The sequence below is a fragment of the Mytilus edulis genome, chromosome 12, assembly GCF_963676685.1.
Source record: "Mytilus edulis chromosome 12, xbMytEdul2.2, whole genome shotgun sequence".
Classification (NCBI taxonomy): domain Eukaryota; kingdom Metazoa; phylum Mollusca; class Bivalvia; order Mytilida; family Mytilidae; genus Mytilus; species Mytilus edulis.
In genome coordinates, this window is record NC_092355.1 from 32,217,878 (window position 1) to 32,289,966 (window position 72,089).

Here is a 72,089-nt window from a genome sequence, read left to right on the forward strand (position 1 = left end):
AAAGAAGGTAATGTAAAATTTACCTGGCTTGTATATCCTCCATTTTAAATCTGATATGAGGGTTGTTTCCCCTTCAAGATTTGAATGAATCACGCAGAGTTTATTATCATCATTGTAACTGTAATAAGAACACATCTTGTGCTTATTGCAAATCGCAGCACAAGACACACCCGAAGGTGATTTAATTTTCATGTCCCACAAAGGAAAAGTGTTCTGGTCATATTTCAGCACATACTTCTTTTCCGTTACTCTTGACCAGACCAAAACAAAGAAAGCTATTACACAAGGAAAATTCTTTGCTAGTTTCATTGTATATACATACATACAATGACCTAGATGTTACTTTATCAATTTAGGAAAAAAACAGCTAAGTGCTGTCAGGCTAATAGACTCAGTTCAATATAATATTAATATGATATTACTTGAAACACTTCAATTTTGATGAAATTAAAAACATATACGTAACATTAAAATATCTAGTTAGAAAAAGAAATGAAATCAATAAATTCATAAATATTTCCTTTTCAACTATTTCAAATTTAAAAAAGAAACATATCTATGATCAAGTTGGACAAAACGTGTCAATTTTTTAAATGGTTTTGTTTTTAGAAAATCTAATAATGCTAAAATTTATCAAATAAAGTATTGAAAAAAATTATAGACCTTTATATTTTTATGTTCTCTTAAACGGATGTATAAAATGCATCAATTACGAAGTTTTGCAACGAGACCAGTAAGTGCAGCTTACGTAACAGGAAAAGAGGATGTTTTGTACCATATTTTATCATTAATCCTCCTGATATTTTTTCACTGTAATGTTTAACAATAGTTAACATCCACAGAAGTCATTTAAGATATGTCAATCTTACTAAAACAAATTAAAAATTGTTGAAAGTTAATTTTTCAAATTGAATTTTTAACACCCATCAAATCCCCGTCCGAAAAGAAAACAACAACAAAAAAAAAAACAATTGAAACAAACGAAAACAAAGTTTAAAAACATTCAAATATAATGTATTGCTTTTTGTATAAAAACAAACATCAACCCCTTAAAGAAAAGTTGATATTATGTTCATTGATGATAAATGGCATCAAACAGTTTGCTTTTCAAGCTGCATTTAATTATTTCATTTAATTCAGACTGTCTTACAAGTGATAGCTTTAGGTAGCTATAAAACAAGGTTAAACTAACCATGTTCTGCATAAAAAATTGCTTGTACCAAGTCAATTAAATCCATTCGTTTGATGTGTTTTAGATTTTGAATTGGCCATTTGATTACGGACTTCCATTTTTAATTTTCCTCTGACTTCAATATTTTGTTATTTTAATTTTTATAAAGTTACCTGCAGCACGGCTTTTTTTATCTACATTATGGGACATATGCTATACATCTTTTACTTTTGTTTTCACTGCAAGGAAAGTATTAAACCAGGACCGTGTTTAACCACTGATATATAGGACTATTGATTATGTGCTGATGAACCTTTCATTTTGTTTTTGTGATACATTTACAAAAAAAAGGAAGTCATACAACACAGTATATTAACATGTAAGACTATTGTTTAGACACTTGAAAGACCTGCTGTCCTACAACACAGTTTTTTTGACACGTGAGACTATTGTTTATTGGTTTGTGGGACTTGTGTCTTGTTCTTGGGAGACCTTCCGTCATACAACACAGTATATTGACACACGAGACTGGGTGTGTTTTTCATACAATGATAATGGGTGGCTAAATTTCCTTGGGATTGAAAAATTATGCTTATGGGTAAAAGATGGACTGTTTTTTTAGAATGCCATCACTTTTGAAGTGTCCATACAATTTTAAAAAAGTAGACAAACTAAAGCATCCTCACAGTATTATAGTTTTTCTTCAGCTTTAAAAAGATATTAGGAAAACAAGGGCCAATGACCATTTGATCAATTATACCAAAATGACAATCTCTTTTCTTAAAATATGAACTTACATAGAATATTAAGGAATGGTCCCGCAACCATTTGAATTTCGATAAACAAAAGATCGGTATTTGTTAAGCATGCAATGGTAACTCAGATGCAAGTTTAGGACAAAACATGACAAAGCAATTTGGTATTTTACGTAAAAATCACAAAAAAAACTTACTCCGAAATCAAAACAGAAAGTCCATAGTCAAATGACTTAATAAACAAAACACATCAAACAAATGGATTACAACTGTCTTATTCCTGACTTGGTGCCCTGTCTTTTACTCGATATTTTTTTTTTTGTTTGCTATTCTTTTGTTATATTTTCATAAAAAAAGGGACTGTTGTCATAAAAAATATTATATACATGATAAATATATATATATATTTGAATTGTCATATATTTAAGATGTATCACCGTAAACCATGCGTAGAACATATCTGTTCATTGTCGGAAGGCCTAAAGAAGGAGATATTATTCCATAAATAAAATGAATGGATGTTATTTTATAATTAATTGTATATACGACAAAAAAAAATCAAATGCATTTGTTTAGTAGTTTTAGTTTGAGGTCTGCATACTGTGCTTGTCCTTCTTTGATCTCTTTGATTTTTGTGTATATAAACAACGATACAAGACGTCATAATTAACGAATGAATGATCGCGACGAAAAAGATGTCGTCTTTTTTTCAACGTTATAAAATGTATTCCGCGTATGACGTTAGATGTGTGCAATTAAGTTTGCGACCAAAGGGTTAAAACGACGTTTTGTAGGGACAATGTTGTTCATTTTATTTTTGTGAAAAGCATAATACATTGTAGTATACAACAATAATACATATTTACCAAATTGTGGGACTAAATCTGAAATTTGATTTTACATTTCATAGTGTGACTTTATTTAAATTATTTTTACACGTGAAGAATATATACATTTAGTTAATTACAATGAAGAATATTTGTTAATAATTGAAAAAAATGCATATTATCAACTTTTAGAATCATGAGCCTTCTATCGTCAAATTGTGTGGTGATTTTCTGATTTTTAATCAAACGAATGGGATAAACATGATAAATATTAAACTTTATGCTCATATCTTACGTTGATACTCAACACATTGACTTATATCAATTTGGCTCAATTAATTTTAATAAAAATTTTACAAAATGTTTACTTTGACCCTTTGACAAAAATGTAAAAATTTCAAAAAATTGGAACCGTCGAATTTATTAGAAAAATTTCATTGGTTATATAGAAGTTTGACAAAGATTTATTTTGATCATCGAAAAGCTAAACCTTTCCAAAACGATACAACGCGATTAAAACTTTTAGATGATTTTTACAGAGTTATCTACATGTAGTGTTATGCACCACGTTAAAATGTGTCAAATATCTTTTATTTAAGATAGTACTTGTCATTTGTAAAATTTATCTGATATGTTTTCCTGTTTGATGTGTCTATCCCTTGCCATATCTGAAACAGTCACTGAGAATACATACTGTTGGATCCTATATACATGATTTATACCCGGCAAACGAAAGCGTTATTGTTGTAGAGCCTAGGTGTTCAAGTGGTCTAGTGCGTCGGACAAAAAGCCAGGCAACATAGTGTCACGATATCTATGTAGCATAAGATCTAATCCCGGCGAGGGAAAACATAGTATTTGCAAAAGCAAACGTACAGTTCGAACATTGCTGGGCTGATGTATAGATTAATTATATATACAGAATGTATTGTCAGCCTTGTATCATTAGAACTGCTAGTGATTCGATGGATAACATCTGTTGAAGAGTCGACACTGGTTTAGATGTACTTATTTAGAATTTTTGAAATACTAAGGCTTTTCTACCTCAGGCATAGATTACCTTAGCTGGATTTGGCAAAACTTCGTACTTTATTTGGCCTTTTTAACTTTTTTGGATTCGAGCGTCACTGGTGAGTCTTTTGTAGACGAAACGCGCGTCTGGCGTATATATTGAACTTAGTCCTGGTATCTATGATGAGTTTATTTATAATATGATTATATCTGTGACTGCATCTTATATTAATTTGTAGGATCCTTTACAATACATATTTTTGCTTATCTGTAACAATTCCATTACTTCAGTGTTTCTGTTGTTTCGTTGTTTTCCTATTATAGTTGATGTGTTCCGCACGATTTTAGTTTGTAAACAAGACTTCTTTTCTCTGAATCGATTTATTAAATTTATACAGCGGTATACTACTGTTACCTTTACTTAATTGTCGAAGTGACCTATACTGAAATTTTTACCTATTTTAGTTTGAAAAAAATGTTTATGTCTAATGTGACCAGTGTTATAAATGTATATCAAAACTGAGAATACCAAATATAGACAGCCACTTATATCAGGACACACCTTGCTCGGTTTTTTGGAGGCAATAGTAACAAGGAAAAAGATTCCAATCAAAATGTCATTTATTAAAAACGACGATCAAAATTATTTACAACAACAGGGGAGTTAATCTTACAAATGGTAACATTTAAATGCCCCTGATTTAACTCCCCTGATAAAAAGCCAGCCTACAAAAAAGGTGGCGTACAAAAAAGGCAAGGCCGTGTACAAATAAAAAGCCAGCCTACAAAAAAGGTGGCGTACAAAAAAGGCCATACAAAAAAGACAAATAAATTAAAATAGGCCACTAACAAAAGGTGGCGTATAAAAAAAACCCAACATAACCACGATCAACAAAGTGGTAAAATATCATATTAATAAAGAAAATAAATTTAAAAACAAATTATGAAACCAACCTCGTTTATACAAGGTGGTAAGTTATCGGGGTAGGTGGTGGGATCAAAAATTGTCCAGAGAAATTTTTGCGAACTTTCTTGTCGCAGATAAATTTTTACGTCATAACATATCTGTTATTTGATTGGTTGGCTAAATATAAAAATTAGATAATTCTATAATATACATTTAGTTCAAATTGACTGTTTAATTCAAATAGAAATTGTCCACATAGACATAAATGAATTTATAAAATAAATTAGATTTTATGTCTAATGTGACCAGTGTTATAAATGTATATCAAAACTGAGAATACCAAATATAGACAGCCACTTATATCAGGACACACCTTGCTCGGTTTTTTGGAGGCAATAGTAACAAGGAAAAAGATTCCAATCAAAATGTCAATTATTAAAAACGACGATCAAAATTATTTACAACAACAGGGGAGTTAATCTTACAAATGGTAACATTTAAATGCCCCTGATTTAACTCCCCTGATAAAAATCCAGCCTACAAAAAAGGTGGCGTACAAAAAAGGCCAAAGCGAATTCAGCTTTACCTTAAAGATGAATGAGCCCACGCCATCCAAGGTGTGTCTTGAGTTCTAAAATATTATTTTAACTTTTGAAATCAGACCACAACCAATTGACACATATAATCACATATAACTTTAACAATATTCTTCACAAATAACTATAAAAAATACTACACATATATGTTTTTGTAACTATAAAATAACAATAAAGGAAATGTTACATCAAACTAACATGACTTTGACCATTGTTAGTCTTTATGAGCAGGCAAATCCTGGCCTCAACAGTCTGTATGACATATATCTTATTCTGTATATATAATACTATATTGCACGTTAGGCTTAATAAACCTTGAATGTACATGATGTATGTTCACATGAGGAATTGAACATTAATAGTATCACTTTCGAGCCGCCAGCACACACTCAATGAGTTTGATTCGAAATACATACATGTATGAATGAAATAAAATATAACAATACATGAACATGATTAAAATATTGATAACTCACAGGTCTATTAATACATTAAAATGTATACACATACTTGTAGAATTTCGAGCAGGCAAATCCTGACCTCAAAGTCAATACCATTTCTTAACAATATACTACCTTTAATGGTTTTTTTAGACAATAACTGATCATGAAAAATAATCAAAACGGCGACTAGGCATATCCTAACATCACCTTCTGACTTAATATTTGACTAGTGAACATCAGCACATTACATGCGAATAGATTCAATTCTAATATATCTTTGCAAAGCATTTGAATTCCAGCGACCCAACTTTTGAATTAATTGCTCAGAATAGCCTAGGCTGGCAGCATTAGTTGTTGCACCTATACGAAAGCTATTTTTTATTTTTTCCCTTGTATTGAGTAGGATTTAAACCTATAAAAGTGATTAACTTTTTCATCTGTTCTGCCACAAAGTGTGCAGATACATATTGCCCATTGGTATGTTGAAATAATGGGCCCGTATTATGCTTGAAAGTGTTCACAAAAGCATATAATGTATTAACAGGACAAATTCTAGGGGAGCTTGGCATGCTGACAAGAAAATTGTTACTGGTTTGTTAGTTTTGTTATTTTTAAAAACCTTAGTGTTAATTCAACACCCTTTAATATGCCCTTTTCCCAAGTAAACAAAATATCTTGACGCTGAAGTACTCTCCCTATAGATTGTTTTGATCTTACAACAAGCTCTTCGAGCCTAAAAAAGCCATTAAATGCTACCAAAAATATAGTTTTTAGTAAAAGTTGATGAACATGGAGTCTGACTACTGATGGTAAGTTTATGATCATCTTGTCAAGGATTGCTTTTGTAATTGGTAGTCTTGCATCTGCAGATGGGGTTAGATTTTCACAACCTTTCAAAGCTTTGCGAATAATGAATAAAGCTGTAGGGTCCTGAATGTTTAACATTTTATGTACATAACTTAAAGCAGAAATATGTGATGCTATTGTAGCAGGTTTTAAACCTTTAGTGAACAAATTGCCTATAAAGTTAGCAACTTGAGCTATCTGAAGCGGCAGAGAGATCTGTTGGTGACCCAGGAATTCAATTAACTTTTGCCATGTTTTTTGGTATGAAGCTTTGGTAGAAGGTGTCAAGGCTGAATTTATTAAATGTTTGACTTCATCAGTCAAATCTCCAACAAATGTTGAGGAACAAGTATTTGACTTTGTTCCAACCATGGTGCTGCCTTCAGTGCTTTCTGAAATTGTAAACGTGAAAGGCTATCAGCTATAATATTTGTTTTACCCGGAATGTGTTTAGCTTTGAATAGAATGTTGTATTTTAAGGCAACAGCAACCAGACGCCGAACTAGTTTCATTAAGATTATGTCTTTACATGTTTGTTTGTTGATGATTTGAACAACTGCCATGTTGTCAGACAAAAACAATACTTTGGTGTTTTGAATGTGTTCGCCCCATAATTCAAGTGCAAGCACAATAGGAAACATTTCCTTTGTTGCTATTTGATGGTGTTCCAGATGTTTTGGCCAAGCCATTGCAAACCATTTTATAGGTGGTTTAAATAAATTTATATTTATTTAAACCACCTGCAAAACCTAGAGAACCAGCTGCATCAGTATACAATGATAAACTGTCAGAAGAAAGCCATTTATCAGCATAAAAAACTGATTTTCCATTAAAATGATCAATAAAGGATTTCCAAATACCAATATCTGCTTTAGACTCTCTAGTTAGTCTAATATAATGACACGGATGAGAGACTCCTATTGTGAGGTCAATAAGTCTTCTCAGGAATGCACGGCCTGGACAAACCACGGTACAGGCAAAATTGAGGAGACCAATTAAGTATTGTAACTGCCTTAGATGTAACTTTCTTCCTCCTAGAAAATTCATGCAATTTTGCTTGATTTTTTTCAATTTTCTCTTGTGGTAGCCTACATTCCAATCTATTAGAATCTACCTCTATACCGTAAATGGTTATGACAGTTGTAGGTAAGACTGTTTTTTTCCTTTTTTATGGGAATACCTATTCGATTACATAACTGAATAAAAGTTTGCAAATCTTGGTTGCATTTTTGTGATTGAGGGGGACCAACAAATAAAAAATCATCTAAAATATGTGACATGCCACCTGACCGATATTTTGACTGCATTATCCACTGTAATGCTACACTTAAAGTCTCAAAAGTTTTTGGGGCACTACTTGCACCCATTGGAAGACATTTATCATAGTAGAAAAACCCATTCCAGTTAAAACCTAAAAGATTGTAGTCAGATTTCTGTATCGGGATAATGCGAAATGCATTTTCAACATCGGTTTTAGCCATTTGACAGGATTGACCATATGATTTGACCAATTGAACCACATTATCAATAGAATCATATGAAACAGCAGAATATTCCATAGGAATACCTAAAGAATCATCTTTTGGAAATGACAAATCATGAATTAAACGAAATTTCCCATCTGACTTCGGAACCAACCCTAGAGGTGAACAAACAAACAATGAAAATGGAGGTTCTTTAAAAGGCCCAGCAATGCGACCACTTAGACTTTCTTTTGCCAATTTAAGGTACACAGCATCTGGATTTTCTGTAGCTGATTTATGGTTTTTACATGTTTTGTTACTTGGTGTACCTTTAAAATTAAGTGAAAAACCAAAAGTGAAACCATGTATTAACATGTTACGTAAATCCATATCATAACCCTGCAATTCCTGTCCCAGTAACTCAGCGTTTACCGGCGTTGGTATTTTGTTTCTGATTTGGCACCTGTTTGTTCTGTTGTGCATTTTGCTGTGGTTTATTTTCAGAGCATTGAAGTCTTGCGTGTGCGCCTTTACAGAAGTGGCAGACATGCTTGTATGAGCAAGGTTTGTTGCAAGTTTGTCCTCTGTTAAACAAGATGCATGTTTTGATATTGTTTGAATGCATGTTTTTATTGTAGTATTGTGTATTGCCTTGGTTTTGAAAACTTTATTTTGTCTTGCTGATTGGGCACGAAAATTCTTGTTTTGGGTATTACTTGAATTTGCTGATTTGGTGTATAATTCATCAATCAGTTTCCCCCAAGGGGGCTTAATAGTTTCTCTTAACCTTCTAAATTTTTCATCATAAATTCTCCAAGGTTCATCTCCATATAAATCATACATCTCCCTAATATTATGACCATACTTAAGTAAATGCCTTGCTTCCTCAGGCCATTTCTCAATGTAAATATGATATCTGAAAAAACTAAATATGCAGATGTCCACTGTTCAATGGAAAGTGGAGGTTTGTTTGACCTTGAGTTATTGTACAAAGAAAATTTCCTATTACTTACAAATAAACTGAATGGGTCCTCTACATAAGAAGACGTTAAACTACTCATATCAATGAATTCATCTGACCATATTTTCTCTTTATTTTTTTGTGAAACAGTGGCCCCCAATGGGATGCCATCTGATACTTGAATTTTAAGTGAATTTTTACTTGAATTATGTGTGTTGACTGGCGGCTCACCTGAAAAAAGTGTTTCAACCACAGTTTGAATATCAAATTCTTTAGAAGTGCTGCATGACGGTTCAAGACTGATGTAGTTGTATCATCAGGTGCCACTGTGCATGTAGGATTTACATGTATTTGTGTTGTGCTCTCCTCAGATGCTGCTGATGTAGGATTAGGAGCTGATACTGTGCATGAAACTGGATCGATGTTAACGTTCTGTGTAGATGTTGGTATCTGAAGCGTTCCATGTAGCTGATTTTGTGAAACATCTGTATCTACATGTATATCAGCCTCAATATTTACACCGCTAGATGTAGTTGGCTGATTGCTTGCATTTGTTTTGTCTGACTGTAAACGCAGGATCTCAGCTGCCAGTTTTGTGTAATCAATATTTGTTTTTTTGTTTTTTGTGAGTTGGTTGATCACTTTGAAGGGATTTTCCTCTTTTGAGAGGCATCTCCTGGCAGTTGTTGAGCTGATTGCAATTTTATGACTTCAACTGATGATACTGAAACAGAATCAGATTGTTAATATATTGGTTTGTGTATAATATACACAACACAAAATTGTAATGCCAATGGCTTAAATACTAAATGTAGTTTATTGTACACAGTGTGTATATGTATGTATTTATAGGTACAATGTACCAAATGTGGCTCACTTTGTAAGCTGAATAAATGTAACCGTCTGTGCAGTTTTGCTTAACCTACAATGTGGTAGAATATAAGATAGTACACAATGTGCAAATATAAGGTACAATGTACCAGTACTATAAGCCCACAACTGTGTAAGCTCCTAGATACAAATTACAATGTACTTACAATGTAAGTAAAGCAGCTTATATATATAAATATGAACAATGTTCATAAAACATTAGAAATTGATAAAAGTACAATGTACTTTTAACTCCAAATTAAGTATTATAACAGATTAATTTACCTACATAAACAATATAATACAGTATCACTGGTTGGATGCATGAAGTACAGCAGAACGAATACTTTTAAAGTATTAATTTTGCGCATTCCAAAATGGTTTAGGTGCACTCCGTCAAAACACAAATAATTTAAATTATCGCAAAAACCACGGTGGTGCCAAAAAGAAATAGCCTTTTCATTGTGCTCTTTGATTTTCTCTTGTAAAAGTGTGTTTACTTGTACAACTTTATCATTGTATCCTGCGTATGTTACCAATTCACTCCTACATAACAAGTGTCCAATTATGACATGATTTACATTCAAACCATAGTGTAAATACATCGCAAACGCAAAAATGTCTTGAGCAACTTGGGATGCATTAGTTCTCCTATTAGAAGCATCATTTCCCCCTATCTGTATAAAAATTATGTGAGGGAGACAACTAAAAGTACATAATTGTTTTTGCTGAGCTAGTCTTGCTACTGTAAGTCCACCCTGTGCACGACAATTAATTAAAAAGTTAAACTTCAACAAACGCAGATTTTCAAATCTGTCACAACTATTCATAAAGCGATTTAACCTCCTTATAAAACTGTGACCCAATAAAGTCACGTGTAAAATATTCCCAGACGAGGACTTCTCCATAATGAATACACTAGCTGTTTATTACCGAAGTTGTTTACGTTTGAAAGTCGGTCAAACTGTCACATGATTCTTCCACAACATAATGTCACGTGGTTCTTTCATAACAGAATGTCACGTGGTTCTTTCATAACAGAATGTCACGTGGTTCTTTCATAACAGAATGACTATTACATAATATGAACATGAATTGCTTTCTAATACTATGCTAACGGTATTGTAGTACGTAACGAATATAATAAATCCTCATCTCAAGTTAATTACTATAGTTATCTTCTTATATACAGGCAGATCGTTAATGAATATTGTCAGCATCAAATGTATAGTTCATCGATCACGGAGTATTTGCGTGGGCAAATGTAGGTCAACAGTTTTGATGACTTTAAATGTATATATAAACTACTAACTATTGTACTGACCTCTCGCTGAATAAATATTAATCCATAAACAAATGATATAGAATGTTGTTATGTGAATGAAGTGTCACCAGAGTGTATATAAACAAACTAATAAATCAAAAATTGTCCAGAGAAATTTTTGCGAACTTTCTTGTCGCAGATAAATTTTTACGTCATAACATATCTGTTATTTGATTGGTTGGCTAAATATAAAAATTAGATAATTCTATAATATACACTTAGTTCAAATTGACTGTTTAATTCAAATAGAAATTGTCCACATAGACATAAATGAATTTATAAAATAAATTAGATTTTAAAGTAATTCTGCAGATGAACGAAATGTCATTACTGAGTAAAAATGGGATTGTAGTCCATCAACAAAGTACTTTTTTTTTTACACATATCGAGATATTCGCATATTTGATACAATTCATAGTGTAATGTGTGAGCATATATGATATTTCAATTAAAGGAGATGTGCTGACCTACAGCAACGGAATGAAATTCACTACTGTTGTCAGGGATAATGATTTACACAGTATCAACTGTGCCACAGAAGACGGACCATAGTGGTTAAAGAGCTTATCTTATGCTCTAAACAGGCCATCGAGGGATACATGGTACTGGCATTATGTTAGTAGTCATTACGTGAAGACATCGGTGATAATGATACGAAAACTCTAGTTGCAATATAAAATATTTACATTTACATTGTTTTGGTTTTGATGCGCCTCATTGTATGTTTATTTATTTAACAAAGGAAAGGATTTTGAAAGAAACTTATTGAAATATTCTGTACTTTAATACTAACAATAAAGCAATAGTTTTCCATTCGTTTAATGCGGATGAGCTTCTGATTTTTCCATTTGATCAAGAATTTTCAGATTTGAATGTTACTTGAAATCTTTATTGTTATTTAACTGTGTACTGCGCATGTCACCAACAAATGAACCTGTCTGTACCACAACTGTGAGAGTCTAGCCAGGATCCCTTTGAAAAAGGTAAACTTTGAAATTGGTGAAAATTACAATGCAACATAATGTGACTATAAACATGAAATTGTATCTGATTTATTGGCGAATTATAAGAATGTGACATTGTGCATCTTATTTCAATTAATGTTGTCAATTATAAAGTATAAATAGTTTTATCATTCGTTGCTTGGACGTGAATAAGTCAAGATTCTTGTAATGTTCGTCTTATTCTTAAAACATTATGATATGTTTGTATGATGGTTTTTATTAATGTTTTTACTGATTTATCCCATTTTTCTACGTATCACATGTAAATATAGAATAAATTAATAAAAGACGGGAAAACATTTTTTGATAGTGTATAGAATAAATTACATATTAAACCTATTTCGAATAAAACATGATAATGCTTTTTCGTTTATTTTCAGAAATAAACAAATACATATGATTATAATAAAAAAAAAACTACAGTTAACATTAATATTAAATTAATGTGTCAAAGACATAAACAAGTGGATTTATATGGTATTTCTGAATCATTTAAACAAAGGAAAATATTATGAATTTAATTAAGTACATATACTGATTGACTCTTTTTTAGTCTTCGTTATTTGATATATTTGTCAGTTCTGATTGTCTTTCATTCGTTTTCAGTAACAGATTGACTCGAAGATAAGAACTGTGTTCCTTTTTTCGTTAGTGTATTTGTGTTGTCTGTTTCGATGTTGCCAATTAAACGGTATGTTAGCTTTTTTTTGGTCTGTCAAATTGGTATATAAATCAGGTCATTAATTTTCTGACTTATATTTGTTTTTATTTATAGCGTACTATGCGGTATGAGTATTGTTCGGTGGTCTCATGGGATCTGGTTTATAGTTGTCTCATAACACACCTCCTTAAATTTAGATTAAAACATGTTGTGATAACGAATTAGAAGAGAATGAGTTAAAGAAATTTTCAAATAACAAAAACTGCTCAACTTTGATTTTTGGAAAATTTCCTAAAAGAACATGTTTAACATGCTCGACTTCTCGACATCACCCTACTACAGCCCGTTTAGAACTTCACTACACTGATTGTTGAATATTTTCATAGATAAAGATGAAACAGGTAAAAAAAATTGGGCTAAAAATACCTAATTGTATTTTCTGAAAGTAAAGTTTTTATTCTTATCTGTTGTTCGATCTTTTAAAATACTGTTCGAAACTAGTTTTGTATAACGACCCTATATGATGCATAAGTGTTATTGTAGGTTGCCATAACCAATTTATTCTAATTATGATTATAAGAAGAAAGCAATTGCAAAAGTCGATCTAATTTTAAAAACTTTACATTGTACTATACATGCGTAAATATTTGTTATATTATATATTAAATAACTTTGCTAAATTTAAAACAAAAACAAAAAGAGCCCTTTCCACAAAGTGTACACGCATGTGTAAAAATATTGAATGCACATAAATTGTTACATAGTGAGGATAACACAAAAAAGAAACTAAATTTGCCATACGATGTCATATTGGTATCTCTCCTTATTTCCATTTATAATGAGTTGGTTTTTGTTTGACCCTATTACAACTGAGTATGGACTTTTAAGTCCAGCTGATTTGTCCAGAAGAACTTTCACTCTTTGGCCATCAGGTGAAAATCCAAATAGTAGTTCTGTTTCGACATCGACAACGTAAACAATGCCATTACTATCACAACAAATACCGGTGGGTTTTATAAGAAGGGGGTCCGTATTTTCCCATATGGTATTGCCCTTCATATCACAACAAATAACTTTCCTTCCATGCGAATAATAAATTTGCATGTCATTATATTTTGAAATGTGCGCCGTTTTAAAAACAATTCTGCAATCATGAGATAATATTGATCGGTCTAAAATATTAATAATTTTAATCTCATTTCCCATGTATGCAGAAGCGATATAAAACAAATTGTTATCATTGAAGACTATATTTGATTTAACATCATTTGTAATGCAGTTGATGACAGTTTTCATCACATTGGCCGCCATATTGAAAATGCAAATCTTGTATGCGTTCCCAAATAAGACCACTATATTTTGATCATCAATATGTATTGCATGTTGAGGTTTCCAAAGCATGCCGTATTCATTTAGTAATTTGCCCGATGTTGAAAATTGATAAAGCTGTTTACCATCACGAACAATGTACGTGTCGTTGGGTAAGAAGTCTAGAACTTCAATGCCTTTACCACGGTCTCTTTCCTTAAGGGAGATATTATCAATGTCTACGACGGTTTGTATTTCTGTAGGAATCTGAACCTGGTTAGTTTTATCAAACCTTATATTCAATGGCGTTGACAATGCGTCGATCCTTCCAAAATCAAGGGCGGTGTTCAAGTTATTTGAAGGAACAAACTTCAGCTCAAACTGTGTTGCCTTCAAAGAAGGCAAACTACGAATTTCTGAATTAATATCTTTGTCGATTTTGTAAAGCCATAGAAGTGTTTGATGGTTTGATGCATACCGCTTCATATCTTCATACTGTGTTAGAAAAGTCTGAACACAACGCCCCTTGGTGTTAAGTTCCGTTGTAACTAAAACGATATTTTCTTTTAGTTGTGCCTTCTTTTCCTTAACGTCATCCCTCAACTTTGGCTCAAGGTTATCTAAATGGCGAATAATATCTAACCTTCTGTATTGGATTAGATCAAGTATAGTCGTAGCTTGACTGTCAACTTTTTGTATGTGTTGCATCTTTTCATCTTCCATTTTTTTGTAGACATCTCTAAGGTGAGTACAACGACTTTCGATTTCCGAGAAAGCGGACGATGATTTTATATTTTGATCTATTTCACGGATCGGTTTGATATCGAGACAATTTTCGTGATTTACTTTCAAGCATTTACCACAACAAGGGGCAGCATGTTTTGTACAGTACCAATCAAATTTTTCCTTATGTTCCTCACATGTTATATTAATTGCCCGAACAAAATCCGGAAGTTTCAGGAAATCTTCGATCGGTAATGTGGGATGACCGCTGGTAGCTTTACTAAGACAATGGTGCTCTTGACATTCGGAACAAATTGACTCATTACATTCAGAACACCAAACAGTAGCTAGTTTAAAAATATCACGAAGACTGCAAATGTCACAGTGTGGTAGATTTCCCGCCATTTTTCTGCAATATAAGTTAAATGTAAGTTGCTCCGAGAATTAAATTGCATCATACATTGAAATCTTAAAACAACAAATATAGATTCGTTTTTCGTTGGAATTTGAAATTATGAACCGAATAAATAAATAATACGACAACACCAATTTGAACATTTTAAGTTCACCATTTGGTAAAAATTGTTTTAACAAGTTGAGGTGCTTCAAATAAATATGTTAATGAATCCGCGCTTTTATGAATTGTGATAATATTGTAAGATCGGACTTTGACTTAATTGCAGGTAATTGGATAAGCAACAAAACGTTACAAACTATGAACAACAACAACATATTTTTTTACATAACATGCATATATCTAAAAAATTGTATATTATCCACTGAACTACAAAATGATATCAAGCAAGATTGACAGACTCACCTAGCAATTAGTTTATAATATACCAAATGTAGTAGTCAATACTACATTTGGTATATAAACTAATTACTAGTAGTTGTTTTATTCATTAAAACTCTTTAAAACAAATCATGCAATCATTCCATTGACACTTGGAAAGATTTATTCGACGACAGATCTCAACATTGTTCCAGAATATTACAGCCAGTATCTGATAATCTCACTCTGGCATACCTTATAAATTAAATAGTTAGTTTAATACAATTATATTTGTAAAGAAACAGATAAAAATGTTATTATACGCTTGTATATATATATAAAAAAAGTTCCAATCAAATGATTTATTATACTTAATGCAAATTTATTATATTATCCATTCATTAGATTGGACTTGCATTTATTAATTTTCATTTACCTTTAGTTAGCCTCGGCAACCCATAGCAACATGTGATATTGTCTTAAATTATCACCCAATGAGCCCGAAGTTTGCGGATTCGAAACAGTTAACACCCGCATTAGGTTTACCACTTCTTATTACATTGGTTGCAATGAATTACATTGATTTCTCAGTTAGATAAAAACCGATAATTTCACATGTGAAATAAACGTGGTTATTTCACTCTCTGACGTCATACAACAATAGGCGTTGTCAAGACGTCGATAACGTCGGATCAAAACAAATTGTCAATGCGTAGGAAAAAGATATAGTTCCTTACATTTTCTACATTAATTTTATAAAAAAAGCCAAATTTTGCCAATGTAATAAAAAGAATAACTAATCGCCGTATTTGAATATCAAAAATAAGACAACTTGTGACCGAACGCCGCTATGGATTAAACTCGTGCTGCGCACTCGTTTAATCCATGCGTCGTTCGGTCACGCGTTGTCTTATTTTTGATATTCAAATACGGCGATTAGTTATACTATAATTATTGTTATATCATAACTGTCGTTTTGTTGTTGTTATAAGTAAACTATCTAATGCGTGACAATTGTCCTTCTGATAAAATAGTGCACACTTGATTCATAAGGCATTCAGTATAAAAAAAAATACATGCTGCCATTGACCTCGTCTTGACAGATTTGTTTCCCCTGTATATTAATCTACCCTAATACATTTTGTGTACCTTCATCCGATGGTTGTATCTTATAATATACGTTATCTCGTAATATGATCTCACTGTCAAAAAACTGACTGCGCTTATTTGCTATTTAGATTTTTAAAATGGGTAAATATGCAAAAAAACAGTTTAATACACTTACTGAAAGTTCTACACTGTTCAAACCATTTTTTCTTTCTCCATTTTACATACACGTACAAATCGCCCAATTCGGGACTATCAATAATTACATGTACAAAGCTCACATGATTTGATAGATATATTTATACATGTATCTACAAATACGTTATGTACGCAAGTGGATAGCGGTTATTGTACTGTTGATAAGATATATATAATTGATAAATCAGACGATATGATGAAAATATACTATTTTACGGGAGACTACCGGGTTATTTTCGCGGGGTGAAAATTTTCGCTTAAATAATGATAAAATCGAATAAATTCCGCCAATTTAAAAGGTATTGATAAAAGTTTTGAATCCGCCAAAAGAATAACCGCCAAAATATGTTGCATGCATGTACCTTATTTAATGAAAATCGCGAAATTGTATACCCGCGAAAATAACCCGCTATTACGGTAACATAGTAATTTTCTTACAATTATGAGTGAAGTAACTTTTCAACTTGCCTGGCTTTTTTTTGGTTTTGGAAATGTATTATCATTCAAGTTGAAGTCGTGTAGACTTGCTATTTGAAATAAATATATATATATATACTTTTATACTCTTTTATGTTTTGTTTTTTTAGAGAATCTATATTTGATGATTTATTGAGCCGCTCTTGAAACTATAGATTTTTATTTACTTTTCACAAAAGTCAAAGGAATTACCACCTGACAGACATTTTTTTTTTCAATTTATACTGGCAGAGATTAACAAATCAATAGTCTCTTTTTTTTTGAATAATTCTGAATTTATTTCTAAATACTACATGTAAGATGAAATATTCCCTGTTGTACTTTCTTTAACTACTAATGAAATAGTCCATTTGCCAATTACCGATTTGATTCTGTTATTACACACTTTTTAAGCAAATTACTTCCCTTTGTCAATCGTCGACTGGTTCCATACTGGACAAAATTGGCATTTTCTAATGCAAAGCATGATGAATTGAAAGTGAAGTATCGTCGGTCTAACTAATTTTTCATTAAAACTAATTGCTGATGACAAAAGTATTTAGCTGAACAAAATTAATGTTATTATAAGATTTAAAATTAATGTCCCACATAAGGGAGACAACTAAAAAAGGGATAAAATGTTTAGGGCACAAAAATATCTATATTGTTGTTTTGTTGATTTTAGAAAAGCCTTTGATCCAGTCCGGAGGAATTTTCCCTTTTTTAAACTTTTTGAGCAAGGCATTAGTGGCAATATTTTCCATTTGATTAAAGATATGTACACATGTGTTAACTATTCATTTAAACTAGATTCCGGATTGACTGATTTCATTCGCTCAAATGTTGGTGTAAAACAACGGTGTATACTGAGTCCCCTTCTTTTCAATTAATTTATGAATGACTTTCCAGCATATCTTGATAAGAAGACTTAGTGTGATCCAGTAGATATAGAGAATACAAGCTTAAATTGTTTAATGTATTCAGATGACCTAATGCTAATGTCTCAAACCAAAGAAAGGCTACAAAACTGTTTATCCTCATTGGAACTTTATTGTCAAAAATGGCAATTTTCATTAAATATAGAAAAAACTCAAATAATAGTATTTAACAAATCAGGTAAATTATTGAGAGACTGTAATATTATTTTGAGCAAAATCTTATCAAAAGTGTTCAAGAGTATAAATACCTAGGTATTGTAATGAGAGCATCTGGTTCTTTCAGTACTGCAGTTGAAGATCTTAGTAAGAAAGCACTTACAGTCATTTTCATGATTAAACGTAAATTTCATTGAACATAATAATACACCTTTGCTCTTAAAATTTTTTGACTCCTGTGTTTAACCAGTCATTCTCTATTGAAGTGAATTGTGGGGTCCGTACATTCTTAACCTGGACAAAAGACAAACAAGGGATCCTATAGAATGTTCTATAGTAGATATATTATGTTTAGACAACAAGGGATCATATAGACCGACAAGGGGATCCTATTGAACGCCCTAATAGTAGCTTCATTATAAACAATTAACAAGGGTTCCTATAGAACGCCTTATAGTAGAATGTTCAGACAACTGAGGGTCCTGAAGACAGCCCAGGATCCTTTGAACGTCATTTAGAAGATGTTTAATATCGAGACAGATTTATTTTCTATTCAAATGCAAACCTTGTTTTTCAATCAATTCAAAGCCAGAAGTTATTATTCAACATCATAATGCTTATTGAAGATGAATTCAGAATTGTTTTTGAGCAACTGTATACTAGGCCCTATTTTTTAAATTAACAAAATGAAGGCCAGATTAATTTGTTTTCTTTAAATATGTTGAACGCAGACCAGCAGCCTCCCTCCCCCCTTTTCACACTCCCGTAAAGGAAATTGCTCGTGCCTTAGGCCTTAGTACGTGTAAGCCACATTTTTTTTTAATTTGCCTACTGTCAAAGAATTCTTAGTGTTGTTTATTCTTTAGTTTTCTATGTTGTGTCATGTGTACTATTGTTTGTCTGTTTGTCTTTTTCATTTTTAGCCATGGCGTTGTCAGTTTATTTTCGATTTATGAGTTTGACTGTCCCTTTGGTATCTTTCGTCCCTCTTTTTTAAGCGGATAATACAAATATTATTAACTCCAAAGCCATGGGACCACGTGCATGGGACATTTGCAGGTCTTTACAGCATAATTAAGGCACCTCTACTGTTTGTCATATATATATATATATATATGTAGGACTCTAAAGTGCGATGGTACTCTAAAGTGCGATGGTCACGCTAAAGTACGATGGTCTACGCTAAAGTGCGATGGTGTCAGACGCTAAAGTGCGATGGTTGTTTTGTTTTTTTAAGTGCGATCAGAAATCACGCTAAAGTGCGATGGTATGACACGCTAAAGTCCGATGGTGTAACGGGAATGTGGTTCATGCAATGGTTTTCGTATCACATTTCGGTTTATTGTTTTAATTATGTGTCATGTCGTAGTCTTTCTGTTTTGAATTGTTTTACACTGGTCATTCTATACATTGTTACCCTATATATCTAGTTGCGGCATGGACCAAAGCTTTACGTTGACGGCCGAATGATTATTAGCTGCATACATGAACGGCATTTGGGATTGGATGGATAGTTTATTCTACATCTTCTTATGTTTATTTAAAGTATGATAGTTGTTCAAAAAGTTTAATGGTTACACTGCAATATAGTTAGTACATCCGGACTTTAGTGGAAGTCGTTTTTTAATAAGATAATATGTTATAAGACAATGCCCGTGTTAAAGGTCATACTTAAAGTTGCATATTGTAAAGACAAAAGGTGGAAGATAGATAGTTGTCGTATTGGCAATCATATACACATCTGTTTGTTAGGTTGCTGTCTAATTGACGTATATTCATTATTTAACAGAAATAACAAACCATATAGTATTTTTTTTGTATAGAATAATTCAATTTGAAAGTGACTGTTTTGATTAAAGTTATTTCTACAATTTCACAAATTAAGTTAACCTCTTTCAGCAACGACCAAAAATTCCAGATTGTGCATGATCATTTGTTTTTCTCTTCATTTCTTTCTTTTCTCGTTTAATAAAAATCCTTAATCTGGACAAACATTCTCGTCATAATGCTGTCAAACGTTGCTACCGTCGATGTATTTGCGTAAAAACGCACTTTAGCGTATCAAACCATCGTACTTTAGCGTAGGCCATCGCACTTTAGCGTGACCATCGCATTTTAGCGTCCCCATCGCACTTTATAGTCCTACATATATATAAGCAATAATATCTTCATGCCTTATATATCATGTACTGCAGTACGCCGCTAGATTAAAACTGACGTGGAAAGGTAACACACGGCCAGCGAAAGCTCTATCTTTAAGAGCCCAGGTGGTCGTGTGGTCTAGCGGGACGGCTTCAGTGCAGGCGATTTGGTGTCACGATATCACAGTAGCATGGGTTCGGATCCCGGCGAGGGAAGAACCAAAAATTTGCGAAAGCAAATTTACAGATCTAACATTGTTGGGTTGATGTTTAGACGATTTGTATATATCTGTGTGTGTGTATGTGTGACCTTTAAGTAGTTTTATCTTTTGTCAATATATTATCATGGTTTTTTGGCAAGATGACGAAATATAAATGCAAATTTTACAAGAAAGTATACGTAGAAGGCAAAAATCATAATTATAATTCACAAATATTTGATTAATTTATTGATATTTTCTTTCTGATACAGAAATCGTTTGAAATAACAACATGAACAAAAATATCAACGACATATGCTCTCTTCTGTGGTGTGAATACAACATTTAAGTTTATTACAGTAGCAACTTACGTTTAACTCATTGACAAAATCATATGCATTTTTTTAAAATATCAAATAGGTTTTCACGTGACGTAACGTCACACGGATTAGTTTGATAAAGTCTTTGAAACTGTGACTGATTTGATTTCATCATTGATAGATGATAAAGCATACATATCATTAATACTAATTACAAATACAGTACAATTTACTTGTTATTACTTTTACCTTATTTAATAAAACAGAATGAACAGATCACATATCTACAGGAACAATAAGATCTACTGTTAAAACTAAGGTGTTAAGACGAAAAAATAATATCAACTATTGATTTCTGCTAGTTCTTAAAAACGAAAGAATACAATTTGTTAAGAACGGTCTCGTTGACGAACGTTTAATTACATTAAGGAAGAACTTATGTGAGGTTTAGGAATGTCTGTCAGATGTTCGAGCTCCTTTGGGTTTTCCTTTGATACATGGTAAAATATTTTGCCCCATAACACACATTTTTCATATAAGACAGCAATAGCTCCTAAAAGTTCATTTACCAAAATTTAAGCAGATTCTAGATTTCTTTTCTTTCGATTTGAAACCCAAATAGTACCAATGCAAATATAAGGTAAAAGTCCGAGTCAGCCTTTTCCCGCCATTTAAAAAACATATATCGATAAGGTGTTTTACAACTATTAATATTTTTAGCTTATTTTGTTCCTTAATTAATGCTCTTCCAACTTATAGTATCAATTTTAGATTCTAGATGTTCTTAATTTCACCTAAGTACATCCTTAAGTCACACTTTTCTAAATTAGAATTTGAAAACTTTTGCTCTATGTCTTATAAATATCCGAAGATACTTTTGTTTTAAAATATTTTTCATTTAACTCTTCACGTATTCAAGCGCTTGTAAATCATTGGTTTTCAAATTGTTGGATTCAAGTGATCCTCGTGAATAGTAATCTAGAAAAACGTTTTGGACTCACCAAATACATTTAGTGCTATATCATTTAATTGAAAACTTCTTTAAAATACACACAAAATGTGTTATCAAATGAACGTCATTTGCGTTAGCGAGCAATGTTTTGTAATAATATATTTAATGTTTTCGAAAGTATCCATTTTTTAGACATTAAAAATTGTATTATATCTTCTTGTAAAACAAAATAGAAGTTATGCATATCGTATCATTAAATTATGTTCGTATTTCGTGTGTATCACGTACAAGAGGTTATAAAAGGCGTGCAGTAAATGATTTTTTAAGCATGGTTGTCACAATATTAAGTTAATTTCTTGTTTAGTAGATACGAAAAGAGACATTTGATTCAGATTGTATTACCATTCTAGTGAACAGAGCTTCTGTGGTGACATGAGATAGCCAAGATACAGTAATTTTCTGAAAACCAACTGTCCCTTAAACTTTTTCGAAAGAACGAAGTTTTTACTAACAATAGGCATAACTTTTCAAAGATAAATCTGTGCATCATATTATCGAATTTGTTTCATCTATCATCTTTTTGGTTCTTGGTACACATAGAAAAAAATTCTATTGTAAAGAAAATCAATAATTAGTCTCGAACACCAAGATCATAATATTGTATGTCACATTGGACTAAATTGTGGCGATTGTTAAACGACCATATTCTAAAAAGACAAACACATCAACAACTAACGTAACCAAACATATAGGCTGTAAACACCATTGAACATAAGATTATCCTGTAATTATTAGAAAAGAACAAAATCTGATTCTGCAATCAACAAAAAAGGTAAACTTCAATCTTTTGTAAAATGGAAAAATTAGAAGCCATATAGTTATACTTAGAGATGGATTCAAATCATCAAAGATGAAAGTGACAATTAAAGTCATTAGCTTTTTATTTATCAATCATCAAAGAAAACCTAGTGTTTTAATAAATTTTGCGCATCAAAGGTATTTACGATTTTGAAAAACGTATTTGGCAATACATAATGGTCATTATAACTATAAGAAGATGAGGTATGATTGCCATGAGTCGACTCTCGACCAGAGACCAAATGATATAAAAGCTACAATGTATCAACTACGGTTCGCTCTACGACCTACGACAATAAGTAAATCCCATACAGCATAGTTAGATAAGAAAAAAAAAGCCCCGAACTGACAAATGTAACACAATGAAACTAGAAAAATCAGCATAGTTAGATAAAAAAAAAGCCCCGAACTGACAAATGTAACAAAATGCAACTAGAAAAATCAGCATAGTTAGATAAAAAAGCCCCGAACTGACAAATGTAACACAATGAAACGAGAAAAATAACGGCCTGATTTATGTACAAACCAATAATAGAAAAACAAATATGACATACAGCAGCAAACGACAACCACTTAATTACAGGCCCCTGAGTTGGGACAGGCAAATACAGAATGTGGTGGGTTTAAACAAGTTTTCTGGCGCCAAACTCTCCCACTAGCCTTGGACAGTGGTGTAACAGTATCACAGCAAACTATAAAATCAATTGAAAAGGTTTGAACTCATCAAATCGATAAAAACACACACAAAACCCTAACAAAAACAAAAAAGACACAACGTAAAGATCTGAGAATACTTGATGTTACTTAAAGCTAGTTAAAAGCCAAAAACCATTATTAAAAAAATATGTATCAATCAATACACATCCAACATCCAATGGGTTTAGTGTATAGTTGTCACTTACAGTCAGAGAGAAAAAGCTATTTTCGAAAATCTAATAAAATCAGTGTTATTCATACTTTTTGAACGATACAAATGGTAAGTTTATGAAAAACCTAGAGATAATTATTTCCCGCCAAATTTCCAATGGCTTATATCTCAAAATAATAGACAAAGAACCTTAATTTTTCTGGTTTTTTTTAGGTTCGTTATTTATATGCTATCGTTTTATAACAATCTTTTAAAAAGCTTGTTATTTTCAAAAAGAGCAGCAGCAAACATCCTTAACTGAAAATCAGCACAATATCCACCGTCGTAACGAAAAAAATCAGGTTATGTGTGAGATTCCTGATAAACGCTTGTTACATATAACTAAATTTTGGTAAAACGGATGCATGCATTAAAAAGGAAAAATATAATACCAATAACACAAACACATACATGTTTGCTTTGTTCTCATTATTCAATTTTCTCCATGGTTATTGTTTATTTAGTTTTGCTTTTAAAGAAATCATCAAGAAACTGATGTTCCAACTACATCAATAAATTTTGACTTAAGATGATTTGGCTATTCTGTTTAAGTCCTTGTTTTGGTCAAGTAGCTTCTAACGTTTCTGTGAAATTTCCTCGGAATTCGGTATTGTTGTAATATTACTTTTACTCATCCCTGGCTTTCAAACGTTTAGATTTGACCGTTATTGATGAATGTTAATTAGCAAAGTGCTTTAGGCACACACAATTGTTAAGCTGTGCTATAATGTTCTGCTTGATATGACATGTTGTTAATTAAGCCCATACAAGTATAATGGTGAACTGGACGACGTTTGAAAATTGGAAAGCTTAAAAAGACGACGTATTTATCTTAGCCGTTTAACGCCTGACTTATATCGGCAACAAATTTCTCATTAAATACTGTTACCAGGTATCATATATATAGTTACGTATGTATATACATTTAGTAGTATCATTTAAAGTAAACTTTTTTTTAAATTGTAAAAGAAATGTGATGAAACTGTGTGTGTTTAACGACATTGACTGGTTATAAAGCTCTCGCACGGTCGAAAAAAATATGAAAAGGACAGTGAAGTTCTTTATAAATAATCTGACCTGCACATCCAATAGCAACTTTACCTGACCATATAGGAAAATAGGTATTTAGTCGGATCTTAACACGTACTTGTGATTTGGTTAAAACCGGTTTTGTTCAAAATATACGAAGAAATGTCGAAATGTTCAGGACTTAATTAAATCCGTATTTCGGTAGGATGGTGCAAGCATACGATTTTTATTGCGTCTTACACTTTGAGAAGCGAATAATCTTCAACTACTTTATTCAAATATTGTGTAAAAACGTTAATTTTGAGCTATGAAAGTCAAGTGGCTCGAGTATTTTTCTGAGGAAGTTTTAAAAAATTGCAAAGAAATATGTTTACATTGGGTTAGCTTTCATTAGTCTTAACTATCTATAGATTAACAACTTTTGGTTATATTTATAATTTAGAATCATCATTGAAGGTGGGGGACGATTTCGCAGATAATTAATTATATTGATGTGCCATTTGTATGCAAGAGTGACATTTCGTTGTATTATGTGCCAATTCGAAAAAGTTATGCGAGTATTCTCTCCCCTTAACAGGTTCATTATTTTATAATTAAGTTTAGGTTTCTGATATAACTTTGAATAATTACAAAATGTATCAATTCAATATATTTCAGTTTTTGTTATTGGTGTATCAAAAACATTGATGTACAAATATAATTTCATAAATTTGAAACGTTTAAAATGATTACATACCAATATAAAGAACCGTTCATCATTTTTGAAAAAGACTATGAACGAAAATCGATTAATTTATCTTCCCTTGGTGACAGATTGATTGGGAAATGAACCAGCGTAATATAATGGTAATCACAGAGAGTGACCAGCAAGCAATTTTTAATTGTAGCTTATTCAACGTTAAAACAATGTTCCACTATAAACGAATGTCACTTTATACAAATATAAGGACTTTGTTAGCTAAATCTACAAATTTTATTAGATATTATGATTTTTTATTGCAATAGATTAATATGCTAATCATCCAATGTTTTTATTTTTTTTTGTAATTTCTATGTCGAAAATATTTTCAAAATAGGTTACAGCTAATGACATTATAAAACATCTTATAGACGAAAACTGTTACATGAATTAAAAATGTTACCAGGTATCATATATTTAGTTACGTACAAAAATGTATGTATATACATTTAGTTGTATCATTTAAAGTAAACTTTTTTTAAATTGTAACAGACATGTGATGAAACTGTGTGTGTTTAACGACATTGACTGGTTATGAAGTTCTCGCACGGTCGAAAAAAAAATGTGAAAAGGACAGTGAAGTTCTTTATAAATAATCTGACCTGCACATCCAATGTTTTTATTTTTTTAAATTTTTATGTCGAAAATATTTTTGAAAATAGGTTACAGCTAATGACATTATAACACATCTTATAGACGAAAACTGTTACATGAATTAAAAAATTTTATGACATTTTCAAAGATGGAAACCCCTTTTTGCAAAATGTTTGCTTTTAAATTTAAGTTTAACTTGAATAAACCAGATATGATTCTGTGAAAAAGCTGATGCTTTATTTGTAATGCTATATACTGAGTAGATGTAAACCCATTTAAAATTTGGAGCTGATACATATTACAGAAAATTTAGGCTCTAGGTAACAAGTCTAAAATCACAATGAAAGCAACAGACAGGACAAGAACCATAATACCAACACATCCGATGTAAAACGACGATTTTCGAGGATGGAACCCCCATTTCGCAAAATATTTGCTTTAAAATTTAAGTTTAACTTGAATAAAGCAGATATGATTCTGTGAAAAACCTGATGCTTTATTTGTAATGCTATATACTGAGTAGATGTAAACCCATTTAAAATTTGGAGCTGATACATATTACAGAAAATTTAGGCTCTAGGTAACAAGTCTAAAATCACAATGAAAGCAACAGACAGGACAAGAACCATAATACCAACACATCCGATGTAAATCGACGTTTTTCGAGGATCCGATGCGCTCTGATGTCTTCGTTTAAATGATGACAGCGTCTTCCTCTCTATTTTCAACTGTGCTAATGTGTTACTACTGGTTGTAGTGCCTGATGTTGTTTGACAATGACATGTGTATGTTTTGGTGCAAGAAGCTGCACATGGTGTAAGCTCGGAAGTCGTTGGAAAGTCTGAAAAGGAAATCAAGGTAGACTATGAGAAGAAATATCTCCTGTATAATTCGGCACTAAAAACAAAATACATTCTTATACAAGTTATTAAAACGATGATTAAAATATTGTTTTAATTTATGGCATGAGATAACGCAGATCTACATATATACGTTTAAAAATAATTATATTTTCATTATATCAGGTCATTTGACCATTGGCTAGTTTAATATTAACACGAAATATTAATACATTGTAATGAGTTCCTGTTTTGTGTATTTTGTTTATTTTTTGACTTTTTGTTAATTAAATAAACGTTTTAGTTTGTAATGGATTAAATATATGAATTTTAAATCGGTGAAAATGGACTTGACAGCTAATGCCCATCGAGTGTCAGCTACTTTAAAAACATATACCGCCTCCCTATTATTAACATATGTTTTATTTATTGATTGTGTTTTGCTGTATCGTTAACTGTTAAACTGTTTATATCTAAAGATTTCTGTTATGTAATTTTTAAGATCTAACTGAATGAACAACTGATTTTCGTTACTCAAAAATATAGAGAATCCCGAAAAACAAACACGAGCTCTGCAAAAATGAGATAATTTCTATATTTAAATATTTTCAAGTTTGATAACATCAATGTCAATTAAACAATATCCGGTACCAAAATACTGCATTAAAACGCCTACAAGACACATTTCATTTAGTATTATATAATATGGCTTGTTGCAAATTCATTCAATTTGTTGCCTGAAGTAACCAGGGGTAGACAACTAAAACTGTTAAAAGAAACTTGAACATAACCTTTTAGAGAGGCAGAAAATACCAAAGGGATAGTCTAATTTGTTGCACAAACCAAACAGAATTCCTATACTTTGTATTGCCCATAGGGATAACATACTTTTGCCATTTAAATAACAAGGCCAATACCTTCGATCAAAAGACCAACATTGATAGTATCAGCATACCAAGTGATTCTGATTTATATATATATCTAAAGCAGTCTACTATTGGATTAAATTCTTCAACGAGAAGTGATAGTATATTTGAATTTACGGTCGGCTTTATGTACTACTATGACCTACAAAATCAATGTCATGTAATGGTTCTTCGTTCGTTTTTCATGAATTCAACTTTAAATTCCCAATTAAAGTCTCGATCCGTAGAATAACAAAAAATAAATGAACTATCAAAATTAGAAAAATTTCACCAATATAAAAAGCAGTGATAAAGGTACATTATAAGCACATATCTGTTACTTTGTCACTCGTTTGTAAAAATTTAAGTAATGACTTTAACTAACACAAAACCAATTTTTGTGTTACTATGAGGATCAATCAACCATTCACTTTTTCTTGTATTTTATTATATTTATTTATTAACCAACTAAGTACATTATTGTCAGAAATGACTGTTTATTAAAAATTACATATTTTCTGTAATGGCCCTGTTTTTTCTGTAATAGCCCTGTTTTTCTGTAATGACCCTGTTTTTCTGTAAGGGAGCTACCATTTGATTTTTATGGGGAGGCTAGGATGAAATTTGAAAAAAATAGGCAGGACAGGAGTTTTGAGTAAAAAAAAAAAGGCAGGATGAGACACTTGCAAAAAAAAAAAGTCAGGACGACAATTTAGGTAATAAAAAGTCAGGATAAACTAAAAAAAAAAAGGAGAACCGAATTGAGTGAAAAATAAAAAGGCATGACAGAGATTACAGCTAAAAAAAATACAGGACAAAATTTTTCATCCTAGCCCCCCCCCCCCATAAAAATCAAATGGTAGCTCCCTAATGGCCCTGTTTTTTCTGTAATGGCCCTGTTTTTCTGTAATGGCCTTGTTTTTCAGTAATGGCCCTGTATTATGCCCAGTTTGTCTGTATTACGTCCAACTAGGGTTTTTAATAAAGTTCAGTGGTCTCGTTAGCCCAAAATAGAAGGGCGCCGCGCCCTGTGTACCCTCAGCCGCGCCCTTCTGCCCTGATGCCGTTTTCTGAAAAACCCTTGTACCGTTTTGGTAAATTGCCTTTTGTTTCATCGATTTCTTATCAGAAGTTAAAAAACATATATGACACCTGGTGATTGCCCCCAGGTAACGAGGTCAATCATGTCATTACAATCAATTATTGTGGATAAGACTTCAAAGGTGTTAATTACTAGGTAATTTAATTAAGAAATGTACCTTTTTGTCATAAATATGATGAATGTGTCATTTTCTTTTCGATCTCCAAGTCACAATGGAAAAGTGTATGAATGAAGACTTTCATGAATTTAGAATTGAATTGAAGTAATCAACTTTGCCTTCAAAGAAACATCGTCCATCTCAACTTGTGAGCGACAAGCAGACGTAAACATGTTGGAAATTAATTTTGGAGTTACTTACCCTGAAAATGCTTATTACAAAATTGTGCTCCTAAAATATTATCTAGCACTAAAAATAGGGAAAAATAACCAATTGAATACAAAATTATATAAGAATGTTACCTTAAGGATACTAACTGTCTTTGAACATACAAAAAAAAAATATTGCAATTTATTTTTGATAATCATACTTTTGGCAATCCATGTTTTATACATTCTCAATTCAGAAATATGTATAAATTAATTGAGTGAATGGTGTCAAGCTATCAACTTACAAAAAAGGAAGTGTGTAGTTAAACTCTCATCACAAATTAACATGATGAAGCTACACTAAATAATATATTCCTAAACACAAACAATAAAAAAAGTTTTGAGGGCCAAGCTCTACATCAAAATTTTGAAATACAACTACTCGGTCATGTACATGTATGGTAAACTATGAGATGTTTAGTTTATGTTCTTTTTTTTGGAAAGAGAGGGGGTGGGGGAGAATAGTAAGTTTATTTTTCCTCTTTTGGTTAATAGTTTGAATGTGTATTGCCATGTTATATGAACATGTAGTATGAATGACTTTTCTTATGCAAATTTTATAGAATAAATAATCATAACAACAACTTATGCATCTTAATTGACAATATATACAGTAAAAAAATATGTGAACTCGTGATACACGCAGGGACGTAGACAAAAGAAATGAGCAGTGCCTTCTCCTATCATAAAAAAGTGCCCTGCCCTCCACTGGCACCCTGTTCCTTTTGAATTATAGCTGGAGCACTGAAGTTAATAAAATTAAGTTGTAAAGAGTATAATACCTTTTTGTATTTTATTTAATTTAGTAACCAGCAACCAACATTTAAGAACCAAATAAAGGGATCTCTGTTCATCCTGATTTTCAACACATAACTTCTTTCAACTTCATATCTTGGATATTTGGTATATTTAAAGCTTCATCATGGTGAAGCACAAATTATTTTTTTGTTTTTCAAACTAAACTTTCATTTAAAGAGTACATCAAGTTGGCAGCAGTGTTTTTATAATGGCCCTCTTATATGTCCAAGGTCTGTAATAATGGTTGAGGAAGTCTGTAATGGCCCGAGGCAACGCCGAGGGCCATTGCAGACATCCGAGGCCATTATTACTGACCGAGGATATATAACAGGGCCATTATAAAAACACCCATTTCTTAATACATTTATTAACCAACTGAACAAAAGTGTATGTGTTGCTGCCAACTTGATATACCCTCTTACTCTTTTAATGACAGTTTAGCTTGAAAAAAAATATTTGTACTTCACCATGATAAAGCTTTTAATATACCAAATATCTAAGATATTAAGTTGAAAGATTGTATGTGTTGAAAAACAGGATGACCAATGATCCCTTTATATGGTTTTTAATGTTGGTTGCTGGTAACTAAATAAAATAAAATACAAAAAGGTGTTATACTCTTTACAACTTAATTTTATTAACTTTATTAAAAACCCTAACTGAGCTTAATACAGACAAACTGGCCATTAATACAGGGCCATTACAGAAAAAAACAGAGCCATTACAGAAAAACAGGGCCATTACAGAAAAACAGGGCCATTACAGAAAGAAACAGGGCCATTACAGAAAATATGGAATTTTTAATAAACAGTCATTTTTGGCTATAATGTACTTAGTTGGTTAATAATACTATAATATCATAGTAATTATATTGAAACAAATTAACACAAGAACATTTATTTCTATACATGCTACATGCACCTAGGTGTTGTATTGGAAATTTCATCTGGTGTGAATTGCTTACTTTGTATATGAAATATCCACTTCCCTTTAGCACCGTATGCTGTTGAAATTCCAATATGTTGTATTGGCCACAAGGTTGTAGGACTAGTCCAAGTTAGAAAAGGAGACCAAGAATTCTCCAGTCCGTGACTTACATTAATAGTATTATCATCCCAAGTGATTCTGAACTCTTTATATATATTACAGTCGAGAGCGTTCCCATTAGTTTCATCGAGACGTGGTAGTTTACTTGACTTCCCGGCCCTGATAAATGAAACTGTATTACCATAAGCCCCAAAATCAATCTCGTATAATGGTTGAGCGTCAGAACTTCCAGACATCAATCCAACATATGCATTATTACAAGCTTCCAGTTGAAAAGTTAAGATTCTATCTGTAGCTCTTATACCATGATTAGACAAAAAAGTGTAGTCTCTTGTTTCTGGTGTAGTAATATAAATGTCTGCGCCTACAATGATAGTTAAATGATTATAAATCTAAAACAGAAGCTGGAAATATCGAAGGGATATCGTAGTCAGACTCATACATGTCATAAGTCAAAACAAACTGACAAAGTCATGGCGAAAATGAAAAACTACCAAAAGACAAACAACATTCTACAAAACACAACATAGCAAACTTAAGACTGAGCAACAAGAACCCACCAAAAACTGGGTTTGATCGCATGTGATACAGAAAGGGAGGCAAATCTTGCTCTTAATGTGTCTCCCGTCTAGTTGCTTATGCAAGTACAAAACCACTGATAAGTCGGTAAGAGAGGACGGGATTGTGGTAACAGTCCACTTTTTTACACAAAAAAGAAATGCATGTATCACAGGGGACGCTAACCTGTCGACTCATCTAGTCTCGTTCTTTTCGGAGTTCATACGATCCCGTCATTTTATGTTTGTGGCCTTGAATTGTATCTTTTAATCAAATTACTGAATGTAAATGTCAGTACTGTTACTTTAATTTGATAACCATGAAGATGTGATTTTTTACTTTAGTCTTACATTGATCATTAAGATAAATTGGATATCTATACTATTAAACGAGAAGACCTCATTTTGTGTGTCGCTTCTCTTCTTTCCACAATAAATTAATCAACACGTCTCTGTGTCTTATAGGTACAGTGCATAGTCGCATTTGTCATCCATTCATATGATTATTCAGATTGAGTTATTTTGGGGGAAAAACAAGAAAATAGGCATCCGGATATTGTCCTGTCATTGGACAAAATTTTAAGTCAGATTAGACTTCCGGTTTGCGTTTTAGTGTATACTTTGAACATACATATAGGCTACGAATAAAGTGTTTTTTCAGAATTTTATCTGCTATCATTTTCAAGTTTACTATACACGGCGGTCACAGAGTTTATTAAATAGAGAGGGTCTGTATACTATAGCAATGACCACCATGGATCGATTAGTAAACTCAGAATTGAAAGTAAATACACTTTATTTATATAGTAATGAATATCCATAATATACAGATAAGCGCTAAAATTATTTATGTGAATTTTTGTTACCTTTTCTGAAATTCTCCAGTCATTAAATCTTTTACAAAATTCATTGATTACAAAAAAAAAGAAGATGTGGTATGATTGCCATGTTGAGACAACTCTCCACACGATACTAAAATGACACAGAGATTAACAACTATAGGTCACCGTACGGCCTTCAAAAACGAGCAAAGCCCATACCGCATACTCAGTTTTAAAACTCCCCGAAATGACAATGTAAAACAATTCAAACGAAAAAGCTAGCGGCCATAATTATGTACAAAAAATAAAAGAAAAACAAAAATAAATATGTAACACATAAACAAACGACAACCACTGAATTACAGGCTCCTTACTTAAATGTTCATAACATACTAAATGTATGTTCATATTGAAATTGATAGAAAACCAAAAATTGGGAATTTTGGAAATAAAGGCAGAGGGATAAGAAAAAAACATTTTCCTGTCCCCAATAACCTATGACTTATGATATTTTTGCTGAAATTCTCCAGTCATTCAGTATTTTACAAAATTCTTCCAACAACACTTTACATACTTTAAACTACGCTCTGAATGCCCTCGATTTCGCGGGTGTGTTCTAGTTACCAATTATATTAAATACAAATCCCCTCCCACCCTACAATCAGGTATTAACCAAAATATGTAACCTTTTGAAATTATGCTTTCATTGAATATTTGTTGTCGTTTGCTTCATTTCTTCTTATTTGTGGCTACAGATAGTAATTTAATTAGTTTGATGACAACTATAAATTAGATTTTATCAAGCACATTTTAATCTTTATTTTATAGTTGTATGCACAACATATATTATTCAAATCTTAATCGGCTCCATTAGTTGAGCATCATCATAAGGTTCATGGATTTTATAAAGACTCTTAAATAAACAAATCCTATTTTATGAAATGTAAAAGTACAATGCCATGCAGTCCTTATCATTGGAAGTCGTCAGCATCCATTTACGATGATTTAGAAGAATTTTTAAATAGTTCGATGTCGAGATCAGTATAGTATGTTAATATGACGATAACTAATCTTAATCTATCCCTCATAAATTCATCCGAATTTAAAACATTTCTTATATATCTACATGGATAAATAAGAGGCAAGTCAAAATTTAGGCTTGGTTTGCTCGCAGTAACTTATCATTTTATGTGCGAAGCAACATTGAATAAAGTTAACAAAAACGTTACAATCATCTCTAAACACACATCTAGCTATTCTACACTGAATCATTATAATATAATGCAAATAATATACTATGCAGAACGTGTCGTACTGTGAGCACCTCGATATATACTATACAAGTATCGGACTTATATATGACTATAGAACACCCACACGTAATACTACCTAAAAAATGCCCGTGCAGTACTAGCCAAAGACTTATAATTAGATAATAATCAAACTAGTTTTACAAACTAGTGTTACAACTAGTTCCACAGTTACTAAAGATAGAAATAGAAAAGGGTAAATCCAAACATAACGGAATAGAAATAAATTTGTTTTTTAAAATTCAGTTATCAAAACATTTTTAATTATACAACGATTGCTTTAAACAGATTTATATAGAGAATAATACATGGCAAAATCCGTGTCATATTTCGTATCATCCCGAGACACCAATATCAGCCCAAGGGCCTTTAGGCCAGAGGGATGATATTGGTCGAGGGTGATACGGCATGTGATACGGATTTAGGGTAGAGGTGTGAAATGTATTAATTCACAAAATACAAAACATTATAAAGTGAATAAATAAATTCACTTCTATTAAATACACAAATACGTCAAATAATAAAATTTACACGGCTTTTTATTTGGAACACAAGACGCGATTTCCATAATTCAGAAACTACGGAGTATTTTATTGTTGCGTTTTTGATAGTCCAGAGGCAAACATGCGAAAAGAACTCATATGATACCATAAAATGCGATCAGAATTGAAATATGATTTCTTGTTAATGCGAAACTTATTTCATTGCTTTTTATGAAAATAGAAATATCTCAAACGTTTTAGTATTTCAATATAAAAAGTTGAGAATTGCATTTTAAAACACAACAATTCAATAAAAATTATTAAAATCTTTGCATTTGATTGTATATGTTTTCAAGAGTACATACAACTCACCATGTATCAAGATCAACCGAACCAAGAAGACCAAAAGTAGAATTACTGTATGTAGAATAAATTCCATCATCTTAAAAGAACAAAATAAATGAAAAATGGTAAAGCAATTTGCTTTTAAATATGATCAGATCGAGAAAAAAAAGTGCCAGTTTAAAAACCGTTGTAGGTTTTCATTGGTAAATCAGCCTTTAAAAAATCAATATATATAAACTGCATACTCTGAGTAGGTATAAACAATTTTCCTTTGCTTTTGTTTCTTTATACTATCACCTGAACATGATTACTTATACTTGGGCGAAAGGAGATATTATTTCAATCCTTTTCAGTATTCATGAGGAATTGATTGTTTTTTGCTTAATGACCTGTGGCATATTTCTATGAATATCTAAGACGAAACTAAATTAAATATTAATGTAATATGTAGGTTCTGCAAAATAGGTGAACCGTGATGATGGATTGAAAGTTTGACTATGAGCTAAAAAAAGATGACATGTAGGACTTATCAACTTGATGAATATAAGACCTGACATGTTTTGTTTATGTCAATCATATTCAATTTGATGAAATAAGTAAAAAAAAATATTATAGGGTAGAAAATATATAAAGTCTCTATGTATTTACGTGCCGTTTATTTTAGTTTGTTTGTTTGTTGTTTTTTTTTTTTGTTGTTTTTTTTTTTGGGGGGGGGGGATTAAAGGGTATTAAACTTCCTATTTGTTACATTTAAAAACTTAAAAGGGTCGCATAGAAAAACACTTGATGGCCGTGTAAACAATTTAAAATTTAAGGACTTGTCAAAACTGCAAACTTAGTTAAATGTCCATAAAGATTTGTCTGATAGAATGTTAACAAGGAGATCTAAACAGTTATACACTATAGGGACAACAAGTATCTTTTAAGGTAGCACAATACAAAGATTTTATAACTCCAACTCCCAAGTTTTAAAATGCTGTAACTTTCTTATTAATGCTTGAAAATTTATAAAAGATGTAGTTTTGGATAGCTAACAGATTACTCTTTCAAATTAATGCAATGTTAGTATAATGCAACAATTATGTAACCAATTATAATGTTAACTGTGTCTAAAATATTTTTCTCCAAATTACCACTTTCAAATTAAATTAGCTTCTGCATAGGTATCACTAGAGGGTTGATTTTATTATATGTTGTTCCTATGGCCATTATCTACAAAAGGGTGTCTCAGATTTCAGATAGAATGTATAGAACAAATTTTACACCTAATTAAACATTATCTTCTTTTATGTGGTTAGGATGTTTACACTAATTAGAGATTTTTGATAGAATGGAATACCATAGAGACAATCTGAGACACCCTTTTGAAGCCCATGATGTGTTGATTAAGATTTCGTTAAAATTTTCTGTATAGTTAAAGAGATGATAGAGCTAAATTCATTCAAGTGAACTTACCCAAATTTTGCCACTAATTACATAATAATTGATTACATAATTATTGCAAAATAAAAATACTGCATTCATTTAAAAGATTAATCTTTTATCTATCTATATATACCTCTTTTATTATTTTCTATGCATTAATAAGAAAGTTACAGTATTTCAAAGGTTAGTGATTGGAAGTAAAAAAATCTTTGTATTGTGCTACCTTAATATACACTAACGCAGGATTAAATTTATTGGTGTCAGATCAACATATAGCTTATGATCTACTGCAGTCCAAATAACAGATCTTGTAAAATTAAAGTAGTTCGATATAAATTAAAGACCAGTCCAACGCAATTGTCTCCCACGTACAATGACGTACGGCATGTTGCAGACCTTAAATTTTTTCAACTGTGTACTTCATTTGGCTTTCCAATTATTATGCTTCGTGTGTCACTGATGTGTCTTACGTAGACGACACGCTATGCTGCCGTTTATAATCATAACTTAGGTATCTTTGATGATTTTTTTTAAATGAAAAACATCGTTTCTTTTGTTTTGAAGTTTTATGTATGTACTAAATTATGATTTAAAAACTACAATAGAAATATGAAATTGTCAACGTGGTCGTTTTCCAACCGACAGTAAAACCCTTCCCGAAATGAGACATCTATTTACAAGGCAATATTTGTCTTCTTATTCAACATATCACAAACAAATTTGTTGACCGATACGATGTGCCGGAGTCTCAACGCACTCCACATTTGTTTGCAATCTTAAATCTTGATATACCTGTATAATCGTCTGATTAACCTCTCACGTGTTTGACAGTCGCATAGAATTCCATTATATTGGCATAAATGCTTGAGCAAAACAAACAGACATAATATGTAAAAATGTACAAAAATGGGGTACAGCGGTCACCATTGTGTTAAGATCTTAATCACTATAACACAACTATTTCAACATAGATAAATTTTCATTTCTGTACTCGTACTGTGAACAACAACTTTATTAATTTTGTATTACATGTTTACTTCCGTACTCTTAACAACAAAATTATTATATTTAAATTTACCTGTGAACGTTGTTTTATTTAACGCCCTTTTTTCCAAGGTTAGAGTTTGACACTGTTCCTCCATCTTTTTTATTAATATAGTATTTATGTTGTGTAATAGATCAAACTTATTCATTCAGTGTATGTTTACTTGATTTTGGTTTTAATATCCTTTTGATCGAGTTAAGCCATTTCAATGGATATTACAATGTAAAAAGACACACAATTACATATCCATTGAAATGGCTTAACTCGATCAAAAGGATATTAAAACCAAAATCAAGTAAACATACACTGAATGAATAAGTTTGATCTATTACACAACACAAATACTATATTAATAATTGTGTGTCTTTTTACATTGTAATGTTACACTACTGTCTTAATCTGACCATTCTATTGTTTAAATGAAAGTTCCGATTATAGAGAAACTATATCATTCAACTTATGACCCCATATTGAGCACACCATATCGTCTACAAAGAGAAAACTTTTGGACAAAAGAGTTGGGAACAGTCATTCCCTATGAATGCAAGGACAAAAGTGATGGTGTAGGTATTTTGTCTAGTCCCAGGTGTAGTACTGTCAATAAATTACAAATATTTAACAATTCTGTTCGACGAAATAGAAGTCATGGTCACAGAAAGTATGCACCACCTGATGTTCACACAATGTCAAAAACCCTTAGGAATTCACCATATCAGAATTATATTCCATTCCATTATTTAAACTTTATGTACTATTTCAGGAGGCCCAAAATACTTTCGTTATTGATTTTAGTTCTATTTTGTATAGATCAGTTGCAATAATCATGGACATTGCTAATCATAGACTATTCAAACCCATATTAACTACTTCCAAAGATGAGGAAAAACGTAATATTTTTAAAGTAGAATTCGCCAATAAAGATTTAGATACTATCAACATTAGCAATATTTTCCACCAGAAATCTGTACAAAAAACTATACCAGCTGATTACTTCAAAAATAAAGCTACACCTGTAATTTCATATACTTACACCAAGTCTATTGCATCCACGATTTTAACCAAAAGAGGGTTTTAGAGGCCTTTAACCTCACAGATGTTAAATTCATTCAAACCTCCGGATTGATAATGTGCATCGTCAAAATCAAATTATAGTCAAGCTGGTCATGTTATTACTGGCGACCTTGGCATCATTACCAATGAACAACTAAGAGAGTTGTTATCCAAGGGACCAAAAAATCGAATTCACCAGGCAATCAACTAGAAAAAATAATTCAGGTTACTGATGGATGCAGTTGAGGACTATGCTAGAAAATGGGTACAGAGCGAAGTTATTCGATCATGCATTTAGAAGCGCATTCAGAAATTACGATTTACTATGAACACAAGGGTTTCTAACCAATTCAAGAACCCGGAGGTTGTAGATGCTTTATCCTCTTTGCATGTCGTTGTTCCAGCAGAAAAAGCCTCCAATAATATTGTCTTCGTATGTAAAAACCATTATATACAATGTCTCACAAAAGAGCTTGCAATAAACAACACAACTGGTAATCTTACATATTCTTTAACATCATTTTCGTAGGATGAAATTTTATAAAAATCTCAAATCTGTCCTTCATTCTGTTGGTATTAACATCAAAGAAAACGACGAAAATCTACCATCATTATACTTAATACCAAAACTTCACAAAACTCAGTATAAAGAAAGATACATAGCTGGATCATCAAGATGTTCGACTAAACATTTTTCTTTAGTGCTGACTACTTTTCTTTCTACAGTAAAAGATGGCCTTCAAAAATATTCAACCAGTGGTGTCAATAAGATGTGGATTCTCAAAAATTCTTAAGATCTACTGCTAAATCTTAGATCACAATCTCTGCAATTTTGCAGCAACATTAAGACCTTTGATTTTTCTACGCTTTACAATACTATTCCCCATGCTCAATTGAAAGATCGACTCTACCATCTCATTAAACAGAGCATTTGCTATAAAAATGAGGAATCGTAGATATACGTAGATATTTCTTGTTTTGTATTATAATAGTTCTGATTTTGTGAAGAACCATGAATAGGTTGATCTATACGATGTGTCTGTGTCTAAACTAACTAACGACATGTTAACCACATCCTAGATTGTTGTTTAACATCTATGTTGTCTGTCTGCTAAGTACCGAATATGACTGTATTCAGTTATGATGCTTCTGTTGTGGGTTCCGTTGGATATAGTGTTATGTCTTATCATTTGTGGTTTGAATTCTGTATTTTCTGTACATTTCATATATATGTCTCATTTGTCAGTATAGTCGAGTTAATTTCCATTTTCCATGGATAAAATATTGTGTTAGTCCAAAAAATTATAACGTCGTCACAGCATTTATTTAAAAATAGCCTTTCAATACGTTCATAATAATGATAATTATTTGGACTTGTATTGTGAGAATAATTTTATGAATTTCAAGATTATACATTCGTCACACACATAGGTCACTGTTTGTTTGTTCTGTGCTGTCGTTAATTAAAGATGTTCGTTGTTATTCTGCGGTTTACATGTTGTAACGACTATAATATTATTTATTTTTGCGTTTCTCTGTGCTGAGTGTTCTTGCGCTTGTGCTGTATTCCTGTCACAAAGTCTTGTCATTTTAGCGATATTTTTTTACCATTGCCATATGAGCGGGAGGTTTTGCTAGCCATAAAACCAGGTTCAACCCACCATTTTTGTCTCAAAATGTCCGGTACCAAGTCAGGAATATGTCAGTTGTTATCAAATAGTTCGTTTCTATGTAACAAACACGTTATACCGCTGTGACGACGTCATAATTTTTTGGACTAACACAATATTTTATCCATGGAAAATGGAAATTAAATCGACTATACTGACAAATGAGTCAACACGTTTGTTTTTGTTGCACTTCTGTGTTTCTGTTGTTCCGTTGTTTTCCTCTTATAGTTGATGTGTTTCCCTCGGTTTTAGTTTGTAACAAGGATTTGTTTCTCTCAATCGATTTATGACTTCTGAACAGCGGTGTACTACTTTTTCCTTCATTTAGGTTAGGATGAAGGTTGGTGCCTGTTAAAACGTTTAAACTCGCTGAATTTTTATGCACCTGTCCTAAGTCAATAGCCTGTTGATCAGTAGTTGTCGTTTGTATGTGTGGTTCATAAAATATTTTCGTTTCTCTTTTTTTTATATAGATTAGACCTTAGGTTTTCTTGTCTGAATTGTTTCAACCTAGTTATTTTGGGGCCATTTATAGCTTGCTGTTCGGTGTGAGCCAATTCTCCGTGTTGAAGGCCATACTTTGACCTATAATTGTTTACTTTTATACATTGTGACTATGGTGGAGAGTTGTATCCTTGGCCCTCATGCCACATCTTCATATATATATTAACGGTATTTGCAATATGTGCCTGGAACTGTGATTTACAAACACTTAACTCAAAGGCCATTCTTATTCAGTTGTCAAAAAGAATTCCGGATAAAACAGCGTGTACAGACAACCCTGGACAGTAAGAAATGTACATTTCCCTTTAGCATTTTATTTTATCACAACAATTAACAATCCATGTAATAGGTGTAGTATTAGGCTGTGGATGACGAGCACAGTAAAAGAAAAGAGCAACATGTATTAGGTCATCAAATGACTGATACAAGTACAGACATTCTTGTCATGCGTTCATAGGAAAAGACCGCCTGTTCATTATATATTAATGATATTGCGAAAATTTCTTGTCCATATTTTTTGGTGCGTTTCATTAAGTAACAGCTTTATTTGTGTTGATCAAATATATCTTGGGCAACTCGTTTGAAATTGTCCTTCTTTAGCAATTGATACTTTCCATTGAATGCTGTTATAATTGTCAAATCTGATTATACCACGCTAACCTACTTTTTACAAAAGAGTCATACTCATTTACGAAATGTTTACCTTGTCAATTCAAATATGTAATGAAAAATATACCTTCATGTGCTACATTTAGAAATGAATTGGGTCAAAACTTCGGTTTTGTCGACATTTGGACTTACAAGCATAACGTGTTTGTTAAAAAAGGCAAACACAAGCAGATTTTTTTAAAACATAAGGAATATCTGCTTGAAATAAGTGGACCCTTATTTTGTGTAATAATTTTTTGCAAATAATTTAGTTTATAAAATTATCATGATTTTAGGAAAAATAGGTATTTTTTGCCATACATTTATCTAGTTTTAAAACAATTCATCGGTGATTTGTTCGTAGAAATTGGTATAAACAATCTTTATACGTAATGTCAATTCTAAAAAGAGGGGTCCATGTATTAGTTTTCAGGCTAATGATTTAAATTTCTTGAAAATGCATCTTTTCCGGCATGTCACAGTTTAACGTCGTAAAAAATAACTCCCCTGTTACTATTTAGTATGCCCTTAAGGTAATCCAGTACAAATCAAACGATAATTATAATGGAAAACAATATTTTAAAGTAATCAATATATTTCTGTGTGAAAATTAAATATTAAAACACTTGTTAAAACAAAATGCAGAGTTGACATTCCCCTTCAAATAATTGATGCTTTTGACATAAAATCGAAAAACAAATGTTTTATTTGTTTATCTTGACAGATCGGGTGTTAAATAACATGCATAATTGTATCTTAAAATAATGCAAAAGGTTTGTTCTTGTAAACATTGATCATTAAAGTAAATGTGTTGAATGAGATCCTAAAATACAAGCCTTTGGTCATTTTAAAAGAATCCAACCTACCGCATTTATAATTTCACTCTACTCTTCAAATGAGTGAAAGATTTCACGTAAACAATTGAAATAGCAGATGAGATAGCGGTATTATTACTAAAACTCCTTTATTAACATTATCACTAATAGACAACAGCAGTTCATTAACGTTTAAAATTTCCACATTCAATAAATACAAGCACGAAAACCCAAAACAAAGCTATATGCATATCTACACCAAGGCAAAATATCACGTATAGCCCAATCGGTTAACTTATAACGTTGCAGCATATTCCGAATTTCTGGCTTTTAAATGTTTAGGTTTATACGTTTCTATTAACGATTAACCCAGAAAAAAAACTCGCGGTAGTGACATCAAATGAGCTGAGACGTTAAATTCAGTCTCTCGTCTCCATAAACACTGGTTGAGCAGTTTTTGTGTCAGAAGCACCTCTGGTGTCCGTACAATTTGCAAATTCACGCTTGAAACGTATGTATTGAAATATGTAAAAGTCATCGGCTTGAGCAAGGGCTATGTGAATACCGAGAAAGTTAGCTACTGAAAAAAAAACTGCAACTGTTAAATTTGTATATGTTCAAGTTTGATTATCTGTAATACTATAGAAGAATCTAGTATTAATAATTGTATGTGTTCGTTGACCTTCCCAGATGTTTTACATAATTATGTATTTTTTTACAATACCAGACAGTTGTATTCACTAATGAATAAGTGGTGCATGATCGACATATATCCCGCAACACGTGATAGGGAATATGTCAAAGAGACAACAACCCGACCAAAGAGCAGAAACAGCCAAAGGCCACCAATGGGTTTTCAACACAGGGAGAAAATCAAACACCCGGAGGTGGGCTTCAGCTGGACCTAAATAAAAATGTGCACTAGTTCAGTGAAAATGGACATCATACTAAACATGCGTAACTCCAAAACATATAAATGAACTGAAATTAAAAAACAAACAAGACTAACAAAGGCCACAGGCTCCTGACTTAGGACAGGCGCAGGAATGAGGCGGGGTTAAACATGTTTTGTGAGATCTCAAACCTCCCCTATACGTCTAGCCAATGTAGAATAAACAAACACACCAGACTTCAATTAAACTGATTGAAAGATTATGTCTTCATCATATAAAAAAAAGCACAATCTCTCCCGTTAGGGGTTTAGTATCATACCATCATAAAATATGTGAGCAGAACATAACCCGAATCATGCCAACAACTCGTTTTAGAACAAATGTGTTAATTTCCGATGCAAAGACCCTATGAGTGAATCAGTATTAATACCAAAATATGCCATTTTCAATTACCTGACAACAGTTTCGTAACTATACTCCTTCTGAATAAGTCTGTTTAAAGGTTTGGTTAGCTTTTGGGGTGAATGCCGACATTATTGTGCTTGGTTAAGAATACTCCCAAAGATTGAATGTGAAATACCTGAACATATAACATGTCTGCATGTTGAATTATATTTACAAATGATGTCCTTGTACCGATGAAAAAAAAATAGTAAATGTTTGGACTAGCTTGTGATATCGAAAACCCTGGTGTAATAATTTTTCAGTAATACAGAGATTTCTTTCGTTAAAATCAAATACGTTGTTACATACAAGAGCGAATCGAACAAATTGAGATATATAAGCACAATAAGATGGTGACAAGGGAACGTCACCATCTGAAAATGGATACTTAACAATAGTAAATAAAACATCTATTTTATCATAAGTTTGGGTCTAAATTAAGCTTCCCGTTAAATATATAGATATCAAGATCCAGGAAAGGACAGTGTTCATTGTTTGTATTATCTTTATATAAAGTTCAGAAGGATAAATTTCTTTAGTATACATACTGAAGTCGTCATTATTGAATGCCAATATATCATCCAACTATCTAAAAGTGTTATAATTTTTTTTTATCAGATGTTGTTTCGATGGGTCTTTGCTAATTTTAGTCATAAATGTTAACTCATAACAATACAATAACAGGTCCACAATAAGTGGTGCACAGTAAGTCCCCATTGGAATTCCGATAACTTTTTTTGACGATATACGGAATTTTCATAGCGAACAAAAATGTTATCTAGTAAAAATTCAAGGGCAGTTATACATGTGATAGTATCAAAGCAGGTCCAATTGAGATAATTCTTTTGTTTGTTGTTACTAAAAAATGACCTAAAAGAGTTTGAACATATATATTCGCATTCTGACTTTTGAAATGCCCATTTAATTAGGTGTGTGAATTTTGTCTTCATAAGATTATGAGACAAAGTGGTATATAGGGTAGAAAAATCAAAACTTTGAACAGATTTGAAATCACCAATATAAGCATGTAATTTATCAAGAACTTACAACGAGTTTTTGATACTACAAAAGTAATTAATTCCTTTAGTAGTGGAACAATGGCTTGAAGACGAAATAAATCTATATTATTAAGGTGTGTTGTGCAGCTTCGAAAGCCTGTACATAGTTATAACTTTCATTGTATTTGGTTCTACTTGTAAAGAGGTAGCTAAAAGTGTATGTTTGTTACAGATATCATTTTCCAAATATAGAGTCAGTTAATGTTGGTGAATTCGTGATTTCCTTTTGCAGAACCTCAATGTAAAATTAACGTCAAACAATAATGATATTTTTAGCAGCCTTATCAGCCGGGACAAAAACAAATTCCTTGGGAAATCGTTTAGCTTATGTTCGAAACGAGAATTGTGGCTATTATGGTTGTTGTTAGGAGGAGTAACATGTTCTTTAGAATGTTGTATACGTATATCAACAATGTTCATTACTGCATTAAAAAAAATGTAAGGATTTCTTGTCGGCTTTTTCACGTGTTATCGATTTCGAGCAGTAAGTACGGAATGAGTCGTGGATGATGTTACGACACTCATTCCAATTATTAATTGAAGAGGGACGATATTTATTTTTTTTTTACTGAGGAATGATTTCAACTCTCGGTCATGAACGATGTTAAGGTCTCCTGTTATAACATGGGAACTGGGGTCATAAATGTAATCGGAATTACTGCAATTTCATGAAGTATTGCCACTGATATTTACATCTTTAATTACTTCGCTATGATTAAACACATATTTCCGGGTCGATTTTTTAGATTTTTTGTAAACATAACAAATACGAGAGAGTTCAAATTTATCAAAATAGACAGGAATTTGTTTTTTAACAGGATGATCATTAAAAATACCGGCAATATTTACAAATCAAATAAAAACCATAATTGACATAATAAATAATTATTTGATTTTAATAAAATGTATTTGTGATCTTCAGGGCGATCAATTTTGGGAAATAGTTTAGAGTAACAATATGCACTTATAATTTGAACGATGTCATACTTAGGACTGCAATATGCAATTGTGTTGCAATCATGTAAAATTTTGATGTAATTTCTTAACAGGTAAAGAACAGAGCTTGGTTAACAAATATTGTCTATCGTTGATTTTTCAAATAGAAATTAGGTCCGAAATATTTGTATTATTGGTACAAAATTTTCCCTGATAGCGATTTATTTTACGCCCATGACAACGATTTTTACGAACTGTTTTAGAAACTAAATTCAAAGTATTAACATAATCTTGATATATTACCAATTCCCATGATATTATCATTTAGACTGAGAGGATAGACTGTCTGTAATTTTTTAATCCAATTTAATATAATTATTTTCCGTGATCGTACAAACTTTGAATGAGATTCCCAAGGCTGCTTATTTACTACTTCTACTAAAGGTTGAACTGTTAAATACTCAATAGGATGTTTGTGCTTCTTAAGATGTTGATAAATGATATTTTTGAATTGATGGTTTTTTTTAAACGATAAAGGTGTTCTTGCGTGCGTTTAAACAAATGGCGTCCAGTTTCACCTACGTACTGAATACCGCATCCCGGTTTGCTTCATGTGAATAAATAGATAATGTTGTTAGTTTTTCAATTGATATCAGTTTCAAAATTTAAGGGTAATGTGCAACGATTAAACTTGGACCTTACCGTATTGTTGGTGGAAAGACGGGGACATGTAAGTCGTTTTTTGGCATGCCACTTATCGATAGAAGGGTTACCACGATTTTTTTTATTAAAAATGTTAGCGATTGTAGTATTTTTAGATAAGCTTTTGAAGATTTAGTCGTGTAGATACCCTTTTAACGAGTTTAATATTAAGTATTTATCCATTTTGCAGTTTCATTATTTGTTTTTTGTTATCCGTATTTCCAATTGAAAGAAGCAAAGACTGACGTCCAGAATATGAATCAGCACACAGAATATAATAAAGGAAAAAAGATAAAACTGTTCGACTAGAGACGTCAAACACTATCCGTTATCAAGTACCTGACAAAATACGGTAACTACAACACCAGAGGACAAAAAAAAAATAGGATATATTAGGGTAGCACCTGTCGTCTGACTAAAAAGTAGAATGAGGCTGAATAGTGAAATATGATTTTAGATAAATATTCCTAAAGTAATGAACATAGAGAAGTTCTCGCTCAACACACACACCATTTTCTTGTATATTATAAGAGCACAAACCTACAGCACGGGGATGCACTAAATCTCAACTCTCCCCTATACCTCTAGCCAATGTAGAATAAACAAACACACAGCAATAAGCAGAGTAAAACTCAGTTCAAAAGAAGTCCCAGTCCGATGTCACAATAGGTAACCAAAAAAAAAACCTAAGAAAAATAACTAGGATACATAATTAATATATATTTACTTAACATTAGTTATTGCCAAGATGCTTTTATAACTGTCTTTGTGAAGATTTTGTTTGAATGTTGCCTAATATATAAAAACGGTCAATTGAACCAGTAATGGTGCATTCTTAGTATTCGTTAGACTTCTGGATAATGGATATAATGTAATAACAACACATTAATCACATAGAAACAAAATAGGATTAATAACGACGAACTGATAGAAAACAAGTCTATGGAACGCCATTGATTAAAACACTACATGTACATACTGAGCAACACTTACCCAACTAACAACAAGGGGTAATAACAGGCGCTATTTCACTATAAGAACGGTTTTGTTGTTCAAAAGTATGATTTTTTTTTATCATTTTTAACGATATAACAAATGTGAGAACAGAAACAAAGTTTTGAATTTCTTAATCTCTTCTTTAGTAAAATGTAAGTGGGATTGCTTGGTTTGCTGTGAATTTTAAGTTCAAATTAGTCAATACTTGTTTGCCTATAAAAAAACAGGTGCTCAAAGTTCTGTCTGCTAAACCAACCAATCAGTGGTCGTGCAGAAAGAATGATGTATCCACAAACGATTACATCTTGAAACAGATGCAAACGTATAGATTCATATCACATCGAAGAATCCGATGAAAAAACCGTACTTCTGAATGTATGAGAGAACATATTTGATCCATTCATATAAATTGTTAAGGTGGCACCCAACACCTTCACTAAAATTAATTTGGCTCGTTTAATTTTCATAAAATTTTGACAAAGTATTTACCATGACCATTTGACAAAAGTATACAAATTTCAAAAAACTTGAACCAACCATTTTATCAGAAAATTTACACTGGTTATATAGCATTTTGACAAATACTAATACTGATACTAATTTGATCATTGAAAAGCTTAATATTCCCTTATTCCCTTAACAACACAACGTATTTAAAACGTTTAGCTGATTTTGAAGAGTTATCTCCCGGTAGTGTTAGGTACCACCTTAAATCTAACCTATTGTTCTTGCTTTCCGAAATTGAGTTATGTTTCCGTTTTGATCATATTAAATTGCCTGTCCGTGGATGATTATCAGCAAGAAGATGGTTTTGAATTAACATATATTCCCAGCTTAGTCACAAAAGAGAATAAAACATAAAATAATTATGTTTAAAATTTTAATGATTTTAAAACATATCCATATTTGATAATGAGAAGCAATCGAATCGACATTGGTTATATTAAAGGTACTACTTCTCGATATGTCTACAAGTGAACGATTAGTCCCCGTAGATTGCACCAGCCCAAAGGTCAGCACGTTTGTATCAACATGCACATACGCATATTTTTTTTTTTTTTAAATCACTACAAATAAACAAAAGGTATCTCTTAGGTAAATACGGACAATGCTTGATTTAAAGAGGAAGTGTAAAAAAAAAAATACTGTGTGTTATTATCTTTGTTAGACAAGAATCTTTTCTTGATATGTATTTGGACCAAAACCCATGAGTGACATGATCATTTAAGTCACCTCTATAAACCAGTTTAAGGGACGTATTATGGTATACCATTGTCATTTGTCAACACTACGGACAATAAATCAAAAACACTTGCACCTATTTTCATGACACTTTGGTGAATTGTTTATATCTATTGATTTTTATAAATGTAAGATTTTACGTTTCCAAGTTTTTATTGGGATTTTATTCATAAAAAAACTAACTCAAGAAATTATCAATTTTCAGGAGAAAAAATATATATATATTAACATATGTTCCATTTTTATATTTTCAAAGTTCTGATTTTATGTTAATTTGTATTATTGGGGCTTAATATTCTTATTATTCACAATAAAGAGGTGATTTTCTACTTTTGGAAAATAAGAGAAAAATACTTTTAGCAGTTTTCATGAAACTTTAGTGACTTGTTTATCTGTGAAAATATGCTTCCTTTTGAATTTTATAAATTTCTGACATTGCCAAGTTATAGAACTTTATTCATTTGAAAATCTTGGTAAACTGTCCATTTTTCACACTTAGGATGATTATTGAATTGTATTTGTTCATAAATGGAATAACAAACTTAGTTAAACTTGTGGTAGCCTTAATTATTAAGTGCCAATGTATCCATGTTTTCTGTCAATGGATACCACTGTGTATACATGTCTTATCTTTCTTTTCTTTTTTGGAGAATAGAATTTGTAATTTTCATATAAATTCATTTAAAGCTTAAGGATTAGCAAAAGGGTCAGGGGTATATCATGTGCTCATGTCTCTGTTCAGCTCACCTGGCCTAATGGGCAAAGTGAGCTTTTTTCCCCACTTGGCATTTGTGAAATAGCGCCTGTTATTATCCCTTGTTGTTAGTTGGGTAAGTGTTGCTCAGTATGTAGTGTTTTAATCAATGGCGTTTCATAGACCTGTTTTCTATCAGTTCGTCGTTATTAATTCTTTTTTGTTTCTATTTGATTTGAGAGTTGTGAATATCTACCGACTCTTTTTTTTATTAAGATACCAAAACTTTTTTATCCAATCCTTGTAAAGAACGATACTTAGCAGAGTTGTATATAATTTTATGTAGACATCGTAGATAATTCTTACATCTTTTTCTTATAAAGTAAGAGATGACTTCTCAAAAATAATTATATATGGCATATGTTTAAAAGCAGTGTCAATCAGATTTTAATTTTGGTGAACATTCAACAAATATACACATGTTACACATTACTTGAAAATAGCAATCATAAGAACTAAATAATTATATGAATCTGGTGATATTTTAACACTGCGTTACTATTTATCATGCTGAAACTATAGACGGTCGTAATATTCTCAATAAAATGTATTTATTGTGGTCGGACAAATTTATAACTGTTTAAAACATACTTTAAATACCCTGAAGACAATAGTATCAATATGTTGGACTGTGATTGACAACACATTTGATCAATCTGTTGTTATTAAATTATATCCATTATACAGAAGTCTAACGAATACTAATTATGAACCATTACTGGTTCACGTTTTTATATATTAGACAATATTCAAACAAAAATGTTAAGTAAATATATATTAATTATGTATCCTTGTCATTTTTCTTAGTATTTTTTGTTTCCTATTCTGACATCGGACTGGGACTTCTTTTGAACTGAGTTTTACTGTGCGTATTGCTGTGTGTTTGTTTATTCTACATTGGCTAGAGGTATAGGGGAGGGTTGGGATCTCACAAAACATGTTTAACCTCGCGGCATTTTTGCGCCTGTTCAAAGTCAGGAGCCTCTGGCCTTTCTTAGTCTTGTATGTTTTTTACTTTTAGTTCATTAATATGTTTTGGAGTCGAGTATGACGTCCATCTAGGTGCCAGCTGCAGCCCGCCTACAGGTGCGCGATTTTCTCGCTATGTTGACTCATTAGTGGCCTTCAGCTATTTTCTGCTCTTTGGAGTGTTATTGTCTCTTTGACATATTCCCAATTTCCATTCTCAATTTTATTTTTTACAGAGTTTGTCTATAGTGCCTCCCCATGCTTCAGGTTAATGCTCTTATAATATACAAGAAAATGGTGTGTGTGCTGAGCGAGAACTTCTCTATGTTCATTACTTTAGGAATATTTATCTAAAATCATATTTCACTATTCAGCCCCATTCTACTACTTAGTCAGACGTCAGGCGCTATCCTGATATACACTGTATTTTGTTTTTGTCCTCTGGTTTTGTAGTTACCGTATTTTGTCAGGTACTTAATGACGGATATCGTTTGACGTCTCTAGTCGAACAGTTTTATCTTTCTTCCTTTATTATATTCCTGTGTGCTGATTCATATTCTGGACGTCAGTCTTTGCTCCTTTCAAATGGAAATACGAATAACTAAAAACAAATAATGAAACTGCGAAATGGAAAAATACTTAATATTAAACTCGTTCAAAGGGTATCTACACGTCTCAATCTTAAAATCGCTTATCTAAAAATACTACAATCGTTAACATTTTTATTGATAAAAATTGTGGTAACCCTTCTATCGATAAGTGTTCTGCCAAAAAACGACTTACATGTCCCCATCTTTCCACCAACAATAGGGTAAGGTCCACGTTTAATCGTCGCACATTTTTCTTAAATTTTGAAACTGATATCAATTGAAAAACTTACAGCATTATCTATTTACTTACATGAAACAAACCGGGATGTGGTATTCATCAAATTATAGATGATTGCAACACAATTGCATATTGCAGTCCTTAGTATGACATCGTTCAAATTATAAGTGCATATTATTATTCTAAACTATTTCCCAAAATTGATCGCTCTGGAGATCAAAAATACATTTTATTAAAATCAAATATGCCAATTAAAGGGTTTTATTTAATTTGTAAATATTGCCGGTATTTTTAATGATCATCCTGTCAAAAAACCAATTCCTGGCTATTTTGATAAAACTGAACTCTCTCTTATTTGTTATGTTTACAAAAAATCTAAAAAATCGACCCGGAAATATGTGCTTAACTATAGCGAAGTAATTAAAGATGTAAATATCAGTGACAATACGTCATGAAATTACAGTAATTCCGATTACGTTTATGACCCTCGTTCCCATGTTATAACAGGAGACCTTAACATCGTTCATGACCGAGAGTTGAAATTATTCCTCAGTAAAAAAAAACAAAATATCGTCCCCCTTCAATTATTAATTGGAATGAGTGTCGTAACATCATCCACGACTCACTCTGTAATTACTGCTCGAAATGGATAGAACGCGAAAAGAAATCCTTACATTAAAGAAAGTTAATGATAATTTCTTTGATAGTTAATGTTTCTCTATTTTTAATACATACCTGCTTTGATAAGTGTTTAGTATGACTATACATTTTCACTTCTGTTTCTCGTTCTAAAAACAACAAAATCATTTATTTTTATAATTTCGTTCTCCATTTATACTGTATACAATAAAATTATTTTCTTTTACCAGTGTACAATATTCTATTTGGCGGCAAGGTTATTTGTTCAAGGTTATGGTTTACTTTCTGTAATTATTTAACATTTTACAGCTTTATACTACTGTTGCCTTTATCTATGTACCCCTTTTGTATTGATTTTGTATTTACATTGTGTCATAGATCAGTGTATGTTCACTTGTGTTTATATGTCTTTCGATTGAGTTCAGCCATTTCAATTGATATTTTAAAGTGTGTCTTTCTATGTTGTGATGTTACACTATTGTTTCTGGTAAGGGTGAAGGTTGGTATCTATTAAAACGTTTAAACCCGCTGCATTTGTTTGCACCTGTCCTAAGTCAGGAACCCGATGTTCAGTAGTTGTTGTTTGTTGATGTGGTTCATAAGTGTTTCTCGTTTCTCGTTTTTTTATATAGATTAGACCGTTGGTTTTTCCGTTTGAATGGTTTTACACTAGTCATTTTGGGGCGCTTTATAGCTTACTGTTCGGTGTGAGCCAAGCTCCGTGTTGAAGACCGTACTTTGACCTATAATGGTTTTTCTTTTACAAATTGTGACTTGGATGGAGAGTTGTCTCATTGGCACTCATACCACATCTTCTGATATATAGATAAAATGCACTGAAAGATTAGTTGTAGAACATTTACTAGAGACCGAGATAAAACGATATTTTACTGTAAATTTGTTTTTTTTGTGTGTGTAGTTTAGGTAACCAATACATAGTAGGGACCTTCAAATGTTCAGAGGAGGCCTTAAGCTGTGATGTGGTTATGCTATGTTTGTTTACTATATGACTCTCTGTGGACCGTACGGACACGAATGTAGATGAATTTAACATTTCATACTTATGAACTTCCGTACAGTATTTACGACATACCACCACCACATTGTTGGGTGCTTTGTCGGCCGGTACAAACACAAACCACTTTGAAAGTTCTTGAATTTTATTTCTTATTCTAGAAATAGGCGTATTATGTACTCTTTTATTTATTTCTGAACTATTTTCAAAATGTGATATATGAATATCCACAACATTCACACATTTATACCACTGGGTCGATGCCACTGCTGGTGGACGTTTCGTCCCCGAGGGTATCACCATCCCAGTAGTCAGCACTTCGGTGTTGACATGAATATAAATTATACGGTCATTTTTATAAATTTTCTGTTTACAAAACTTTGAATTTTTCGAAAAACTAAGGATTTTCTTACGCCAAGAGTAGATTACCTTAGCCGTATTTGCCACAACTTTTTGGAATTTTGGGTCCTAAATGCTCTTCAACTTTGTATTTATTTGGCTTTTTTTTTTAACTATTTTGATCTGAGCGTCACTGATGAGTCTTATGTAGACGAAAAGCGAGTCTGGCGTATAAAATTATAATCCTGGTACTTTTGATAACTATTATTTCAATAAGAATCAAGAGATCTTTTATCAGATTTTTTTCAATACGAGGAAAGAGCGACTTGTGTGACCTGACGAAACTATTTTCAATCTATTTTGGAGGACGATATTTGAGTCCTTTTTTCAAAAAGTTTTTAACCTCTCTGTCTTCAACGATATTGAGGTCTCCCGTAATAACATGATCATAGGGTTCATATCTAAACTTTGACGATTCACAGTTTCTAGGAGTATTATTTTCTACATTGACGTCTGATGTTACTGAAATTAGAAATTAAACTTTTGCTGTTTTTTTTGTATGTGTTCGAAATAATAGGTGGTTCTGTGTTATCAAAATATGGAGGTATAAAGTTTAGAACAGTAGAGTCATTAAATATACTGGATACATTGATAAAATCAATGCCTCTGTTAATATATCTAATTTTAAGAAAGTGTCGTTTATGGTCTTCAGGTTTATCGATACGCGGGAATAGCCTATGGTGGCAGAAAGCTGTAATTATACGCGAATATTCATAGAGTGGGCTTAAGAAAGAGATTGTGTCACACTCCTTGAAAATATCATGTAATTTACTAATTGGTATTTGACCCAGTTTACATAATAGTTGATGCCTACCATTGTTTTTAAATATAAATAGGAGATTATCAAGTGTATAATTTACACAATGTTTGATTCGTTGATTTCGATTGATACGTTTGCCATGAGACCAATTATTACGTTGTATTTTATCAACAATATTCATGATATCAATAGAAGAAGTTGTAGATATGTTCCCTTGTCCAAGTTTATTGTCATTTAGACCCAAGGGATAAGCTATCTGAAGTCGTTTAATCCAAGACAGGTCGATAATTTTACGGGAATCTTCAAATTTGTTATTGGATTGCCCTGGTTGTTTCTGGATCGTTTAATAAATATTTTGATATGAGCGTCACTGATGAGTCTTATGTAGACGAAACGCGCGTCTGGCGTACTAAATTATAATCTTGGTACCTTTGATAACTATTCGAGCGGTTTGAATCTTATGAATTTAGTATTGAGGCTGTGTTTACCTAAATATTGGTAAATTATGTTTTGAATTGCTTAGGTATTCGGAAGCGGTATAGATTTTCCTGTGTTCGTCTAAAGCTATCCCGTCCTGTTTGTCCTACATATTGTATACCACACTTTGGCTCTTTTCAAGTAACCAGATAAATGAGGCTCTGAGTTTTTCATGTCATGTCACAGGAAAGGAAAGCGAAAAAAGATCTCCCGTTCACTGTTGACCTAACAGGTTTATCAGAAGATAATCTAGATCAGGTTAGTCATTTTCTGACATTGCACGGGAATATATGTGGACTGTTCGTTTAAATAAAGACATATAAGTAATTGATTACATTGCTTAGACTGTTTAAAAAAACTACCAACTATTTGTTTTTGTTCGATGTAACTATTTAAGCAAAACAATTATGATGCAATGTTGATGGAATTTTCATGTTTTACTCGTAGCAAGACCACAAATTCGTTGACAACATTATTTTCATTATTTTCTTTAAGCATGTTATATTTTTGAAAAAAGCACGGTAAAATTTACAATTTGGCAAATTATAAGAAAATCCCATCTGAGGAAATATATAGTATTATCCAGCTTAAAACGCCTAAGAAAATATGTCAACTTAAAACGCCTAAGGAAATATGTCAACTTAAAACGCCTAAAGAAATATATACCTAGTGTAGATAACACTCAGTATGTCAAGTCATTTAACATTTTTTGAACAGTAAATTTACAAAAATTCATCATACCAATGATATTTAAGGTCAACACAAAAGTACTGGCTACTGGTATATGACATCAAAACAGAAGATGCAACACCCAATGGTTGTTAAAACTAATGAAAGACACAAGCCTTATAATTTGGAACGCAAGACACGCGTTTCATCTAAATGATACTCATTAGAGTCGCTCGATTATAAAAGCTGTAAGAATTTAGCGGAAAACGAAATCAACATTAATCAAAGATACCAACATGTTTAACCCCGCCACATTATTTATGTATGTGCCTGTCCCAAGTAAGGAGCCTGTATATTCAGTGGTTGTCGTTTGTTTATGTGTTACATATTTGTTTTTCGTTCATTTTTTTACATAAATAAGGCCGTTAGTTTTCTCGTTTGAATTGTTTTACATTGTCTTATCGGGGCCTTTTATAGCTGACTATGAGGTATGGGCTTAGCTCATTGTTGAAGGCCGTACGGTGACCTATAGTTGTTAATGTCTGTGTCATTTTGGTATTTTGTGGATAGTTGTCTCATTGGCAATCATACCACATCTTCTTTTTTATACAGTATTCTGATTTAATTCGCTGACGGGAAGTTCATATCCCAACGACTCAATGAAACTAATTTGGAAGCCATACGATGACTATAGTTGCTAATCTCTATGTTAGTTCGTATCCGATGGAGATGTGTTTCGCTGGCAAACATTTTCTTATATTTATACGAATCGAAAACAAATTTGAAAATTCCTTAAAACCAAAAAATGTCAAAACGCTGTTTCAAATCTATCCCAAATAAGAAAATGTGGTATGATTGTCGATTAGACATGAGACAACTCTCCACCAGAGACCACAATACGTAGAAGGTAACAACTACACAATACGGCCTTCGATCTACCTTTTTTATGCCATTAAGGAGAAAAATGTCAGTGTTTTTAATGATTATCATTGTTTATCAACATTAAAGGTACAGCAGTGAAAGAAACAATGACAATATTTGCTAACATAGTTGACCTGACTTTTTGACTGACGATACTCTTGTAGACGACATGCAAACCGACAATGGAATCTTCCAAGTACTAATTTGTTGTAAGACAAATGTTCATAGTTTGTTATCATGTTGTACTGTTACACCACTTTAGGTTAGGGGGAGGTTTTGGTTGCATCACAAATATTTAAACCAGTCGTAATCTGAACGTGCCTAACCCAAGTCAGGAGTTGTATTTGGCAACACTTTTATCAGTTGTTTCCTGTAATTAGTTAATATTTCAGTTCTATCATGTACAGCTTTTGTTTATTAATTTCATAAATTTACTATTTGCTAAAGTATAAATTATTCTAAATGATAAGGATGTTCTTGTAACTAACAGAAAACCCTAGCCGTTTTTGGCACAACTTTTCTGATCTTCTGGTCCTCGATGCTGTTCGACTTTGTGCTTGTTTCTGCTTTCAAACTTTTGTATCTGGGCATCACTAGTAGATCTTGTTTGGATAAAATGCACTTCTGGCGTATTAAAATGTTCAACGTGTTGCCTTTTGTTGGCTGTTGTTCGTGTGTTAATGTCTGTGTCATTTTGGTCTTTTGTGGATAGTTGTCTCATTGGCAATCATACCACATCTTCTTTTTATACAGTATTCTGATTTAATTCGCTGACGGGAAGTTCATATCCCAACGACTCAATGAAACTAATTTGGAAGCCATACGATGACTATAGTTGCTAATCTCTATGTTAGTTCGTATCCGATGGAGATGTGTTTCGCTGGCAAACATTTTCTTATATTTATACGAATCGAAAACAAATTTGAAAATTCCTTAAAACCAAAAAATGTCAAAACGGTGTGTCAAATATATCCCAAATAAGAAAATGTGGTATGATTGTCGATTAGACATGAGACAACTCTCCACCAGAAAACAATACGTAGAAGGTAACAACTACACAATACGGCCTTCGATCTACCTTTTTTATGCCATTAAGGAGAAAAATGTCAGTGTTTTTAACGATTATCATTGTTTATCAACATTAAAAGTACAGCAGTGAAAGAAACAATGACAATATTTAGCCAGGAGCTCTATTTAGCAACACTGTTATCAGTTGTTTCTTGTAATTAGTTAATATTTCAGTTCTATCATGTACAGCTTTTGTTTATTAATTTTATAAATTTACTGTTTTCTAAAGTATGAATTATTCTAAATGATAAGGATGTTCTGGTAACTAACAGAAAACCCTAGCCGTTTTTGGCACAACTTTTTTGATCTTCTGGTCCTCGATGCTGTTCGACTTTGTGCTTGTTTCGGCTTTCAAACTTTTGTATCTGGACATCACTAGTAGATCTTGTGTGGATAAAATGCACTTCTGGCGTATTAAAATTTTCAACTTGTTGCCTTTTGTTGGCTGTTGTTCGTGTGTTTCTTTGTCAATTGTATTCTTCAATTTATTTATATTGTAGTCCTGTGGTGTTGAGTTGTCATCTTAATGTTATATTTCACATGCCTATAAAAGGGGAGGTTTGGCATGCCACAAAACCAGGTTCAACCCGCCATTTTTTTCTTTAAAAATATCCTGTACCAAGTCAGGAATATGGCCAATGTTATATTATAGTTCGTTTCTGTATGTGTTACATTTTAACGTTGCGTCGTTTGTTTTCTCTTATTTTTGAGTGGAAATTAATATTGCGATAAGACGTGTCACGGTACTTGTCTATCCCAAATTGGGATTTTGTCTGTTGCTTGGTCTGTTTCTGTGTGTGTTACATTGTAGTGTTGTGTCGTTGTTCTCCTCTTATATTTAATGCGTTTTCCTCAGTTTTAGTTTGGTACACCGATTTTGTTTTTTGTCCATGGATTTATGAGTTTGAACAGCGGTATACTACGGTTGCCTTTATTTAGGAATGTTGGATCTCAATGCTCTTCAACTTCGCACTTTTTTTGGCTTTTTTCAACTTTTGGGATTCGAGCGTCACTGATGAGTATTTTGTAGATGAAATGCGTATCTGGCGTATATATGAAATTTAGTCCTGGAATCTATGATGAGTTTATATGCAGTGTCGTTTTCCCGATTATGTCATTTTGACAGAGTGTTGAATCGTATGTCAGGTGATTCATGTTTACCCTGTTGACGCATCAAGTTTTGGTCTTTTGGAATATACGAGATTTATCCAAGTGCTTGTTTAATTGGTTGGTCTTTTCCATACCGGCTTACTAGATTGAAACATCTTTTGACTACTTTCACCATGATTTATGTGAACAAAAATCATTTACAAAGGATTTCAAAGTTCCTTTTTGTGCAATTGCGTTGTCATTTTTATTTGACTTTTAAATGCCTCTCTTCGGTCATATAGGTTCTCGTATATTCAAGTTCTTATAAATCTTTGGCTTCCAAGTTTTCCGTTCAAATTTCAAGACAAATGTTATTCAAAAACGGATGTAATAAATTTAATGTTTTATAGCTGACAAAAAAGACAGACTTGTGCCTCATATTCATCATCAATTTTTTTTATAAATTTTGCAATATTATTTTTGTGTTGATAGTTTATCACCACTTCGTAAATGTTACGGACGCCATCACAGATGATAACGGATGTGTTTCACACTACAAGCCTGTCCCATTTCCACCACATATGACCTACCGAATTAGACTTATTACCGGGTTTGTACTAACATGAGCAACACGACGGATGCCCCACGTGGAGCAGGATCTGATTACCCTTCCAGAACACCTGACATCACTCCCTGTTTTGGTGGGGTTCATGTTGCTGATTCTTTAGTTTTCTATGTTGTGTTTTGTATACTATTGTTTTTTTTTTCTTTGTTTTTGTCTTTTTAAGCCATGGAGTTGTCATTTAATTTTCGACTTATGGGTTTGAATGTCCCCTTGGTATCTTTCGCCTCTCGTTTATTGACAATAAACTACTTACTTATCGATTAATATAGTCAGTATTTACAGATGTAAAGACGATAAGTTCTGTAAGCAAAACCAATAATAATTTGCTTTGACGATACTTGTTCAAATTTTTTTATATGTTACATATGAGTGGAATATTCCGTTTACTTAAACTTAAGCATATTTAATTAAAACAAAAGATTGCGTCCAAAGCCCCGTTTCTACTTATTTTCAAGCAAAAAGTTTATGAATACTTAAAAAGCTATCGACCCAATGAAATCTATTTAATAGTCAAAAACCATTTGAGGGAGATATAGAACTAAATATTGGAATAATCATCTTAGAAAGGGTCCTGTTTAAATACGATTTTCAATTAGTGTTAAAATATTTTAAAGCAGGTAAAATATCTGATTAAGACATGCTTAATTGGAATATTATAATAATCAATAACAAATATCTAATCAATAACCATTGACCTTAAATGTGATTTTTTTAGAGTTTGTTGACAGATGTTTGTACGTATACTTGTATCCTTATAACGATTAATCAATTCCTAAATATACATCTACTATGAAATTTGTAATTTCATATTTAGTGATCGTCATGTAAAACATGTGCAACGAGCATATGAACATTTGAATATCTACGTGATACAATTTTTAAAAAATAACAAAATAATGTTTTGTTTCTTCTATTATTAGATAAGAACAAAACAAGATAACAAAATAGTAAAACTTACATTTCTATTATAAATAAACTTCTCAGTGTGGCGATGACTATCTGATTTTATGAGCTTTACGTACTTGTAGACTGTCGATATACTTGCTTTGTGTTACAATATCACGAGATACACGTAGGCTAAATGGATTAATTAAGATAATAATTCCTAGTTAGCGATGATAATGTTCACAGCTTTTAAATCGTGTTCCGTACTGAGATAGAAAAGGGAAACAGTGTGATGTTTCAAACATTTCCACAGTGCATTTTGATTATGATTGTAAATAAGGACCAAATCAATAGGCATAACAATGGAAAGTTTACTTGGTCTGAACTAGCCCACGAATACGCATGACAAACTGTTTTGATATCCATAATACCATCTTATGTAACAATTTGGTATTAAAATCCTGTTATTGACAAGTATTCTCTATATATGAATAAGAAGATGGTATGAGTGCCAATGAGACAACTATCCGCCCAAATCACAATGTGTAAAAGGTAAACAATTATAGGTCAAAGTACGGCCTTAAAAACGGAGCCTTGGCTCACAACGAACAGCAAGCTATAAATGGCTAGTTGACTAGTGTAAAACCATTCAAACAGGAACACCAACGGTATAATCTATATGAAAAAACGAGAAACACTTATGAACCACATCAACAAACGACAACTACTGAACAACAGGCTCCTGACTTAGGACAGGTGCAAAAAAAATCAGCAGGATTAAACGTTTTAACAGGCGCCAACCTTCATCCTAACCTGAAACAGTGGTGTAACATTACAACAAAGAAAGAAACACAATAACATTTCAATTAAAATGGTTAAACACAATCAAAACGACATATTCGCATAAACAAGCCAATATACACTGAACGAATAAGTTTGATCTATGACACAATATAAACAAAAAACATGCATCAATATCAAATAGACAACTTTAACCTGGGACAAAATGGCGCTAACTTAAATAAAATAACGTACACAGGTAAATTTAAATATAATAATTTTGTTGTTAGGAGTATTATTTTACAAAATAAATTTGTTGGTCATAGTACTAGTACAGAGGTGAAAATTTATCGTCATACTAAATTCTTATCAAAGGTGGTACATATTAAAAATAGGGAGAAGAGATATAACACAAAATTAGTAAACAAAAAAAAAGTCATATTAACAGATATGCATTACAAATTGTGTCATAAGGTAAAATTAACACGATAGTTAGGATTTAAGTATAGCTCCACCTAAGAATCATGCAATATTAAGAAAAAGTTATGTACCCTATATATGTTACCAATATGCTTAATATTTGGTTATTTGACACATTTTGAGTAAAAATTCACATATGTTCAACCATAATTGTTAATGCCTACTATTCATGTCATTTATACACTAATAAGAATTCATATGGACATGTTTTTTTTTTCACTATATAAGTATTGGAAATATGCTGGGTGCTATAGCATATATATGCCGTGAACAGGCTACTTAGGTAAACCATTTAGCATTACAGAAAATATGGAATCTTCAAAACAACATATCATTTTTTTATTTGTAGCCTATCACATATCTCAAGTTGTTTTCATTTTAAATTAACCGCTTTTTCTTACTATTCCAAGATAGACAACTCTTGTTGAACTTCAAAACAAGTAAAAACAAATATTTATTAATGTATGCTGAATATTTAAAAAAAACAACAACAAACAGTGTTGAGAAATTGATAATTTAGTAAAGATTCATTTGTTTATTGTGTTAAATTGGATACATTAATAATCATTTTTACTAATGATTTTTGTTCAGTGCATCTGACGACTTGTTTTTAATGTTATCCCACAGAGAATGGATTTTTACTACTTATATTTCACTCAGAGTTTATACATCACTGTTACAAACTTGGTATAGAGTGCAACAGGGTAATTAAAAATTACTTAAACTTGACATGAAGATGAAGACAAAAGACAGACAATCAGAGGCCTTTCCAAGCTTCCATACAAAGGATCCTGAAGGAATACATAATATTTCTCCCAGTTGAAACTGGTAGGTTTAACAACATGATTACTTTTTTTTAATATTAAATGTGGAATTAAAGTACATTCATAATAGGATATTTTTATTTTTTGGAAAGGGGGAAGGGGCAGGGACCCAATCTAGTATTTGTTCAAGTGTACATTGGGTAGCATGTATGTGACCAATAGCTTTCATGTTGCTGGGCCCAGTGAAATGCTAGACATGTAGTCATGACAGCTGGCCTGTTCAGTAAAATTATTTATTTTAATACTATAATCAAATAATTTAATTTTGTTTATCGGTTCATCAACATAATTTTGTCATGTGACCGTGACGTCATCAATGTTTTTTCGCGATTTACTCCGGTTTAAAATTGAATTAGGAATTAAATTATAAGAAATGACTGTAATATTGTTTCTGCCTATTCGAAATAACATAAAAAATGTGGTGCACACTAATAACCCCCTACGCCGGTTATTCAGTGTGCAACACATTTTTGATGTTATTTCATGTATTTCTTGATAGACAAAAATAATATTACAGGCATTCCTTCAATAAACCAAAATATTTGAAATATAAAAATACTGAAGAATGATTCCTAATGAAAACATTCTCAATTACAGGTAGACATTCTAGAGATCAATTGACAGTCACATAGAAGTTAACTTTCTATGTTACTGTCATTAACACTGTATACATCCTTCAACAAATGAATAAACCCATACTGTATTATACTGTATAGTAAGCTATAGGTAGCCCAGAAATAACAAAAGTAAAGCGTTTCAAACATAAAACTATTAAACGGCCTGATTTATATATACAACTCGTCTAAACATCAACCCAACAATGTTAGATCTGTAAATTTGCTTTCGCAAATTTTTGGTTCTTCCCTCGCCGGGATTCGAACCCATGCTACTATGATATAGTGACACCAAATCACCTGCACTGCAGCCGTCCTGCTAGACAACACGACCACCTGGGCGCTCAAAAAAAGAGCTTTCGCTGGCCGTGTGTTACCTTTCATCATGTCTTCATGCCTTATATATCATGTACTGTAGTACGCCGCTAGATTAAAACTGACGAGTATAAAAGGAGATGATATATGATTTTGAATGAGACAGCTTCCCCTCAAGACCAAGGGACATGGAGATTCGATCAACAAAATTAGAGAAATGATATTTTTGTATTCAGAAACCTCTATTGTCTATCGATTATCACCCGTTGCTCGATTATCACAACATGTAAATTAACTTTCAAATAATGAACATTCTAAGAAAATATCGGCTTTTCGCAAATGAAAGCGTGCAAACGTCCACATGGGAAGTCATCCCATTTGTACCCAAATTTCTTCACAAGTTGTAAACAATTCTGATTATCATGATTGTTATCTGGTTGACCTGGAAACCAGTTAGTAAACGTAACCACTGTCTGACTATTGTCCCATATCCAAACACCTTCCGTTTCAATATCTGTTGCACCAATCCAATAAACTGCAATAGAAATAATCAAAAGATGTGTGAACGCCTAACTAGAATGGCTGCATGCTTTGTTGGCTGAAAAGTTAATGACAGAAATTCCAATCCCCACATAGAATTGGCCGTTTCAGAATGTAAAGGACTATGGGTAATTTTATTGTTCGTACCCCAAAATGAAAATAACGTTACGTCATTGGTTGAATTTCGATTGTTTATGACGTTTTAAACCAATCACGACGCTTTGGTGTACACTTTTGAAAATATTACCCAGAATGCATTAGATTCTGAAACGGTGAATTTATCTCCTGTTTGCTCATCGTCCGTTGGCAAATATCTTATAAATATTTTCGGATGAAAATGTAAACGAATAAATATATCAGACGAGTATAAAAGGAGATGATATATGATTTTGAATGAGACAGCTTCCTCTCAAGACCAAGGGACATGGAGATTCGATCAACAACATTTGTCAGAAAATTAGACTGATGAACATATTGACTGAGTGGGGATTTGCAGGGCGGATTAGACCCGGAGACACTTACCCGGTGTATAACCAGTTACAGATCGAGTTTGAAGTTTGATCCGGTCAAAGGTATGGTCCTTGGACTTCGATAGTTCATGTAGTTAATCAGTTGTTCGCACTTTTTTTCGTCATGCTTCAAGATATTGATTTGATATTGGGTAAATAGTTTTACCACGGCAAACGAGTAATAAAACAATTTCGAATTTTATTCGGTCGGACAATTTTTTATGACAAAAGTTTAGGCCCCTGCATCACAGTTTTTGTTGTGATGTTTGCATAGTAAACTTTTTAAAACAATAGAAATCACATTGTCTGTCGATCTGTCTATTAATCTTGTTGATACAACTCCTTTAGTAAAGCTTTAAATACATAAAAAAAATCATACAGTTTAGTATAAATAGATTTATTGTTCAATATTTGCACCAGATGATATTAAATTTTTTTTCAATAAAGAAAATATTACAAATTACCGCTTAAGTTAGCTTTTTCCCCCAGTACACTGAATTTTTAACCTGTAGGGGACTACGTACTTCCATGCAATACTCTCAGGATGCATTTTTTTTTCTTTTTCTTTTTTTTTATCGTAATTGACAAAATGTCGTGAGGACTTATCAGCCTTATTATATTTATTTTTTTTACTTCAAAACGTACTTCTTTGTTTGGAGTTTAAAAAATGAAAATTTACGTCTAACTTAAATATTTTCAAAGATCTCGGCTTCAATTAAAACAAAAATAAAACAATGCCCACAAGTCGATTTCATTTTGGCATAGGCTCCCGGGCAAACTTCATGAATATTGCTATAAATACAAATACATGTACATGTACATTGATTGATATGTCTACATGCAATAGTCGGATTATACATGTTAAAAGCAAGGACACCTCTGACACGATTGGCAAAAGCAAAAGTATTTTATTATTTTCTTAAAGAATAAAACTGTCATTATACAAGTTGTAATAATTGCAGTCGTACCAGGACAAATAAGACTACGTCAAAAGTTGGGTTCAGAAGGTTAAAAGACGTAGAAGTTTTAACATCTAAAATCACAAAATCTTTAGGTAAAGTGTCCAATTATAACCTAAAACCTATTAAGTGCAAAAGATAGCAACGAACTCGTCTTCCTAAAATCCAGTATTACAGTTGAAATATATCCGTTCCTTTAAAGTCATATGAAACGAGTGAGTGGTGAAAAATAATGTTTTTCCAATTCTTGAACCAATGCATGTATATATCACAAACTAAGTCCTCTGTGCACGATTTTATCATTATTTACGCAAATATATCGTATAATCGTCAATTTTTTTTCTCTCTGTCTGTTATGATTTAACAAATATGACTGCTCATTAAATGCCGTGTTTTGAAGCCGAAGTTTACCGATTGTCACCTTATAGTAAATAAATAACAAAAAGCATGGGTATTGAGCACGTGTTTAACATGTACAATCAGATAATTGTTTATTTTAATGACAGATTCATGCGTATTGCGATCACCGGATTTTTACGAGGAGGGTTACGCTCAGGTCACTATGCATACGGAAAATATGTCGGCGAATTGCTTCCTGGAAGCAAGCAATTAAAAATAAGTAAACTTCTTCTAAATGTGGACAAATTAAAGAATTTTCCTCAGAAAAAAGTATATGTACAAAAGTTTTATAATGAAAACTATCCATTTAGTTATAAAAAACAGATGCATATTTTTTTTTTAATTTGAGGTTTCATATGACTTTAAATCAACAGTGTAATAGTAAAAAAAAAAATTCAAAGATATTTCAATTTTTATCCCGATATAAAAACTGAACATTTATTCAAGGTTTCTATTTGTATTAGATATACATACATGCTATGTCTTCTTCGGCCTTTCCTTTCAAGAAATTATTCTCATTCTCGGATATCACCTCTACCAACATGCTTTGTTGTTCCTCACAATAAACCTGTAATATTGCTGTTTAAATTAATCAAAATATGGACTCCTTTTATTTGTTTTAATACAAGATCTTATCACAAAACAATCACACTTTGGATGTTGTTGTATCCTCACATAAATGAGGGTCTTCACTTACTCGATTCTTTATTCATTAATTTTTTATACAAAATGTCTCTATTCTTTACTGTAAATTCAGAAATTATTGCGTGCATTTATTATTGCGATTTTGTCATTTTAAACTTATATGCGATTTTAATTATTGCGATTTCGAGAAAAGTCATGCTTAATTCAGTTAAGATATTACAAAATGCGAGTTTTAATTATTGCGTTTACAACTCTTTCGCATTATTCGCAATAATAAAAACCTCGCAATAATTTCTGAATTTACAGTATATATATTGAACTTTATTCTCTATTCTTTATATTTTAGCAACCCATTATTCTCTGTCCCTTTTTTGTGAAGTTTAGAAATAGACACATCGTATTGATCTACCAAACTTTGGTTTTACAGTAAAACTTATGTTGCGTCGATTCAATCCATCTAATACACAACTCTATTCAGCATTTTTCGGAAAAAGGAGCACACAACTGTTAATTAAGAACATGGTCTGAACATGCACTTAATTAAATTAAACTAGATATGTATATGTATACGTCAAAAGATGGGATAGATAGTATGTTGCTGCTGATCAATGGGAAAGTGTATATTGAAAGTTGAAATTATTATGGTTGTCATAGATTTAAGACTAGCTCGAGAAGGAAATAGTGAGATATTTGTAAAGGGTCAATACAAACCTTTGAATCAAGCCAAGATTTTTGGTCTTGACTGACGAAGTAACAGTTGCTTTCAAACAAATCCCAATGAGGGGGACAGTCTGAAATAAAACAATACAAGTCAATATTAAAAATGAAAGAAGCGTTAATGTCTGTTTCATTTCTGGCCCTAAAAATCCTAGCTGTAAACAAAATCAAATCCATATCAACTGTGGTTTGTTGCCATTGTTATTCACTTCTTTTGTGCTTCCAAACGATTTGTACCGAAGAATTATTAGGACTAATGTTAGAACATGTATGGTTTTTCAAATAACTTTGACCAAGACAAAATATTCAAATACTGCATTAACAAAATAATTGTCTCACAATCTCACTGTGTTAAGAAGAGAAAAACAAGAGAAATGTTTCATTATATCTCCGAAAAAAATCCTCTTGTGCCAATCTCATTCATCCGAAGAAAAACACGACTTCCATTAACATACACAGATATAAGAAGATATAGTATGGGTGTTACTGAGGCAACCTTTCTTCCAAATCACAATTTGTAACAGAAAATACAGTATAGGTCAAAGTACGGGCTTGAACACAGAGCCATGGCTCACTCCGAATAGTAAGCTACTAAAAGTATAAAGGGCCCAAAAATGACACGTGTAAAACAATTGAAACGGGAAAAAACCAACGGCCTAATTATATTAAAAGTAAGAAACTACATCAACAAACGACAACTTCTGAACATCAGGTTCCTGACGTAGGACAGTTGCAAACAAATGCAGTGGGTTAAACGTTTTAATAGGTTCTAAACTTCACCCTTACCCGAAACAATAGTGTAACATCACAACATAGGAAGACACTAGAATTTCAATTAAAATGGGTTAAATCAATCAAAAGCATTTTAACACATAAGTGTATTAAAAGTAAACTAAATTAACCTTTTCTGTTGCCATTTGAAGCAATGCTAAACCTGTCCATCATTACAGAGATGCAGACATTGTGTTTCTAGCTAGATTCAAAGGAATCGTCGGGTCTTTATAAATATATTTGTTTAGTTAATTGATATTCAAAAAAAGCAAATGCATGCCTGTACCAAGTTTGGCTTCCTAGAAAATTAGTTGTTCGTTGTTTTAACTTTTATATTATGTTGTTGCTTGATGAGTTCCTTACGTCGTAACTACACTCCCCTTCCCTTTCATGAATGTGGCCTACCTAACTAGACTATTTACCGGATTTGTTATAACATGAGCAAAACGACATGTGTCACATATGGACCAGGATCTGCTAACCCTTCCGGAGTACCTGCGATTACCCCTAGTTTTTGGTGGGGTTCATGTTGCTCATTCTTTAGTTTTCTATGTACTATTGCTTGACTGATTGTAATTCATTTTTAGCCATGGCGTTGTCAGTTTATTTTCGATTTATGAGTTTGACTGTTCCTCTGGTATATTTCGTCTCTCTTTGATACTGTTTGGTATTCAAGGGGACTCCTTTATCCTGCTATTAGACACAGTAAAGATATCTAACACAGTTTTTCACAAAAAAAGAAATACATGAAATTTTACCTGGCTCGTATATCCGCACTTCTGAATCTGATATAAGTGTGGTATCCTCTTCACGGTTTGAATGAATCAAACAGAGTTTAACATTATCATTGTAGCTGTAATAAGAACACATCTGATGCATTTTGCATGTCGCAGCACAAGACACCACCGAAGGTGATTTAATGTTCATAACCCACAAAGAAAACGTTTTCTGATCATATTTCAGCGCATACTTCTTTTCCGCTACTCTTGACCAAACCAAAGCGATGACAGATATTGCCCATGGAAAATATATAATTAGTTCCATAGTATACAAGTAACACTTAGTTTTGACTCCCTTCTTTCAGAAAAAAATTAAATGCTAGCTGTCAGACGTATAGACTCACAATACTCGGTTCAATGGAATATTAATATGATTTTTCTTGGAACTCTTCAATTATGATGATGTAAATGAAAAAATCATGTACATTTTTACAAAATGTACCTTGCCTGAATTATTTAGTTAGAATACAAACTGAAATCAATGAACACATATTTCTTTCATACAAACAGCTATCTCATATTAAAAAAAAACACAATGTTAATGAATAACCTAAGAGAGGCGTGTCAATGACCAGACTCAAGCTGGCAGCCACTTTCATCGGCCAATCAAGATAGCAGCCACTTTTTTCCAGCAGCCAATTTTGACGATATGTCTAAAAAACCAAAAAAAACTGCGTGAGGCTCAAACGTTCCAAAAATCGCTAAATCTTAGTTAAATGCAATCTAACAGCGGAAATCGACAATTTCACGGTTTCTGCTAATTTCTAAAGCATTTCATTCCGTTTTAAATATGTATGTAAGCGGTCTGTCCTTTATTTGACATTCGATAATTGATATTCAATATCCAACCGACTGCTAGCCGTCGGTTCAATATTTAAATTTAGTTGAAAATCACTATAAAGCCTGAGGGTAAAGATACCATTTTATGACCCCTTCAAGCTGACATAAATTTTCGTTGTCCTCGAATATAAACCCTGATACAAGTTGTATATTTGTCTTTATGTTATATAGATTTTTTATCAATAAAACATTACAGAGGATTCACCAAAGATGTAATTTAATATATAAAATATGACACAAAATCCAATTACTCCAGAAACATATAGAAATATACATAGAAATACTTATGGAAAGCCAAAAAAGAAAAGAATTTAATAGTGAACACCTACCAGAGACTGTTTAAATGACGGTGATCACCCTAAGACGACTTTGGACCTCTGTGGTGGCCAGACGGGCCCGGATCCCAGAAAAATATTTAAGTGGCAAATAGCTTGGATCAATACATTTGAAATGAACTGGGTCCGGTTCGGAACTTTGCCGTAGGGATATGTCGAGGAGTACCGAATGTGTGGTTGATATGGAAAATACGTAAATTGGCAACTTTGAACCTCTGTGGTGGCCAGACGGGCCCGGATCCCAGAAAAATATTTAAGTGGAGAATAGCTTGGGTCAATACCTTTAAAATGAGCTAGGTCCAGTTCGGAACTTTGCCGTTGGTATATGCCGAAAAGTATCGAATGTATGCATATGGTTAATACGGAAAATTACGTTAAGGGGCACCTTTGAACCTCTGTGGTGGCCAGACGGGCCCGGATCCCAGAAACATATTTAAGTGGCAAATAGCTTGGATCAATACCTTTGAAATGAACTGGGTCCAGTTTGGAACTTTGCCGTAGGGATATGTCGAGGAGTACCGAATGTGTGGTTGATATGGAAAATACGTAAATTGGCAACTTTGAACCTCTGTGGTGGCCAGAAGGGCCCGGATCCCAGAAAAATATTTAAGTGGAGAATAGCTTGGGTCAATACCTTTAAAATGAGCTAGGTCCGGTTCGGAACTTTGTCGTTGGTATATGCCGAAAAGTATCGAATGTATGCATATGGTTAATACGGAAAATTACGTTAAGGGGCACCTTTGAACCTCTGTGGATGCCAGACGGGCCCGGATCCCAGAAAAATATTTAAGTGGCAAATAGCTTGGATCAATACCTTTGAAATGAACTGGGTCCAGTTTGGAACTTTGCCGTAGGGATATGTCGAGGAGTACCGAATGTGTGGTTGATATGGAAAATACGTAAATTGGCAACTTTGAACCTCTGTGGTGGCCAGACAGGCCCGGATCCCAGAAAAATATTTAAGTGGAGAATAGCTTGGGTCAATACCTTTAAAATGAGCTAGGTCCGGTTCGGAACTTTGCCGTTGGTATATGCCGAAAAGTATCGAATGTATGTATATGGTCAATACGGACAATTACGTTAAGGGGCATCTTTGAACCTCTGTGGTGGCCAGACGGGCTCGGATCCCAAAAAAATATTTAAGTGGCAAATGGCTTGGATCAATACCTTTGAAATGAGCTGGGTCCGGTTCGGAACTTTGCCGTAGGGATATGTCGAGGAGTACCGAGTGTGTGGTTGACATGGAAAATACGTAAATTGGCAACTTTGAACCTCTGTGGTGGCCAGACGGGCCCGGATCCCAGAAAAATATTTAAGTGGGGAATAGCTTGGGTCAATACCTTTAAAATGTGCTAGGTCCGGTTCGGAACTTTGCCGTTGGTATATGCCGAAAAGTATCGAATGTATGCATATGGTTAATACGGAAAATTACGTTAAGGGGCACCTTTGAACCTCTGTGGTGGCCAGACGGGCCCGGATCCCAGAAACATATTTAAGTGGCAAATAGCTTGGATCAATACCTTTGAAATGAACTGGGTCCAGTTTGGAACTTTGCCGTAGGGATATGTCGAGGAGTACCGAATGTGTGGTTGATATGGAAAATACGTAAATTGGCAACTTTGAACCTCTGTGGTGGCCAGACGGGCCCGGATCCCAGAAAAATATTTAAGTGGAGAATAGCTTGGGTCAATACCTTTAAAATGAGCTAGGTCCGGTTCGGAACTTTGTCGTTGGTATATGCCGAAAAGTATCGAATGTATGCATATGGTTAATACGGAAAATTACGTTAAGGGGCACCTTTGAACCTCTGTGGATGCCAGACGGGCCCGGATCCCAGAAAAATATTTAAGTGGCAAATAGCTTGGATCAATACCTTTGAAATGAACTGGGTCCAGTTTGGAACTTTGCCGTAGGGATATGTCGAGGAGTACCGAATGTGTGGTTGATATGGAAAATACGTAAATTGGCAACTTTGAACCTCTGTGGTGGCCAGACAGGCCCGGATCCCAGAAAAATATTTAAGTGGAGAATAGCTTGGGTCAATACCTTTAAAATGAGCTAGGTCCGGTTCGGAACTTTGCCGTTGGTATATGCCGAAAAGTATCGAATGTATGTATATGGTCAATACGGAAAATTACGTTAAGGGGCATCTTTGAACCTCTGTGGTGGCCAGACGGGCTCGGATCCCAAAAAAATATTTCAGTGGCAAATGGCTTGGATCAATACCTTTGAAATGAGCTGGGTCCGGTTCGGAACTTTGCCGTAGGGATATGTCGAGGAGTACCGAGTGTGTGGTTGACATGGAAAATACGTAAATTGGCAACTTTGAACCTCTGTGGTGGCCAGACGGGCCCGGATCCCAGAAAAATATTTAAGTGGGGAATAGCTTGGGTCAATACCTTTAAAATGTGCTAGGTCCGGTTCGGAACTTTGCCGTTGGTATATGCCGAAAAGTATCGAATGTATGCATATGGTTAATACGGAAAATTACGTTAAGGGGCACATTGAACCTCTGTGGTGGCCAGACGGGCTCGGATCCCTGAAAAATATTTAAGTGGCAAATAGCTTGGATCAATACCTTTGAAATGAGCTGGGTCCGGTTCGGAACTTTGCCGTAGGGATATGTCGAGGAGTACCGAATGTGTGGTTGATATGGAAAATACGTAAATTGGCAACTTTGAACCTCTGTGGTGGCCAGACGGGCCCGGATCCCAGAAAAATATTTAAGTGGGGAATAGCTTGGGTCAATACCTTTAAAATTAGCTAGGTCCGGTTCGGAACTTTGCCGTAGGGATATGTCGAGGAGTACCGAGTGTGTGGTTGACATGGAAAATACGTAAATTGGCAACTTTGAACCTCTGTGGTGGCCAGACGGGCCCGGATCCCAGAAAAATATTTAAGTGGGGAATAGCTTGGGTCAATACCTTTAAAATGTGCTAGGTCCGGTTCGGAACTTTGCCGTTGGTATATGCCGAAAAGTATCGAATGTATGCATATGGTTAATACGGAAAATTACGTTAAGGGGCACATTGAACCTCTGTGGTGGCCAGACGGGCTCGGATCCCAGAAAAATATTTAAGTGGCAAATAGCTTGGATCAATACCTTTGAAATGAGCTGGGTCCGGTTCGAAATTGGCGTAGGGATATGTCGAGGAGTACCGAATGTGTGGTTGATATGGAAAATACGTAAATTGGCAACTTTGAACCTCTGTGGTGGCCAGACGGGCCCGGATCGCAGAAAAAT

The 72,089-nt window shown here is 32.7% G+C and overlaps 2 protein-coding genes and 1 long non-coding RNA gene across 3 annotated transcripts; all 3 read right to left on the reverse strand.

Moving 5' to 3' along the window:
• Nucleotides 1-4,367: 4,367 nt before the first annotated feature.
• LOC139498274 (uncharacterized) lies at nucleotides 4,368-11,333 on the reverse strand. Its single transcript, XR_011657873.1, has 3 exons — nucleotides 10,140-11,333; nucleotides 9,212-9,704; nucleotides 4,368-6,948 (listed from the first exon to the last, which is right to left on the reverse strand). It is a non-coding gene; the product is annotated as an uncharacterized lncRNA (long non-coding RNA).
• Nucleotides 11,334-12,612: 1,279 nt separating this feature from the next.
• Nucleotides 12,613-17,070, reverse strand: LOC139498275 (uncharacterized). Its single transcript, XM_071286639.1, has 2 exons — nucleotides 16,931-17,070; nucleotides 12,613-15,279 (listed from the first exon to the last, which is right to left on the reverse strand). Exon 2 carries the CDS (start codon nucleotides 15,273-15,275, stop codon nucleotides 13,626-13,628), a length of 1,650 nt encoding a protein of 549 aa, XP_071142740.1. The 5' UTR covers nucleotides 15,276-15,279; nucleotides 16,931-17,070; the 3' UTR covers nucleotides 12,613-13,625.
• Nucleotides 17,071-31,161: 14,091 nt separating this feature from the next.
• Nucleotides 31,162-37,379, reverse strand: LOC139497578 (uncharacterized protein 5-like). The gene is made up of 2 exons (XM_071285810.1): nucleotides 37,316-37,379; nucleotides 31,162-31,661 (listed from the first exon to the last, which is right to left on the reverse strand). Exons 1-2 carry the CDS (start codon nucleotides 37,377-37,379, stop codon nucleotides 31,162-31,164), a joined length of 564 nt encoding a protein of 187 aa, XP_071141911.1.
• Nucleotides 37,380-72,089: the final 34,710 nt, after the last annotated feature.

What these genes read in the sequence shown, in the direction of transcription:
- LOC139498275 (XM_071286639.1), bottom strand. Translation starts at nt 15,275, where the DNA reads ATGGCGGGAAATCTACCACACTGTGACATTTGCAGTCTTCGTGATATT.
- LOC139497578 (XM_071285810.1), bottom strand. Translation starts at nt 37,379, where the DNA reads ATGGAGGAACAGTGTCAAACTCTAACCTTGGAAAAAAGGGCGTTAAAT. An exon ending in AAATAAAACAACGTTCACAG is followed by an intron (nt 31,662 to 37,315) that starts GTAAATTTAAAT and finishes CTATCATTGTAG; the next exon opens with GCGCAGACATTTATATTACT.